The sequence below is a fragment of the Zingiber officinale genome, chromosome 4B (genome assembly GCF_018446385.1).
Source record: "Zingiber officinale cultivar Zhangliang chromosome 4B, Zo_v1.1, whole genome shotgun sequence".
NCBI classification, from domain to species: Eukaryota; Viridiplantae; Streptophyta; class Magnoliopsida; order Zingiberales; family Zingiberaceae; genus Zingiber; species Zingiber officinale.
The window spans coordinates 116,629,352-116,701,440 of NC_055993.1; the positions used below are offsets into that span (position 1 = coordinate 116,629,352).

At 37.0% G+C, this 72,089-nt stretch overlaps 2 protein-coding genes across 8 annotated transcripts; both read right to left on the reverse strand.

The window, feature by feature from the left end:
• Nucleotides 1-4,878: 4,878 nt before the first annotated feature.
• Nucleotides 4,879-16,918, reverse strand: LOC121976149 (COP1-interacting protein 7-like). Of its 3 annotated transcripts, none has more exons than XM_042528168.1 (11): nucleotides 16,697-16,918; nucleotides 15,792-15,906; nucleotides 15,254-15,439; nucleotides 15,055-15,166; nucleotides 14,934-14,967; nucleotides 12,853-12,884; nucleotides 12,700-12,734; nucleotides 12,468-12,620; nucleotides 9,249-11,764; nucleotides 5,335-5,361; nucleotides 4,879-5,253 (listed from the first exon to the last, which is right to left on the reverse strand). In XM_042528168.1, the coding sequence occupies exons 2-11, from the start codon at nucleotides 15,860-15,862 to the stop codon at nucleotides 5,186-5,188; spliced, it is 3,234 nt and encodes a 1,077-aa protein (XP_042384102.1). In that variant the 5' UTR covers nucleotides 15,863-15,906; nucleotides 16,697-16,918; the 3' UTR covers nucleotides 4,879-5,185. The 3 variants fall into 3 exon arrangements, with proteins under 3 accessions (XP_042384102.1, XP_042384105.1, XP_042384103.1); XM_042528171.1 differs by having other exon boundaries at nucleotides 4,879-5,250; nucleotides 16,697-16,917; XM_042528169.1 differs by lacking the exon at nucleotides 16,697-16,918 and adding an exon at nucleotides 16,591-16,609.
• Nucleotides 16,919-21,823: 4,905 nt separating this feature from the next.
• On the reverse strand, nucleotides 21,824-57,692 carry LOC121976150 (ATP-dependent DNA helicase Q-like 3). Of its 5 annotated transcripts, none has more exons than XM_042528174.1 (21): nucleotides 57,487-57,692; nucleotides 57,228-57,353; nucleotides 56,920-57,076; nucleotides 53,138-53,245; nucleotides 52,764-52,771; nucleotides 52,596-52,670; nucleotides 40,707-40,847; nucleotides 40,056-40,090; nucleotides 39,816-39,899; nucleotides 39,093-39,181; nucleotides 38,626-38,778; nucleotides 36,603-36,699; nucleotides 28,689-28,692; nucleotides 28,423-28,572; nucleotides 28,251-28,343; nucleotides 28,119-28,184; nucleotides 27,864-27,994; nucleotides 24,683-24,777; nucleotides 24,150-24,277; nucleotides 22,935-23,038; nucleotides 21,824-22,488 (listed from the first exon to the last, which is right to left on the reverse strand). In XM_042528174.1, the coding sequence occupies exons 2-21, from the start codon at nucleotides 57,237-57,239 to the stop codon at nucleotides 21,978-21,980; spliced, it is 2,241 nt and encodes a 746-aa protein (XP_042384108.1). In that variant the 5' UTR covers nucleotides 57,240-57,353; nucleotides 57,487-57,692; the 3' UTR covers nucleotides 21,824-21,977. The 5 variants fall into 5 exon arrangements, with proteins under 5 accessions (XP_042384108.1, XP_042384106.1, XP_042384110.1 ...); XM_042528172.1 differs by having other exon boundaries at nucleotides 52,596-52,679; nucleotides 57,487-57,691; XM_042528176.1 differs by lacking the exon at nucleotides 40,707-40,847.
• Between the last annotated feature and the right edge of the window lie 14,397 nt (nucleotides 57,693-72,089).

The following is a 72,089-nucleotide window of genomic DNA, read 5'->3' on the forward strand; positions in this document are numbered from 1 at the left end:
CCACTACCATTGGGAGAGAGGTAAAGAGGAGAAGCCCATGTGGCAAGCGCTTGGGCGGGGAGGTTTACATAGGCAGTGAAACTCTCTGTTGAGTTTTGACCCCGACCATTACAGCTCTATCGAAAGTACTTAATTACCACTAAACCATACCCCGGGCATAATAAAAGATAGAAATAACTAGATCCCTATGCTTTTATATTCTAACCGAAGAAATATAGGAAGCTCATACTGGTTGTGATATGTTGCCACGTGTGCTCATCGGGTGATCAAAGGCAAGACTGCGTGCCCAACATGTCCTTTCCTTTGCTAAAGGAATGATCACCAACCACCTTGTTAGATAGGGGATCTGCACAAGAGATTAGTATTGCCCCGTGAAACAACTTGACTTCTCATCATCATGAGCTACTACCTGTCCAATCACCTGACATCAATCGTCTCCTTTCTACACTCATGCTTCTAATGCTGCTCTATATAATGCCCATGGTTAGAAAATTATCAGTAAATGTGATTAAGTAAAGTAGGAGTAGTAATCCATGGGGATATCCCCGAACGGGGTGTTCTCACAACCTTAAAGTGGAGGGTAGGATATCCAAGGATGGGAATATTCTCGCTGACTAGATGACTACACCACATGTTAGGCTACTAATTGGAGAAGTGTTAGCAAGAATGATAAGGTAAAATCACTGGAATCGGAGTCCACAGGAGATATCTGAGGGTGGGAATATTCTTGCGGCTTAGATGATGGGCTGAGAACATTTTCAAGCGGGGATACTCCTGCAATGTCAATCAAATGTGAAAAAAAAGGAGCTTGAAGGTTTACCCGAGACCCATGCAGATTTTTACCCTTGCTGACTACCAAGACAGGTGGATTGTCACTTCTTCACTCGAGCAATATAACTACTAGGCCTCTCTAGGAATATTCCCGATAGGGATGTTCCTAGGCCATGCACTTTCCAAGTCGTGAATTTCCCAGTCCATGAACTCACCTGTCCACGAACTTCTTCCCAAACCACGACCTTTCCAGTCAATGAACTTACTAATCCACGAACTTCTTCCCAAGCCACGAACTTCCTAGTCCATGAACTTCCCAATCCTCGGACTTTTCCCAAACTGCAATAATTCCCAAGCTGTCATACTTTTCAAGCCATTAAATTTCTTGTCTAGTCACATCTCTGAGACATACATAGACCAGTCTAGGTATATATGTCTGGACTCTGGACAAGGATTGTGAGGCACATCAATTGGTATTTTTGGAAGATAGGATTTGTGGAGATGATAGTTTCTCTGACGAATAAGCGACTTTGAGGCTCAATAAATACTATTCTTACCAAGGCATTGGGATCATTTAAGGTTTAGAGAAAAAATATGGTTTAGAGTTTTGATGTGAGGTACGATGCTCAAAGCGGAGGCTATGGCAGTCGAGATATTGGATTTAATAAAAGGAATCATTTACAATTTAGGAAGAATCGATTATGATATTATGTTTAAAATTAGAATAATTAAATATTTGGTAGAAGATATCAGATATAATCTTAATTATACAATTATCAGGTAATTATATAATCAGGATATCATAATCAAACATAACATATTATTATTTAATTCAACCTTTGGAATACTCATTTTGAAAACTCTGAAATCACATTCCAAATTATATCCCTCATTTGTGCTAATGTGATAGACATATTTTATTATCTGGAATCACTCATAAATCAAATAAAATTAAATAACATAATATTAGATAAATAACCAAGATTACCACTAATAATCTTCAACAAAATATATCCTTTTATTATTTAGACAACTAATTTACCCGCTTTTCTTTCTAATAATTTTTTAAAACTAAATTGACTCTTTTTAAAATAATAAAGAATTATATTTTATCATATTTTTGTATATTTTTTAAAAATATAATAAAAATTATGACATATTTTAATATTTTTCAATGGTAATAATTTTAAATTTTATTTTATTTGATAATGATCGACAAGGTGCTTGGTACTCTTCACCACAAAAATAAACAGGATTACCGATGGAAAATTCTATTGTAATTCCGTTGATATAGGCGTTTAGTGATGGAATTACGATAAAAATGATTTTTGTCAGGAGATAATTCGTAAAAAAGAGTTTACCGATAGAATTATAATTTTCGTCGGTGATTTCCGACAGAAAACGAATTTTCGTAGCAAATAACACTGACGAAAGTACCAATTTTGTCGATAATCCTATTATGGATTACCGACATAATTGATTATTCCGTTGGTTATTTCATAATAGAATTACCGATGGAATTGGTACTTCCATAGGTAATCTGTTTCGATATTTACCTACGGAATAGTCGATTCTGTCGGTACTTAAAAAAATAGTTTATATTTAGGTTATTTAGGTCAACCTATTTATAATTTTCATATATAAAAGAAACTATCACAAATGATACTTCATACATACAGATAATTTAAAGCGTTTCACAATCCAAACAATCACATTTTATATTCATTCATACATCCATACGATCATATTTCACAATCCACGCATACAAACACATTTTCGTACAGCTTGACATTTACATTTTATACATTTCATACAATTCATAATATCACTAACACAAATAAACTAACATCCATACAACCACACCTTCATACAACTATACATCCATACGAACAAACTAATAGAAAGTACCTAAATATCCATAATTTAAACATCTAAATAGTACATCCATAATCACAATCATCTAAAACAAATAAAATATAAACATTCATACAAACAAACAGCCATACAAATAAATTAATAGGTGGCTCCCTCGTAGGATCAAAAAGTCAATCTTCCGGTTAACGTGGCAGTTAATGTCTAAGGTAGGTCAACCAGAGTGAATGACTAATCGGGACATCACAGACCACCATCCGATTGAACAATCTTAATCCCATGGGACTCTGCTCCCTACATCATCTCAATCAGATCTCCGACACACAAGGCTTTATTCCCCTACTAGAGCCAGCCCTAGGATGGTCAAGGTAGGGTTGGTACATAGGGCCCCACCTCCGGTGGGGCCTTTTTTTTTGTAATTTTTAAATATTATTTAAAGTAAATGCTAATCCATTGAAAATAATAAATTAAACAAGTGGGTCATATATATATATATATATATATATATATATATATACTCTGCTCCTCCTACATCATCCTGGTTGAATCATCCTGGTTGAATCTATGACTCTCATGGCTCAGTATCCTCTAACTCCCTATAAGATGGACAGGCGTGTAAGTAGGCTCATCGACTCATGATAAGAGATTGAGCCCTCTTTTTACTAACCTATTATCCTATTATTTAGATCAAGCCTAGAAAGCCCAATGGGCCTTTCGACTCAAGAGCTTATTCCATAATTAATATTGTACGTAAATTATCAGAGGCATGTGGAATTATATCTTTACATAGAATATAAGATACAATTAACATATGGATGTTGGACTGTACAATGTAGCAAAGTACATGGATTTGATTTATCTTTTATTCTGATGTAACATTTAATTAATACGGGGATTACAAAGATTTTATAAAAGGATCTCACTCCACAAACGTATGTACGTCTTTTATTTTGCACGCATCTCGTATTCTTCTGCTGCCCATCTTTCATATTTTTCTCTACCTCACTATCTTAAATATCAAAATGGCTGGCTTGCTTACTATCTTTCTTCCTCCTCCACCTTATGATCTTCCAGGTGAACCCTTTGAGATCTTTTTCCTTCAAGGTCTTTTATGGTCAACTTTAAAATTAACTCCCGATGGTTGAACTTTCACCGATTTCAAATCAGATGGCATCAGAAGTGAAACTGAAAAACATTTATCGAAGCAAACAGTATCCAAGGGAGCTGACATTTTTTCTTCCAACACCTTTGATTAAAAACTAGGATCGCCGCACAACTAGGGCAGTGAGGCTAGGCCTCGTGGTCGCTTGACCAGGCGGCCAGGCCCAGCGGCCACTCGACCAGGTGGTCAGGCCCCGTGGTTGCTCAGCTAGACGGCCAAGCCTTGCGGCCATGCCACTAGGCCAAACGACTGTACAGCTGAGCCACGCGACTAGACGGAGTGGCCAGGGAGGTCGTGCAACCAAGCCCCACAATCCAAGTCCAGGCGGCCCTGGCTAAGCGACCACACCCCGCGGTCGCACAACTAGGCAACCCTAGTCGAGCGACAAAGTCCTGCTGCCACACGTCCAAGTGGTCGTAGCTGAGCAACCAATCCTAGCGACCGCCCCGGGCCTCAGGACCATAGGGCTTGTCTGCCTAGCCAAGCGACCTAGTCTCACGTCCAAAGCGACCAAGCAACCAAGCCGAGTGACCAGGTGACCCAATTTCGTCGCTGTCGAATCACGCTTGAACTTTTTTATTATATATTGTTATATTTTTTTAATAAAAAAGATATTTTGAGAAGGAAATGCCTCCTTTAATAAAATATGAAATGAAAATATGATGCATCCTTCAAAACTTTTAAAACCCAAATGCACCCTTCAGAAAATGCTTCCGATGGCCCCTACGCACTTTCAAAACCCCTTTTTATCATGCTTTACCCAAGGGTCTGATTCCATAAACCGAAATTACAAACACAACAAAAAAAAAAAAAAGGACTCAAAATTGCCTAGTTACTTTGAACATTTTCTCTTATCTTCTTTCCCTCATAACTTGAATCTAAGTAATTAAACCACAATTGTATACGATTCTTTTAACTGTGTTGCAACTCAGACCACAAGAACAGATATACTGATTTGATTGTACGCTAGTGAAATGAACCATTCTAGCTTCTTTCCGGCATCAAGTTATCCTGATGAGATTTACTCCACACGATCTACGCCTGTTCTTTGCAATGAAATTTCAAGCACACAATAAAAGAACTCTATTCTGGTGTGTCCTCTCATCATAAACTTATAGCAAAAGGGCACATAGCCGCAACAAACCATATACAGACTACATCAATTTCAACAACATTGATCAAGCTATTATTCTCATGAAAATCTGCACCGAAAAAGAAAAAGAAAGAAAAACCACACAGGTAGTAGAACAATTCTCCAAACTATCGAACACCGTGGATGGGCCTGCATTTTGTCAAACTCATAATGGTCATTCTACAACTAGCAGCAATTTGGAAGAAACTTACTGCTCAGCGAGCGGAGCTTGTATATATTGTCGGAGACTATCGGGGCTTCGTCTCATTTGATTTGCTGCTCCTAAATGTTGAGAGAGAGAAGAATGACCTAGCTGCTAAAAGTAACAAATAGAAGGAAGTATTGGGATGAGCACGAGTAAAATTGTCGGAATTATTGATCTTGCGTTAAATCTTACCTTTAGTTGATGTTGCTGCTGATGAACCTGAAGACAGACGAGCGTTTTTAGTGTTGGTTTGAGCAGCAGAAGAATTCGAAAAGAAATTTGTTAAAGTTATATGAAGAGATTATGTAGGTTTTAACAGGACTAATTAAGGCATTACCATCTACTATCCAGATAAATCAAATATAAGCAACTAGGCTAACTCCAAAATGCATATAAAACTAGGTTCTCTACGTTTTCACACTCGAAGGTCTCTCCATAGGAAAATGCCATGGATTAGTACTTCTTGAATACAATGTAGGGTTTCTTCTGTTGACAATGCTTCCATTCCCTGATTGAGTTAAATATACAATGAATAAAGTTAACTGATGTCAATCTCAATTTAATTTTGATTTGTGGCGATTGTGGGTAAAGGGGCCCCCGTGTGTAATGTGTAAGGGGATTAAGGATCCATTTGCAATTTTCCATACTCGTCCTATAGGTAAAAGGGGATTACCAATTCATTGTATCAATGTTATGATAGCCAATGGATCTTACTCATCAGTTAATTGCATACCGATGTTATGATAGCTGATAAATCTCACTCATCAAGGCATCCGAGATGTTTCCTTGTCACTCATTATATTTGCCTTCCATATTCTATATCCCTGAGTTTCTATTGAATTCATTGCTTAATTATTAACCTTAGTAGATCAATAATCTGTCACATTGGTGATCTTCCAAAGGAGGCCTATATGGAGTAAACTTCAAGGATTGTTACTTGGGGAAAGACTAGTGTAATATGTAACCTAACGAATGTTTATTGCTCATGGGAAGACAAGTCAATGTGTAAGCTAAAGAACTCTTTGTACACAATAAAATAATTTCCGAGAGCTTGGTTTTGAAAATTGAACTTAGCTCTTCTACCGTATGGCATGACTATAAATCACAGTGTTCTACCTCATCTCATAGTCTTGAAGGCGTATTCTTCTTATTGCAAATGTAATTGATATCATCATCATAAATAATGAATCCATCAAGATTGTAAGATTGAAAGATTATCTGACATGGGTAACCTCAAGTACTTCCTTAGTAATAAAGATTCCTCATTCAGAAGAAGGCATCTATATCTCAAAGAGCAAGTCGTATTAACCATGCTTGATGAAGTAGGCATACAAGGGATTAGTACATTAACCTCAAGAACTTCCTTGGTATATAAATTGCTCATTCAGAAGAAGGTATTTATATCTCAAAGTGCGAGTATCTATTAATCATCCTCGATGAGGTAGACTTATGAGGGATTAGTACCATGATAGGGGGACATAAGGTTGACAGGAAAATTAAACTCGCACACAACATTTCGTTTGTGGCTAATGTGATTAGTCAAATTCTATACAACCCATGTCATGCCTATTAGGTAGTTAAAACATTACCTGAAAGTGCTTCAGGAAAAAATGTGTTAATTTGTGACTGAGGTCTTGAAAGTGCTTCAGGAAAAAGTGTCTTAATTTGTGACTGAGGTCATCTTTTGGTTGTGGGATACTCTAATTAAAATTAGGCAAGTAATCCTATACATGGGCGATCTGTATTTGACTATTGTGTTCTCTTAGAGGTAATCTTATTTCTTGATAAAGGAGTAGGCAGTGGTGGTAAGATCGAGTGCAGATGCAAATACAAAGTGATGGGCTTAGCAACATAATAGTTCATTTGGGTTAAGCATCACATAATAGAAAACATATTGTAGAGCTGAAGAAGCTTTATTATGATAATCAAGATACAATATATAACCTAGAGTCTCATGTTTCACAAAAGGATAAACCATATAGAAATTATTTTATTATGTAGCAAGTTCAATCTAATTATCACCACACTTCTTTATTGTTCTAATGATCTGTTAGCAGCAGATTTGCTACTTAAATCATTAAAAGGGGCCATGTTGAAATATTCAAATAAGCTTAAGGGTGACTGCTATGAGTAAAAGTGGCTCATGTAAAATATTCAAAGAGGTTAAAGGCCCACTTTTTTTTTCATATTCATCTGGATAGAGGGGTCTATCGAGATCAAATCTAGCATCATAAAAGATCAATATTTTAAAAATACATGTACTCAAAACATCACAATGAAAATGCAAAGTATATAGAGAGATGTACAATAATATTGAAATTAGAGAAACCAAAATATATCTGTATCTTGTACCTATGTCTATTCTAAGTTTAACTGTGCTAATCCATATTCAACTAGTTGTATGTAAATGCCGCATTTATGAGCATGTGAAAAAAACAATCCCAAAGTGGATGCCTTAGGACAATTAAATAATTTTGGTCTTGAAATATTATGAGATTAATGAAACTCAAATGCTACAAGAACCTATGCCTCCATCAAATACCCAATACCTATTTTGGTAATAACAACAATAACAACCAAGCCTTATCCCACTAAGTGGGATCGGTTATATGAATTCTTCTACACTATTTGGCTCTATCTCTTACCGTATCATCATCTATATTTAAATAAATTTTATCTTGTTTTATTGTTGTTAACCAATTTTTTTTTTTGATTAACCTCTTCCTCATTTGATGCGCATATTTATCATAGTTTCACATCGCTTAACTGAAACATTTATTGATTGTCTAAGTACATGTCCATATCATCTTAAACATGTCTCTCGGAGTTTTTACTCGATAGATGCAGCTCCGACTTTCTCTCTAATGTTTTCATTTCTTATCCTATCCATCCTTATATGTCCACACATCCACCTTATCTCCGCAACTCTCATCTTCTGCTCATGTGCTTTAGTCATAACCCAACCTTCAACTCCATATAACATAGCAGGTCTAACCGTCATTTTGTAAAACTTATCTTTTAAGTTTTAGAGGTACTTTATGATCACATAAAACACCTGACGCTTTTTCTATTTCAATCATCTTACTTGTATTATATGTAAAACATCTCTCTCAATTCCTGCATTTTGCAAAAAAGATCCTAAATACTTAAAGGTCTCATCTCCTATATTAACAATTGTCTCATTATGTCTAATATTGTTAAACTTAAATTCCATATATTCTGTCTTTACATTGTAAATAATAATTATTACTAGAGCCATTCATTATATTGTAATAATTTGTACTACAATTTTAATTAAATTAACTTTCTAGTTATAGTTTTATATTTAAAGGTAAACAAGCTAAGTAGAAGGAACTATATGATTTAAAAAGTTTTTAGTAAATATCAGCACATTTGAATGTGCAGGGTACCATTTCGGCATGAGACTAAGACTCTACTCTTTATATATATTTATTTGGAGAGAGTAATTATAAAAAGTACTTATAAAAAATTAGTTTACGCGTACAATATAGTAAACAATAAAATGCGAAGGAGCTACACTATAGGAGATCTAAAGTTTCTAATAGTAAGCAATTGCTAAAGTTTCCAATATTACACTTCTATCTCTCTCTTCATTTGAAGTGTAATATTTGTCATTTTTTATTACGGATCTGAGTATCTCCTTGGTCGAAATAACTGAATAGCAGCCTACTTTTCAACTAAATACCACACATCTTCTTTTGAAGGATAAAGCTGCCTTCATTCTAAAACATCAAATGAACATTTATTAAACCTCAAGACTCCTCACTTCTGATTTTTATAAATTTATTATACTTGGGCAGTTGGGTTACAATAAAGAGAACTAACAGATAATCTTCTTTCTTTCAGCTTAGCATAATTTTAAATGCATTATGATGGTTTGAACTGGTAGTTTAATTGAATATTTAAGCAATTTTCAAAATCATGTGTATGAGGAATATGCATGGTGGTGATATACTGATATGTCCAAGAATGCATATGCTCAGCATAACCCAATTTTTAATATAAATGTAAGGAACAGACTAGAATTAGCAAAGTAAAAGTACAAGAGTACAGCATGAACAAAAACAATGATATTCTTTATATACCTGACAATACATCATGAACTCCTAGATAATCGCCTGTCCCTGCCCTCTTGTTTGAGTTGTGATCATGCAAACTTTCGTTCACCATAGTTTTTAGCTGACTGTAGCTCTTCTCGTGAAGGGAAGTTCTTCTGGACATATCAAAGTTATTTTTGTAAGCAGATTTTGGATCTTCTACATCATCCTCTCCTTCTGAATTGATTGATGGGCTAGCCCAACCAGTCACATTTGCCTCTCCCTTGCTTTTACGAGCAAACTTCAAGAGCCTCTTCAATCCCTTGGGAGCATCCCTGTGGTAGATCAATGCAGGAGGGTTTTCAGCATTTCCCCACTCAATGGCATCTGGTTCATTACTATCAGCCTGAAGCATTTGAGATAATGAATGTCGAACACGAGGACTTGATATGAGTGGTGGTTCAAGAACATTGGAGATTGAGGCATTGGACAATCCAGTGTCACATGCAGTGGGAACATCACGTTCTAGTTCCACCCATGCAACTGATGAAATGCTTATATCCTCATCAGGTTGAATCTCAGCAACAAGAGGTTCTATAGAGTTATGGTTGGCATTATCGACGTCAGCTAAATTTTGATCCACAGTTTCTGTTTTTTCAAGATTTAAACAATTATCTAGTGAAGTTACTAAATTTGCATGAACATCATTTGCTTGTTCAGCAAGATCAGCCTCCAGTACCTTATTCATTGTCTCAGGTGTCTGCTCCTCTTCAACTTGAATGGAATTGTCACTTCTCTTTGATGAAGCATCAGACTGGATAATTCTAGACTTGGTTAAACCACGATCAGCCACATGTCCAGTCCGAGAAAATTTTCTGGCAGGTTTGACTTCTAAAGGAACAACACTGCCTTTCTTCGTCACCTTGTCATAGAAGCTTGGTTTTGCCACTGATGAAGCAGATTCATCTGGAGAAGCAGTTGGATTTTTGTTTTTCACAGTAATATTGGTATTTGCTGGTGTTTTCTGTTTCTTTTCCCCTTGACCTCTGGCAATTCGTTTAACTTCAGCCTTGGCTTCTGGCTTATCTCTTGGCTGATGCAATGGTTTTTCAATTTTGGGGCTAGGTGGAGTTGGACAAACAGGCTGGGATCTCCGACGGCTAGGAGTAGTATCACAGGACACTTTAGAAGAACTTTTAACAGGCTGTGCTCCACTTCTCTTTGGCAATGAGCCAGATGACCATGAAGCACGTGTAGTTGGCAAAGATGATGGTTTTACTGAAGCTTTTTTGGATACTACTGACTTTGAAACTTCTGTTTTTTGTAACACTGGTGGAGGAGAATTTCTCTGAGGTCTTTGAGACCTAACCAAATTATCCAACCTTTTAGCAGTGACCCCAGATTTAAAGGCCGGCTCTGCTTTGCTCGGTTTCAAGGTTTCCTGTAAGACCCTAAGTTTTTTTTCCATCACAGGCTGTTTGTTGCCATTTTCTGCTCGAAGTTTCTCATCCCGTTTTGCCTTATACTGACTATAAAATCGTCCTCTCTGTTTGTTGGAGATAGACAGGGACCCACCAGAACCAGTATTGGGATTACTGTAATTCCCCAGTTTCCTCTCCATCTTAGTTAGCATTTGGTTGAGCTCTGCTTCCTTCTGCTTACTCCACTCAGCTGAGGCAGTATCCCCATCATCAATTTTGCCAATCTCGGATGATAATGAATCCACAGGACCATCCTTTGAAATTGCCACTATCTCTACCTCAGGTGATGCAGCAATCTGAGCAGTTTCAGAAGCAGTATTCAAATTGCCTGGAGATATACAAGACTCAGTCTTCACAGGAGTCATCTTATTGTCTTCTTCCACATGTAAAGAACAACTTCTTTGAGATAAAGGGTCAGAAGCATTTTCTTGGTAATGATTCAGAGAATCGGTCAAACCAGAACTCCATTTTCTCAATACAGTTTTGTTGTTGATCAGAGAGTTGTCTCCTGAAGCTCTCCTTTTCTGACCATCCAAATTGTTATCTTTTTGTTTGTTTTCAAAGAGGCTAATTGCCTCTTGGACACTCATCCTTCTTACTGTCTTATCAGATTTCTTCACAGGCTGATCAGTTTGTTCATCTCCACTGTTGTTTTCATCAGTATCCTTGCTGGTTGGAATTTTCTCCCTGGTGGAAAAGTAACTGAGGCTCTTGATAGTCAGGGCTGTAGATCTGTGAGATCCAGACCTTCCGATTTGTACTCGTCTCATAGGAGAGGCAGCTCTTCTAGGGGTTGCAGACCTAACAACAGGTCGGCTTCTTTCATTGAATGTCTGATCTTCATCAGTAGACTCGGAGGAATTATCACTTTCTGTCGAACTCTTCCGCTCAGCTTGTGCAATTTTTGCAGGAGAGATACCCTCAGTAGAAGATTTTGGTTTACCAATCGCTGCACTCAAGGTATATATTCCTTCAATAATATCCTCGGGATTATTCTTTGAACCATCAGAGCATTCTTCTTTAACTGAGGATTCAGCCAATTGGTCTTCTGAAATCAATGATAAGTACTTTGATAAAGGATCCCTAACATGAAAAAGAAACAAACTCATCTATAAACCCACAGAGTAATAATGGTACATTATTTGGTTGCATGAAAACTGAAATAAAAATTAAAGACATTGACAATGAAAGAGAAAATCAGGTGGAATGCATTGACCTAACAGAACTGCTGCTTGAATCAACTAGAAGACAAAAATGAAATATCATCCATGAATTCCTGACATGTATAGAAATTTTGAGCCACTGAAGTTTTTTTTATTTTTAAACTAAGGTTCCTAGAAAAGACTAGCATGAAACTGAGTGACGGAACGAGCTTAGACATTTCATGGATGAAAATTGGCCATGATTTGTTTTACTGTTAAGGTTATATTTCCTTAGTGATGATCGTCATTTATTGTAGTAAACCATAAGCGTCAGTTGCAACTCATGCCTAAGAACAGAACTTTCACCTCAGTGCACCTCTGAGAAGTATAAACAGAAAACTTATGCATATGAATGAAGAATTAAGAAGACCTTTAAGCTTATAGATTTCTGCAGAGTTCTGCAGCATTTAAATAGCAATATAAAAGAGACATTTATCACCAGACAGAATATAAGCTTATAATAAAATCCTCCATAATTAATAGGTATTAAAATGATAATAATAATGATCTCAAAAGCCAAGATACACAAGTTTTTTTCCTAGTGAATATCGTTAAATTTATGTAATCCATCTTTGAGAAGCTACCTCAAATCTCTCACTTGAAAGTGCTGTGAAAATTTTGCTAGATCAGATAACTGTTTCACTGACAAAGTGGCACCAGCAGCTTGGCTAAAAGATGCCACTAACTCTTCTTTGAGTACAACAATCCTCAACTCTATTGCACGCAGCAATTCATTCCTGTGATGTCATCTTATTCAGTGAGTGAAGCTTGTTTTGAAATATATGGTGATGAAGATGGAAAAAAAAAAAAACTAACTTTGTAGCATCAGATGCCCCAGCCTCAACTTTTGTCTGCAGAAAGTTAAAGAATGACAAACACCAATTTAATTACATCTAAAACTAGAAACTTAAGAGAATAAAATCAGAAATGACTCTGCAGAAAACAGAGAAGAGTAAAGCAATAATTTACATTTGTTAGGCCAACACCTTCAAAGTGGCTGCCTGTCAATGGAGGGAACCAGAATTTTAGGTGACATAAAGGTAATGCTAGACTGCAGGAAAATAAAGCAAAGCAGCACTTACAACATAGTTGACCTTTCTAATTTATCTTTGTAAAAACATAATGATGAGCATGCAAAATGGATAAAAAAAAAAAAAAGTACGGTGCACAAAGCTCCAATCGAAGAGTCGGACCACATTGAGTCACGTAGTCTTATCCCACATTGCAAGAGAATGTTCCCACAACTCATACTCGTGACCACAAAGTCACACAGCAAAACTTTACCATAATGCCAAGGCCCCCTTAAAAAAGGGTAGTCCGGTGCACGAAGCTCCCGCGGATGCAGATCCCGAGAAAATGTCTCACAACATTGGGTTTATTGCACAACCTTACCCTGCATTATAGGAGGCTATTTCTGCAACTCAAACATGTGGTCACACGGCATTAACTTTATCGTTGCGACAAGGCTCCCCTTTATGTAAAATGGCACCGCAAAAATAAGAACACTCGCCTAAGAGAATTCAAAATATTATAATACTACAAAAAATGAATCATTACATGAGATCCTATCCCCTTTATAAATTCATAATCTGAGAGCCTAACTTATCTCCAAAATATAACAAATATTTTATAAATTTAAAATGACTCCTAAAAATATAGTAGAATTATAGAAACTTAAAACTTTAAGATTTCAAAATAAGCCATAAATTTTTCCCAAATTTTGAACTGTGTTGCACAATCTTGTGTTGGCCTTAAATCTCGATGTACACCCTAAAATGGTTAAGCTCACAAACAAACTATTTGCATAAACAAGAACAGTAATTGTCATTTGGAAGATAGTTGCCTCACTAACAAATAAAGTGTAAAATAGAACAATTGAAACCGGTCATAGTATTGGCATTGTTCAACTTTGAACAAGAAAATTAATAAACTGAATGTCATGATCATCCAGGCCCAAGGAAACCTTATCAGTTTACAGGCTCAGTTACCTTTCGGGAGGCCTACACCTATAGAAATTGTCTACCAACAACACAGTCACATGGAATGCTTAAAAAATGTTTTAAAAAATGCTTAACCAATCTTCTAGAGTGTTCTAAAGACAAGATTAATGGAATGTAGTACGGAAAGTGTTGCAACCACAGAAATTCTAAAGCTTCATCCATAAAACTATTGTGCTCTCTGGTATACCATCCTAAAAGGATGAATTTTATTTAGCAGAAATATGGAGGCTGTCTACTCAAACAAACTGCTATTGCATGCAACAAATTCAGAGCAACAACAAACTAAATGGCTGTTATACATTTACATTTCCTATAAAGACAAAAAAAATATAATATAGAGTAAGAAATGCAGATTAGAGTTGCCTCCAACAAACAGCATTTCAGCACCGAATGTATGTAATTTTCTTTCCTAGAGGTTTTTGAAAGTTAAATTTAGCTTCAAAAAAGGCCATAAGCGGTTTCATCCATACATAACACAGTAAGTTTTCATCATATTTTGTATAGTTCCCCAACAGATATGAAAATATCGATTAATATTTTGCCTATAAGTTCTCCATATGGGTCGAATCAATTGATATGACATAATTATTTGTGCATATCTTCCAAGGATGCTATTGTATGAATAGTATGGATAAGTTCATGGATATTAATTAGGCATCAACAAAATGATTCAGAAATAGAAAAGGAAAGGCAATTTTATCATTCCACAATCCCTCAAATCTAATTATGGTGGCAAAAGGTCATACGCGGACCCCAGGCGCCCCCACACGACCCCCTCAAATCTAATTTTGATCAAAGTATAATTTAACTAAAAAAGTCTGTAAACCAGGAAAATATTTTTTTTATCAAATTTACTGAGATTGTGTATAATAAATTCACATAAACAAAGTAGTAATACAGAAAACTGTAAAACACATTGAGGTATGGACACAAACAGATTCAAGTTTGAAACAATTAAAATAAGTGGCATGATTACCTGAATCCATTTAACATCCCACAATCTTAGTTTAAGTTTAATAGGCATGATAACTACTAAGTAAGTGTACATACCTGCTGTAGCGTCTCCAGCGTGATCTGGATTTTTCTGAATAAATAGGAATATGCCTCAATGCATTAGCCAAAAGAATAATGGAATAAGATTTTTCCTCATTTGCAAGCAAGCAGTTCATACCTTATCATAAATAGAGAGATGAAACCTTCTGGTATCTTCCAACTGGGACATCTCATTTGCAACTGCAGTGGTGGTTCTTACCACGTCGGGGGAGCTAACAATACCTAAAAAACTAAATAAAAATTTGATGATCAGTGTAATCGTAATCACTTGCATGATAATAATGCTCATCAATAGAACCTTCTATCACTAAAAGTACCTTGCCAAAGTTGATTTGGTAAACCAAGATGAGATTTCGAAGGTATTAGCCAATTCCAACTTAAAGTTATTGCGAGATGGGTTTGATTGACATTGCTTCACTTGTGCTAAATGTACAGCTAACTGGTCCAGAGGACCACATGCTAAGTTTTCAAATTTACCCTCTTTGCAAATGAGAACCTCATACCTGCCATAAATGAAGAAAAAACACAGAAAAACATGTTGAAATATGAAGTCATAGTCAAAAAAGAAAACTTCAAATGCATAGGTCAGTGCTTAGTCTAGCTTTAAAACCATATTTTCAAATACTTCAGACAGTTGAAACTATCTCACTTCTTTTATTCAGTTTGCTTAGTGTTTCTCCCTTAAATCTAAGTTGATTGATGATTTTGGTATTAAAAAATGCCAAATTACATTGGCTATAAGCAATTTTATTAATGAGAAATGCCAAATTACAACCTCAAGAAAAGTGATGAAGATGAAAAAGTAGAAGATGCTGAAGATAAATGCAGTAGATACTTCGTATGATCAATATATACCTGTTCTCTTTTGATGATATGTTAAAAAGTGCATAATCTAGAATTGAATCTGCGCCTATCTCCCCTTCCATTCTTTTGTTACTGAAAGAACAATCGTTCCTGGTACTTTAAAGTTCTGAAGGAAACAACATCTCAGTTCATAAGACTTCCAAGGAATCAGTTGAAGTTCACAACAGAAAGACTTATATAGTGCTGTAGTTCATTCCTTTTATTCAACTTGATATAACAAAAACTAATTCCGAGAAACAATAAACTTGTTAAGATTTCTATAATGTATAAGAAACTAAGGCTAAACACTATCAGTGCAATAAATCTGCAAATGAAGAATTTTCACAGTAGTTCCGCATCTTCATTCTTAACAAACTACAAAAGAAGTTGAAAAATGACAGCCAAAACATTTGAAAATTAATTCACTTCTTACATGCAAATCTTGCAGGAAAATACATAGCAGCAACTGCAGGATTATAAATACAAAAGAAGGAAACACAAAATCGAAATTGTACCCAAATTGATTAAGCCGTCGTCCTAGAGTTGCAAAAACAATATAGTTCATGAAACAAATAACAAATGTCAATCTTCCAACCAGATCCACTAAACTTCCCAGATCAAAATCAACGATCTAAAGCACAAAAAATTCAAGGCCGAGCACGGAAGATGCACACCGAGAAACGAGATTCACTGGCAGGAATTCTCAAATCCAGTGATAACACAGTCCAATATTTCTCTCACGGCAAAACAAATCAAACTCAAAACGCTTAAACAGACAGCTCAAGCTATAGCATCCAGAGCGAAAATGCACCATGCATCTAACTCAGGCCAAATCCTTCTTGTTCCACGCCCCAAATAAAAAAAAAAAACACAAAACCCGAGATCTGCAACACATTGCCCAAAGACGGAAGCTTCACCTAATAATGGGCGAAGCACAGCGCTATCGGGAGTACGAGAGGAGCGTGGGCACCAGATCCAGAAGCAGAAAACCCTAACAAGACGACCGCGCACTGCTGTGAATCGTGAGAGAGTGGAGCGTTGAGCGGAACCAACCAACAAAAAGTACGATCGCCAAATTTCTCCCAGAGATGTGTCTTTATAAGCCACCGCCTTGGTAATTTTTACGATAATGCCACTGACATCAAGTCGCTCTCCTCTGCTCTTCTCTGGCCCAAGGTAACGGGCATCCTCGCCATCGCCGACACGTCGGCGTCACGCGAAAGCAACCGTATCGTGACGGACACATTAGTCGGTTGATTTGAGCTTTTTAGAATAATATGTGCCGCATAATTATGCTATGGGTGGCCTCCATACGCAAACGCGTGGGGACCACCGTATGAACAAAAAGCAAACGTGAAACAAAGAAAAAAAATGAACCATAATTAAATGATAATAAATTGGGCAAAAATTTTAAAACGATTTTTATAAAATATATATATACATATAATAAGACTTTTAAAAAAAATAAAATAACACTCAATCTATTTTTTTTAAAAAAAACTCTTATTTTAACATTATTACAGTAAAATTATTTTCGCTTAATCAAAATTTTACATATGAATTTGGTCAAAATTATTTCAACTTAATTTAAAATCATTATTATAGCAACTATGGCATAGTGGCTATAAGATTGTAATAGATACATTATAATTGTTACAATAATTTTTAAATAATTTTGATATAAGTTGAGAAGTTTTTGATAGTTTAAATAATTTTAATTAAATTAAATTATAAAGACTATTTTTGATATAATAGTACTGTATTTATAATAATTTTAATTAAGTTGAACTAATTTATTTTAATATATTGTAGTAATTATAGTTGTAACTAGTGCATGACATTGTAACTACTATAATAATGCTAGAATAAGAATATTTTTTAAAATGAAAAATACAGCATTATTTTGATGTTATATATATATATATATATATATATATATATATATAATAGCCTTTTCTCTTTTTTTTTTTTTTTTGCTTAATTAAATTTAACCTAATCTCATGAGAAGGATATCATCGTAACCTTGTCATATTTTGATGGCATTAACACCTTGTTTTAAGTTCAATTAATTAAAGCAAGTTAGGTATTGAATAAAGTTGAGCTTTAGAAGCCCTAGAGCTATGGTACAATGATTAGGTTGTTTGAATTTCGGCTGTAGTGAATTCTAGAGATTTTTTTCCAGTGGGACGATAAATTTAAAACTTTGGCTGTTTAGATGGATCTCCATAAGCAATACATAATTTATCCTGACGACTTTTAAGAAATTTTTGTATGACTGAACCGATCACATTCATCACATAAATTAATTAGTGAGCGGTAATATGACACCTCTCTTGCTTGCTTCAATGTAATTATGAGCCACTACGTTCTAACTACACTGTTATAATATTGTGAAATTATAAAGGGATTCAATGAGAATGCAATTTCATATTTAATTAATAAAAATGTATCTTGTTTTAATTATGATCTCATTATAAATTGTAAGATAAAATGTTCTAGGAATGTTGTTGCTTTACTGATACTTTGAGTAAAATGTGAGATGATCTCATGGCGTGAGGTAGTACTATTAAATGTATCTAGTCATAATGATTTTGAGATAGAATATTGACTTTGTAATATGGTTAATATAATATATGTCATGTGTTAGTGCAATAATGTTGAAAGTGATTAGATTCAACTTTGGATTTTGATATTGTATAAAAAGTTTAAATTAGACCTCCCATTTATATTTGATATATGTGTTAAGTTGTACAACGAACTTGGCAGGATACATAAGGTCAAGTGTTGATGATGACCACAAGGTAACATATCAATTACTTGGAGGTCTAATGAAATTGGAAGAAAATTGCATGATGCAATCGAGAGATTAGGACGAGAAGCATTGAGGTGGAGTTGATTGACCTATATTCATGTAGTTCGGATCCTCTGTCCTCAAATTTTTCTGTCTCCGTGTCTCCTTATCGATCGGACGGACCAGATTACATCTCAAGGATGTCTTGCACATCATGAGGATACTGCACACATCTTAAGGATGCCATGATGCCTTGAGATGTAATCTGGTCCGTCCGATCGGCAGGGGATATGAGGACAGAGAAATTTAGGGATAGAGAATCCAAACTAATATTCATGGGCACAAAGGTAGAACTCAATATAGATGGACTAAATCATATTTAGAGTTATCGGTTAACTGGTATTGAAAACTAGCCAAATGAAGATGAGAAACTCAATACCCTAAATAGATTCAGAGTTAAGGGTTTAATAGTATACTGAAGATGGATTTCAATAGATTAGAAGATCAATCAACTATGACAGTTGACTAGATTCGAGAGACTAATGAATCAAAAGGTAATGTTCATGGCTAAGTTGATTAGATAGTCGACTGATTGATGACATCAATTAATTGATAATAAATTTTTAATCATCTGATTTTCCATATGAAAAGTAGAAAAGAGTTATTATTATATAATAATTTAGGTAGTCGACTAATGACATCAATTAATTGATAATAAATTTTCAATCATCTGATTTTCCATATGAAAAGTAGAAAAGAGTTATTATTATATAATAATGATCAGATGCGAGGACCAATCATCTAGTGAAAATGGAGTAGTCAACTACTAAGTGATAGAAATCTCATAGCATGAATTGGAAGGCTATAAAAGGACTTTGGGGTAGCTACAAGATTTGGAATTAGAGCCAATCAAACTCTAATAGAAGTTTGTAGTTCCTATACCTTTCCTCTTTGAATTCCTTGTGTGAATCTTGTGCGTAATATAGATTTCTCCACTTCTGATAACTATTTGAGAAGGAGAATGTATAATGTGACTTTTTGAGAATGATCCATTGACAAATCATAAATCATGATAATATTAGAGTAGGAGCTCTTCGTGGGACTAACCGTCAAAAAAAAAATAACACAAAGATAGTCAATATCTTACTCCAACATTGGGAAAAGACGGATGAAAATGTGGTTTCAAATCAATTTCAATGACGCATGTTATAAAGTGACGGTTCGAGCTCTTGGTAGGCAAGAAGGGAAGGAACCATTAAAAAAACAAAGTGATAGAGAATCAAATTAAAATCGGTGAAAGTAAACTTAAAGCTATTGTATCTTTTTTATGCGTTTTACCTAACCACATATTTAGCAAAGTATTGAATTAGAAGAGCCCCAAAGATCTTTGGAAGAAGATCATCAAATTCCATGACAACTCCACTCAAGAAGAGAAAAGTGATGAAAAATCTGAAGCTCCGTATTTTTGCAGAAGAGGAAGTGCAAGTACCAACCATTGAAGAAGTTTTGACGGACGCAAGACTTTCTACATCAGATGAGTCAGTGGAAAGTCATCCACCTCTTCAAGGAGTAAAGAAAAGCAAAAAATTTTCTCTTCGGGACGGTCTAATGATTAACACATGAGGTGTTGTCATCATAAGATCTAAGGTTCAAGTCTCGATAAAGTCAAGATAAGTACCCCCCTTATGTGCTAGGCATTATTCCAAAAGCTAGTAGCCGCTCGTGATTTACCTCCTCCTTGTTGACACTGCGGCGGGTTGACGGAGGTGCTGGAGGCGAACGTATTCACCTTTTACCACCAAAGAAAAACAAAATTTACCCCTCGAGGCATGGTGTGATGATAAAAAGTAGAACGAGATCTCATGCAACAAGAGTTCAAAACTCACATAGGGCACCTCACACATCTGCGGTGTTCTAATCACTCGTGATGTTGGGTTATCTGAAGAAACCAGTGCACTTCCTGAATTTATTTTGCCATGGTGTGATGGTAAAAAGTAGGACGGGATCTCATGAACAAGAATTCAAAACTCACATAGGGCACCTTATACATCCGCAGTGTTCTAACCGCTCGTGATGTTGGGTTATCTAAAGAAATCACTGTGCTTCCTAAATTTATTTTCACAATTGAAGGGAAATTTTTGTGAGGATCAATCACCTCTAGGATTAGTCTATTTAAAAAACTGAATACCTAAATTAACAAAAAACAAAAATAAATTTGATTGAGAAGATATTGGAAGCTCAAGCCTGAAGTACCTCCACATTAAACAAAAAAACAAAACAAAAAGAACAAAAAGAGTATATCAAGTTTTAGGAATAAGGAGGAAAAGAAGGGAAAAAACATAATTTGGCTCACATGTGGAAAGAGGGGTCATAAACACACGAAGTGCCCAGAGGAGGAATTGAAGGAATGAAAGACAGAAATTTAGAAACTCATGTGAGAGCTCCAAAGTAAAGCGGAAGATATACTCTCCTTGCTTAAATTTAAATTTTTTTCATACATGATAGGAATAATTTTATTTATTTACCTATATATAAATATGGCTTCAAGTGTAGTGATGTCTAAGGCTGTATCTCACGAAAACTTGAGGTCTAGAAGTCATGATAGGACTATTGTGTCTGAAGTTAAGAGGGTAGAGAAGCACCTAAGTAAGCAATCCAAAAAAGATGGGCATGTCTAGGTCTAGTAAAAAGTCCAAAGGGACTAAACCAAAATCAAACTTTGAGGTCAAAACTTGTAGATTTAGAAAGACCCTAGAGAAATTCATAAATTGTCTAAGAATTTAAACATGAGTTTACGAAGGCGGCAAAGGGCTAAGCACGAACGATCAACTTTTAAATATTGATAATCACATCATGCTAAGAAGGCAAGGGCTGAAAAGTCATCCTACTAGAGTTTCATTTGGCTCAAGGAAGGTAGCTAAGGGTTTCATGCGCTAAGTTTAAACAAATAATCTTTGGATTAAAAAAAAAAAGCTTGAGATACTAAAAGGATTTAAGGATGTGCCAATAGTTTGAATAAAATAATTCTTGACCCGTTTTTAATCATACAAGTAAATTTTGTTAGCACCTACAAACTCTAGAGTTTTTTCCCCCACACTTGCAAATCGAAATTCCTAGCCTAGTCCTATAACTTCTGGTTATAAACTATGGCAACTTTATGATGTGGCAGAGAAAACTATGATTCATCCATGCATTCAAAGCTTAGATCAAGTGAAATGGATACAAACTCATTCTACCATATTGGAGGTGCTTCTAAATCCCAGAAAACATTAAATAGTAGATTTGTTAGAAACTCATTCTTGAAAGCATGCCTAATTCTAGCATATCGACATCTACAAAATCTCTCAAGAATGAGAACCAGTTGGATGGAAGTACCCATTTTAAACAAATTCAGGTGAACAAAATGTTTACTGCAATCTTATTCTCTTCTCTTTGTTCTTACTTGCATGTTTCCCAGCATCTGAAGTTCTTACGATTGCTGAGCCTGAAGAATGCTCCTTCCCCTTTTTTCTGACAAATTCCGAGAAGGATGGGATCGGAGGAAGATCTATCCTTTCTCCAGGACCCTTCATCTCCGGAATCGGAGGAAGATCTATCCTTTCTCCAGGACCCTCCATCTCTACCAGTTCAGGGAAATCTACAAATGCATTATCCTGAACCTGATCATCTGTAGCTTTCCCCGTAGTTGCTTCTTGAATTAAATGTGAGTCCCCATCAAGTGAGAATTTGTCTCGTCCACTGCTGGAACAAGTCTGAGCAGATATGTCTCTAAATTTGTCTTGTATCTGCTCCATGCTCGAATGTGATAGCCACCTGATTGTGGCAGCAACTTGCGAATTGTAGAATGTTTTCCCAACCTTTCCATACTTCTTAAAGCATTCCATTTCAAGAAAGTCAGCACATGCCTCAAAGTCTAACCTGAGAAAGAGACTTCAAGGATTAGTTTCATTTTTATCAGTTTTCCATTTTGACCTCCAATTTTTCATTTTTCTCATTTTGGTTTTCAACTTTTCATATATTTTCTCTCTCATTTTGCTCTCTGCAATCCAATTAAGTGCTTCAATTTGGCCAACTGGTCTCAAATTGATTTTGTAGTTCATTAAAGTGTATAAATTAACCCGCATTAATGCCAGGGATTACAAGGACATAAAAAGCAATACTAATGAAATATAGGGGAAGAGGGTCAAATGAGACTAATGAAAAAGTCGAATGCCAAAAACACAAAAAGATGAAAAGCCAAATGAAATCAAATCCACAACATATGTTAGAGAAACCTTAAAAAATGTACGACGACAAAGTAATTACTAAAAACTTTAACATATGAAAGAAGAATATAATTGGTAAAGATTAGAAGAAATTCTTACAACAATCTCCTAAGCCGTTCCTTAGCCTGATTCAGAGCATTCAAAAATCTCATTTTGACCTGATTTCTCAATGTGTCAGAAATGGTCTTCTTGTCAGAATTATCCTGATTCACCCAGTATATTTGAACCATCAAACAAAAGGTATTTGAACCTGGATAGCAATAAATTGCACTACTAGAAGGGAAAAACAGGAAATTTTGAATGGATTTACATGGTAATCAAACAACATATTGCCCATGAAAGACTTATTTTTTCCACATTGTTACTTAAATTCTTGTTATGGTGGCAAAAGGCGAATACGGTCACCCCCAGCGCCCCCGCCAACCCGTCCAAGACCAACACGGAGGAGGTAAATCACAGGCGGTTGCTAGCCTTTGGAATAATGACTAGCACATAAGGGAGGCATTTACCTCGACTTTGCCGAGATTCGAACCCCAGACTTCATGGCAACACCTCATGCGCTAGCCACTAGACCGTCCGAGGGGACACTTAAATTCCTGTCATGGATTGTAGAGAATGATGTTTCAGAAGCATGCAGTCCTGGATAAGTGTGCTTGCCACTTTACACCAAAGAGAACCTACCTCAAAAGTATTATATAACAAGCTGCTTGCATTTGTGGTAGATCCCTAAAATCATTGGCTTATTTCATATGGTACTTTTCAGCTTTTATTCGTTGTTAATGACTCGTCGGATTCTGAATTTCCATCAAACATGGTGATATTGCTATATGCTTTAGAGTCTTCTTGAGATTTTAGAAGATTTGACTGACCTTGTTAAGCTACTGTCACATATTTTGTTTGGAAAAATCCCAATTAACCGTTATTTTTCTTCTCATTTTGGATTTTCACCTGTTGGTGCCTGCTAAGTTCCCTTACCTCTCCAAATTTCCACTCCACTGCCAAAATAAGTATACCCATTCAACCTTCTGGTTACATAGAAGGGAGGATTATGCCTTGTTCAGACTTGACTAGAAGCATATGCTACCCACCTTGCCTTGTCACAAGGTTCAACCTTATCACCTTCACTTGGGTGTCAAATTCCTAATAACTGTATGACTTGTTGAGCAGGTAGGAAAATTATATAGAGCACAATAAAATTGTATGCAGGTCAAAGAAACTCTGTAAATTATGTGGAACAGTATGTGTCCTAGCATGACAGTTATGAAAAGCTGATGTTCCTATTAGTCATCAGTTAATAAAAAAATACTAAAATACCTGCTTTCTTTGGCCTATATTCTGAAAATAAGCCTCTTCTGCATGCTGTAAAATCTCAAACTTTTTGTCTAGCGTTGCATCAGTTGACATCCTAGACATAACTATATTGGTTGAAATATCTGCCTCATCTGTCAGGTTAGGAGCAATGGTTAAAAGGTTCATAAGTATTCAGAGATATAACTAGTGTTTCATCTAGTAGTAAGAATCATTTTATCATCTCATGTATGCAATAGTGTAGCTTTTATACCCCAAAAAAAATCTGGTGTCTCGCACCAATTTTATACTACAGCAAGCATCAAATTTTAAATTTTACTAGTGAAACAACATCACAAAGAGCGGAATACAAGGATAAGATCTGTATATCCGACCATATCTTGATGAGCATAACACAGCTTGGATTTATGGATATTCATCATAATCACCTTATTACATTATCAATTACTGATCAACTAGACATAATAAAAAGACTCTTGATGACTGAAATTCGAACACACTACAAGAAAAGATTGGCTCAAACCAGGGCAATATATTACCTCCAGAATCTGATATTTCTTCCTCAAAGAAACTGTCGTCATCTTCCCGATTCCAAAATTCGGTATGTTGACCTTCTAAAGAAATGTAGGTTGAGCTAGAGAGAAGCAAACATAAAAAAAGGTTCAGCAAATCAATCAAGGGATTTATTAAACTAAAATTAGCATATTGAGGCTAAATCCATGAAATAAGATTAGTAGCTATATGAAGCTCATTCAGATGTGAACATCATCCAGTCTCTTAATTCTGATGCAGAGACAAAGCTGTGGCCAAAATATGATGATTCTAGGTTCTAGGACAGCTCGTTTAGTTAATAAACTTTGTGATTACTATTTTTATCTTCTTCACCATCTTGCAATTTCCTTCATCCTCAAATCAATGCAAGGTGCCAGTTAAGGCATCCAGAATGAATTGGGATGATTTATTTATATCAAGTCAACAAAACTCTTCAGATTGGCATCATTGATGATAACATGGGTTCAGAAGTATGACCTATGGCCCAATCTTCCTTCATGCTTCAATTTCTATATACAAACATAATAGCCAGATTGAGTTGATGAACTAATGAAGTTGTAGAACACTAAATCTATACTGCTAGCAATATGAAAGTTTGATAATGATTGTCCTCAGATGATGTCTTGCTGTGAGTAGCTCCTTCCTTATTGAATAATAGGAGTATAGATCAAATTTAGTTTTTCGTCTATATAATTGGCATTGGTCTTGTGGGTATGGGAGTTGTGATACCATGTCTATAATCTCATAGTACAAGTTTGTGCTAAACTGAAATAAATTTGGCTTCAAAGGAACTACTTGAAGAGTATAAAATTATCTTGTAGAGTTATCTTCTCCTTGTGTATGCATCATCACCACTCCTTGTTTTCCTTTTTGCATGCTTGAGATAGAATTGAAAATAAAAAGTTGCAGCATTATGAGGCCTATGTGTAGTGGTCCAGCTAAGGCTAGGAAATAGCACTATATGCAACCTTGAGTTAAGGATATGGCAGAAGCTGGTGTTCAAATTCAAGTATTCCAAATACTGACACTTTTGCCAAGTATCATTGTGGCGAAGCTCAACACTGTAGGCGCTCATAGCTATGAAGCCAACATGTTGAAATGAGTTCATAGCTATATTCAATTGTGCCAAGTGCAGAGATGCCTTGCAATCTTGGGTCATGGCCAACCATGTCTAAATGTTTTAATAAAATACTATAGTAAATTATACCCATACAATTCCAATTACTGGTGTCAGAACTATAACCAAACAGCATGAGACAAGTAATAGTTGCATCTTCCAAAGAACAAGAAAGTTACCAAATCATATATTGGTCTTTTTTTGAATTGGCATTTGAATTGGTATCCTCGATAGAGAGTGGTAGGATGGTGTGAACTAAGTAAGATTTAAGGCCATGGTTTCCATCACCTTTATATCCTAACATATAAATTTAATCTATATTTCTCAGTACATCTTCTCAACATGGTTATGTTATATCAAGCAGTCCAATTCCTCATGAAAAATTTTGTTAAATTTTGAAATCAAGAAAGCAACCGACTAAAAATTAGTAGTGTGATTCATCTAGTTCCAATGGTATATTGCAATGAAGGATGGATACATTGCATTCAGGCTACTTGGCTATAAACATGTATTATTAGACACATGATTAACCTAAACCTAATGATATCTAACTTCAGACTTACAGATTAAAATTTTATAGGACTAGCTTTTGTAACAAATTATAAATGGGGTTTTCTGTTAAGACCTCTCTGAAAAACAAAGCAAAAATAGTGATTCTGAAATTTTATTAGGATTTCAGAGATTTGAGAGAGTTCAGACAATATACAAGTTTAACCCATTGAACTTAGTTTCAACAAGCAGTAGGAAAGAGTGAGAACACAACTCAAGCAACACCATTTACATGTCTCATATAAAATCCACATAACTAGCAATTTCAGCTATACAGTATCTGTAAACATGCTTTGATCAGACCGGTAGGCAGCCAGATTAGGAGGAATGGATCAAACCCTAATCCCTGAAGATACGACGGCATTCTTGCATCAAGCAGAATATGCATATTAAAAAAATGGAGTTGGGAGAGAGGGGGAATCCATGCATGGTTTAAAATTTCGAGTTGTATCGGAGTTTCGGCCTATGACCGGAACGATATGATTTCGGTACCATATCGTGGCGTGCTGATATGATTTCGGTATTTTTTTAATACAAAATATATTAATAAAAAATATATGAACTTTTTATAGAAAAATTATGTATATAATGTGATAATTCTATTAGGGTTTAATAAAGTCTATTTAGATTATCCTTACTATAGCTGAGAGTTAATTAAAATTATTAAACTAAGTTTTAATTAAAAATTAACCATGATGACATCAGCACGGCCGAGGGGGATATGCGACCCCTCCGAGCAGCCGCAAAGGTCACACAACGCCTCTACGGGGCATGTTGGTCTCTTCGTCGTACCGATTGGTGGGTAGAACAAAATATTTTGTCAAAGCCGCCTGATATAGGACGAGATTTTAAACCACGTAAACATTTAAAAATATAAAAAAATAAAATTTTAAAAAATGGAATCATAAGGCTCTCATATGATAAATAAATAAATAAAATATTGCATATTTTAAATTAAAATAATTAAAATATATAGTTAATGAGATAATTTTATTAGATTTTAATTAAGCTTATTTAGATTATCCCTATTAGAGTTGATTAAGTGTATTAGCATAAGTTTTAATTAAAAAAATCCATCCCACATCTGTGTCTTGCGATGCCTTGCGTTGTGGGGTAGCGGGACCCCTCCATCGCGGTAGGTGGGGTTGCAGGACCCCTCCGCTGCAACCGGCAAGGTCACGACTCTGCTGCAGCCGACGGGGTCTCGTGACCCCTCCGCCGTGGCCATAGCCGTGGGCCTCGTAACAGGCGTGCCGGTGCAGATTTGTGGGCAAAATAAAATGTTTCGCCCATTTCGTCAGGCACAACTTGAGATTTCAACCATGGATCCATGTACAATCTTAACCCCCCTAGGACCGTCGACATTTGGTTCCAGAATCTATTTAATTATTGGAAGAAACAAACTATTGCTAGTTTAACCGTGTAAAAATCTATATCCTCCCATTGGAAAACAAAGAGATTAAAAGAATGTACTTTATGTTGTCTAATCATTGGAAAAATACCTTTTGGTCAAGATGGGAAAGATCTTGGCCTTCTGTGAATAAGTTTTTCCCTCAAGATCCTTTAGGTGTTGTGCAACTATGCTTGGTTGTTTGCAAGAATCACATGATTTCTGACATAAAGATGTTGACACCTATTCATGGAAAATGTTGATTAATAATAACAAACCAAACAGTCAAAAAAAACAAAGTTCATTTTTGAGGAGAACAAAGAAATATCATTGAATGCATGATGTGGAGAAATAAAGTTGTAGGCACCTGTTCGCCAAAACTTTGAAGAATCTTTCCCCTACGGCAACCAGAACCTTCACAGTATTCCACCATCTGTTTTTGTAACATCTGTAAGTTAATCCAAGAAATTTTTATAATTGACCAATACAACTAACGCACCTGAGTAAATGCAGCTAAAGACTTCTCTGGCAAGCCACTTGAAGGAGATGAAGATTCTCTCTTTTTCATAGTGGCAGTTCGTAGAATGAATTCCTATAACATGTACCAAAGTGTTAAGTGGAGGTGATGTTTGGTAGATCTTTGTTAACTATAGTATGTATAACATAATCACCATTTTTTTGCGATCATCCAGTCCATAGTACAATATACTCCTGGAAGACAACCGATCACGGCCAGCTCTTCCAGACTCCTGGTAAAACGATTCCATTGATTTTGGAATATTGAAGTGACAAACAATGCGGACATCCTTTCTATCAATACCCTAAAAATGAAATCATTAATAACTCAGCACCAAGCACCTTAATAAGTATTAATATGTTCTTAACTATAAAAAATAAGCTTCAAGACTTCCAAAATAATTTTAAAAAATGATCATACCATCCTGTACCAGCATAATTGAAGCGGTTAAACCAAAAATTTTAGTCATGAGCACACCACAGCAGCAGCAACCAGAGAAGATTTCATTAGTAAATAGAATAATAAAAAGAGTAGAAACTAAATGGCTAAAAGGGCTCTAAAGCTAGAATATAAGAGATATCTAACAAGATTGTCTTATCTTTAACCCATAGGAATAGAATTACAAAATTCAAACCAAATACACCAAATTAATTAATAAATGGTAGCCACTTTGAAAACCCATCAGAAAACATTTTTTACTTACACGGACCAATAGGATGACCAGCATCCACGATTAACAATGTGGAGTATACTGACTAATCAGCAGTGTTGCAGATTTCGCTAAGCGCCAGTCGGGCGCTCGACTGGCGCCTAGCGCCTAGGCGGCGCTTAGGCGCTCTAGATACAATATCATCTTTTAGTGAAAATGTGAAGTGCACATTGATCTCAATAAAATACCAAAATTCAAAACAAGTAACAACTAGCAAAGAAGGCAGAAGAACTCAGCAAAGAAGAACCAAGAACAAGAAGCAGCAAAGAAGAAGTGAAGAACTCAGAAGCAAGAAGGCAGCAGCAAGATGAAGCATTGAAGAACCAAGAAGGATCAAAGAGGAAGCAAGAAGGCAAGCAAAAAGCATGGAAGAATGAAGAATAAGAACTCACCAGTGGTGCAGATTCTTGCTTCTTTGACTTTGATGCAGAGAGATTAGGGCGCCGGAGAGATTCCAGTGAGGCGTGGCAGAGAATGGTGGAAGGGACGCCGGCGGCAGAGAGATGTGCAGCGATATGCAGGTGGGCGGCAGAGAGATGGGTGGGCGGCAGAGAGATGTGCAGCGAGATTAGGGTTGGAGTTGTGGAAAACTGGAAAGAAACATAGTAGTTTTGGGCTTTTGGGCCATAAATAATTATAAAAAAAAGGGTTTGGTCCAAAACAAAAAAGAAATCAGTTTGGTCTAGGCGGCGCCTAGGCCGAACAGACCGCCTATTCGGCGCCTAGGACCGCACATAAATAGTACCGCCTAGTTTGGCCGAATAGGAGGTTTTCGGTTCGGCTAGGGGCCGCCTAGCGCCTAGGCGGCGCCTAGGCCGAAATCTGCAACACTGCTAATCAGAAACATCTAACGTATAACATCCTAACATGTTGGAGACCTACTTATAAATCACAATGGAGACAATGAGTTGAAATCTCAAGCCATGTCGGATGAAACATTTCATTCGGCCCGCAAACCGGCACCGGCACGCACGGTACAAAGTCCACGACCGCGGGCAATTGGATCACGCGACAGTCACGGCCGCGCGACCCCATCTGCCACGACTGCATGACCCCTTCGGCTGCAAGGCGAGGTCGCACAACCCCACCAACCGCGCCTGAGGGTCGCGCAACCCCACCGACCGTACCGGAGGGTCGCGCGACCCCACCAATCGCAACGGAGGGTCATGCGAACCCACCAGCCACGATGGAGGGTCACGCGACTAAGAGGCACAGGCTGTCACGAGACACGGGCTGGATTTTTTAAATTAAAACTTGCGTTTATAAACTTAATCAGCTATAATCAAATAGGCTTAATTAAACTCTAAAAAAATTATCTCATTAACTATATATTTTGTTTATTTTAATTTAAAAATATATATAATAAAAAAATCTTTTTTTATTTAAAATATGAGAGTATTACGATTCCATTTTTTCTTTTAAAAATTTATTTTAGATATTTTTTAAATGTTTACATGGTTTAAAATCTCATGCCATACCGAGCGGCAATGGCAAAACATTTCGTTTCGCCCGTCGACCGGTACGACGCAGAGACAGACACCCCCCAAAGAAGCATCGTGCGACCTCCGCGGCTGCCCCGAAGGGGTCGCGCAACCCCTCGACCGCGCCTACGTCATCGCAGTTAATTTTTAATTAAAATTTAGTTTAATAAGTTTAAATTTTTTAATTCTCCAAAATGTTCGGGTCGTGTTTATAGGCACGGCCGTGTCAAAATCTGGCACAATCCAATGTTTTCAATGGTTTGGCCATGCCTTTTAGGCACAACTGTATCTTTTTGGCACGACCGTGTCTTTTTTAGACATGGCCGTGTCGTATCCCGAATTTTTCTACACTGCAGATCAAAAGTAAAACGGTCATAACTTTTGGCTCAATTAGACCCACGGGTCTTGCGACCTATCAAATGTTAGATAATTTCAAGATCTACAACTTTACTTTAGGGTCCAACTAGAGAAAACCGAGTCTAAATGATGAAAAACCAATTTTGGCAACGCCTAACAAATGGGACAAGTCTAGAAAGTTTAGGTGAGGTATAAAAGGGTCAAGCAAACCCTTGTCTGACTCATCTTGGACCGGGGGCTCCTCCCCCTTCCTTGGGAGAGGATTAGGGGAAATCCTAGAGCAACCATCTTCATCTATCTCGATGATCCGTCCACCTTCGAAGCAAGGATTTCATCCAAGAAGATCGGCAATGCATTAATAAACATTCTCTTCTCTCTATCTTGTGTATTGAGCTGTAGATTGTTATTTTCTGTCTGTTGGTTGTATTTCCTTTGCTATAGTGTAGTTCTCCGGATTCTAGGAGTAGGGAGTACTTACAATGTGATTGTTGATGCATGAACTATGTATTTGTTCCTTTGCATGTTCTATGATATGTTTATATTTTGTTCTTATTTGATTAAATGTGTCTGGTGAATAATTACATGTATGTGATGTTTGATTGAATGGATATGAATGATTGAAATCACCATGTAGGGGAGATGCATCAAATTATATGGTCGAGGGCCCTCAGTGACAGAGGACATCTCTTTAACCAAAACTTTCCAAAGTATCATCATAAATTTGGGATCATTAATGGGTTTTTCCCAATCTAATTATAGAAGTGACTTATGTAATCTAGACTGTATGACCAGGGGCTCTCATATGACAAGAGGTATTCATTTAATCGAACTTTCTATGTTACCTCTTTACATAATAGTATTGAAATTCAATAGAGTAAACACTCCAATGTAAACAGGTCCGTACCGATAATTTGGTTAAAATCCCTACAAGAGTGTAAACATGGAGGGAGGAAAGTGGACAATACTTGAGGATGTCAACTAGCATTGTAGCGAAACCCCTAGAATAGTTCCTTCTAATTCCAACTTCTCCCTTCAACCACTTACTTTCTCTTGACCCCCTCAACTCTAGGCCCTCTCTCAAACATTCTCCTCTTGCTCTCTCAACTCTCTCTATCTCTTAATCTTTTGCTCTCAAGCTTTCACTCAATCTTCAATTGTCTACAAAATCAACTAATGCTTAATAAACAATCCTTGTGCATCGATATTTTTATTGCTTGACGATTTAACCGTGTACTTGCAGTTTTGACAACAAGAAACTTTGTGCATCGGGCTGCCCCTATGTGTTAGTCATTACTGTCAATTTAGAGATTTCTTTAATATATTTAAATACCGTTGGCATTTTCCCACATGTCCCATACACTATGCGATGGTTTAATTTAATACACAAGTATATATAAATTAATACTTTTGTGTAATATTGTAATATAGGGAAAGAAAAGGGAATAGAAACATAGTCAAAGAAATCTAGTAAATAAAACTTCTGAAACTATTTAAAAATAGCTAATGAGATATCTTTAATAATAATCAACATTGTACATATTCAATTTAGTAATTATTATTAAGAAGAAAAAAGAAATTATAAATACTCTAGAATCACAAGTTTTAAGATGATGAAAGGTTCAAAATATTGAGTCATGTCCGAATTTTAGAGTTTAATTAGAACAATATTATTGTGGTTCTACGATGGAGAATTGAAAAGGAGATAAAAAGGAAGAAGAAAACTATATACCATTTTATATGCCATTACAAACATTATTTCAATTTATCTCATCTTGACACATTTGTAGCTCGTTAAGGGGTGTGAACATTAATATAACATGATACTCATCAATATGATTGACACAATATAAGTATCATCTAGTTTTGACAATTTATCAAAATGATATCTTTCAACTATGCAGTCAAGCACGGAACAAAATATTAAACCATGAGATGATGTATGTGAGTATTATAGAACCCTAAACATAGTTTTTGGGAAGACTTAGATAAGATAATACAAAAAAAATTCCGACAAATAAGACTTTAATAGATCCAAATGGGTACATAAGACTAAGAAATGTGGAATATAATAGGGTGGATGGGGTTCATGGTTTTATAATAGGGTGGATGGGGTTCATGGTTTTGGACCAATAAATGAAGAAAAAAACACTATATTAGATTTTACAATTGTATATGAACTTATAATAGTTAATACGGTCTTCAAGAAAAAAGAAGAATACCTAGTTTCATTCAAATATTCAGAACAATAAGTCGCAAATTGAAATAGAGATATTTAAACATTTGTAAAATTACAATGTCATCTCTGGAAAAAAACTTAACCACCCAACATATGTTAATGGTGTTAGATGCGAACCTCAAGCATAATATCAATAGAAAGAAAACATGCCTGGATCCAAGGATCAAATGGTGAAAATATGAAGCAAAGTATCTTTACAGAGAGAATAGGACCACAAGTATTAGAAGAAGAATAAGATGACATCAAATTTGAAAAGAGTAATCAAGAACAAACTTATGTGTCAAAAGGAGAATCTTAGTGATAGAATAAGAAAATATATGAGAAAGTGGCGAAAAAATGAAGAGCCTATAAGTTATTATACACTTGTAAGAACAAAGAATTTTTTTTTAAAAAAATTACAGTAGGCAAGAAAGAGACCAAGAAATTAATAAGTGAAGCCAAGAAAGAAGCTTTTAAATGCTTGCATCAACAACAGCTTGATCATAAAATATAGCTAAAGCAAGAGAGAAAAATAATGGATTTTACTTAAATATGATGCATTGAAGATGAATCCAATAAGCTACTAATGAAGGATGAGAAATAAATGAGCAATAAAAGATATATTTTCATTAACTTTTTAATAAAGATTTAAATAACCAACTTAGCTTAAAAACTTAAATTAACAATAAAGAAGCATAGAAATTTAAATATCGGAGAATTCAAACTTCAAAAGTAAACATGCGTTAACCAGAATGCAAAATAGGAAAGCAATTGGATCAAATAATATACAAATAGAGGTATAAAAATGCTTAAAGAAGCAGGGCATTTATTAGAGAAATTATTCAACCTCATATTGAAAACGAAAAAAGTTTAATCAATGGAGGGTAAATACTCTAATCTCCTATATAAAAAAACGTACAAAATTATACAAAATATAAGGGATAGGTTATACCATGAAACTTGAGAAAGTGACCTAAAATCAATTTTTATTAGTGTCTAAAAGATCAACAATAAAAGTTATACATCTTAGATAATTGATTGACAAGCATCGAAAAAAAAGAGAAAGAATTACAACACATTATACTCATTAACCTCGAAAAACTTATAATAGAGTTAAGAAAATTATATGGAGAATTCTAAAAAAGAAAGGTGTTAGCATAGCGTAAAAAAAAGATAGCCCGATGCACGAAGCTCCCGCTATGCGGGGTCCCGGAGAAGGATCCATTGTATGCAATCTTACCCTGCTTTTTTACAAAAGGTTGTTTCCAGGATTCGAACCCGTGACCTCCTTTTGGTCACAAAGCAACAACTTTACCGTTGGTCACAAAGCATAACGTAATTGAAATAATTAAAAATATGTATAAGGATGTAAGCATATTAACTAATGGTTTTCATGATAGGGTTACATCAAAAATAAGTTCTAAATACATACCTTTTTCCACCAATTATGGATGAACTTACGGGACACATATAAGACACTTTACTATGGTGCATATTATGTGCAGATTACATTGTTTTGGTCAATGAGACAAGTGGAGAAGTGAATGCTAAATTCGAATCTCAACGAGAAATGTTAGAAATAAACAAGTTTTAGGCTTAGTAGAGTAAATGCAAAATATATAAAATCTAAATTTAGTAATATCAAAAGTAGCACAAAATTGTTAAGTTAACAGATGACGAGTTATCTGTAAATGAAAACTATAAGTATCTAAAATAGATTTTGTAAAAGGATGAAGGGATTGATAGAGATATTTTACATAGAATACAAGCAAAATAGTTAAAATGAAAGAGGGCACCTCTAAAGCTTAAAGGAATATTTTACAAAATGATGATTAGACATGCTATGTATATAGAGTTGAATGTTAATATAAAGAGAGCACACGAGCAAAAGATGAAATTTATCGAGATAAGGATATTAAGGTGGAGTTGTAAAACAAGAATATTAAAGAGAATCAGAGTTGCCCCTATTGAAGGAGAACTCTTAAGGACTTGTTTAAGGTGGTATGAGCACGTACTTAAACGTTCAATAAATATCTCAATTAAACGATGTGGAAATATAATAAATATACACATTAATAGAAGAAGAGAAAGACCAAAGAAACTTTGGTTAGCAATGATAAAACAAGATAAAATTCATTTAAATATAAATAAGGATATAGTAAGATCAAACCAAATGGTGTTGGAGAATCCATACAGTTGACCATACTCAGTGGAATAAAGATTTAGTGGTGGTGATGGTTGTTGTACGGTGTATATAAGTAAATAATGAATCTAAACTAACCTCATGTTTCTTAACGCACATATGCCCACTAATTTAGAGTGGGAATTTCAAATGGCTTTTAAATCAAACTAAAAAAACAAGATTGTGTCACATGTTACCACTACGGCCAACCACCAAGGATAAAAACCATGGAGATAGCTAGCTCTAGATTTGAGATATGTCGGGTTGTGTAAAGATGTTCTTCTCGATGAATATTAATTATCACCAAACTGTTGGCATTAATTTAAATAGTGGTGTCTCTAACGAAATCAGTATAGTTACAACCAACTGCATGTGCCTTGTAACTAGATGGGCCCAATAAGAGTATGTTAAATCACAAAGAAAGCTTAGTTATTCAATGACAATAGGAGCTTCACTGAATTTCATTAGAAGGGAATGACGGGGGGCTGAAAGGTGTAAAGGAGGGTTAAAATATTTTGAAATTTGAAGATTTAAAGCATACCAGCAATTAATTAATTAGGCTAGGTAATATCGAGCCTGAGGTGACCGGCTCAACCCCACAAAAGTTTTCCATCGGCCACCTGGGTAAATCGGGAAGTACTTGTGGCGGGCAGCCCAAAAGTCCAACATTCCTTAGTTACATGTCTCATTTGGAGAAAAAATCTCTATAAATACGCCATAGCTAGGAATCGAACCGTGAGTGCTTAGGAGACAAATGAGCGCCCTTACCGCTGCACCATAGCCCAAGGGCATTAAAGCATACCAGCAATGTTATTAGGGTAAATGGGTAGATTCAATTAATTGAACTAGAAAGTACTCTTCTATAGTTCCACCTTTATATTTTTTAGCATCATACATATTTACATATTAGTCTGCACCAGAGATATTTACAAAGAGATTCTCAACATTTACTAACTAAATAATTGGTGTGAAAGTCAATGTAGAATCAGGCTGACTTAGAAAATAAAGTGTGCATGCTGACAAGCATACTTATGCACTAATCAGCCATACCCACAGCTGACCATCTCAATTAATATATTAAACACAAAGGTTTAGTGTAAAATAAACACAAGTGAATAACAATAATCTAGCAACTTAGTGCATTGGTTGACACTGCTAATATGAATAACATACTTTATTGAAGATACATCAAATTTGACAAATTCCTTGTGCGCAGATATGAGACATGCTTCAAGACCATTAATCAAATGTTAACTAAGACAAGTGATACATAAATAACTGAAATCTACAAGTAGAATAATTAGTAAATTACAAATGGATTCACATAAAGGAATGAGTGAAGCAAGAAGAAATCATACAGATTCATGATATTGATTATGAAAAGACATACCCAAAAGCAACTGTTGCAACAACGACCTGAACTTTGGAAGATAACCAGTCACCCAATACACTAGTACGCAATTTGCTACTCAAGCCAGCATGGTAAACTATACAAACAAAAAGTGAAATAAGCAAACTGTTATGACAGTCATAGTTTTCGATACTTCCATCTTAGCTATTTTATTTCCTTTCAAGTATCGCTAGGGATCTAGATACAAAAGACTAACAGCACCTCTGCTTAGGTTACTGGTCACCTGAACATGTGAATTTCTTATCTTTGAAATGTATTACCTATTTTGCATTATGAAGCTGTAGGTTAGATAAATAGAGCGCTTTTGCTTTTTATTCACTTTGATAGGGGGGCCTGACTAATATTTTCTACTACATTTGTAGTTATCGGTGATTTAGAAGGTTGAACGTACACAAATTAAATTGGTGAAAACAAACATGCATCAATGTACTCAGGATTTGTTGTTATTAATCATGATGTACTAACAATTCTCATGTGCACAGTAGCATTCAAGTCTTATTTAAGTGGTGATAACTAATCTTGGACAAGAAGAGGAGTCGCTTGAAGAAGATGCATTAAAGATGTGTGTATGTTTGAAGGATTGCCTAGATGCAAAAGAGCATCTACAAGATCAAGGTGGGATGTCAACATCAGACTTGGCCACCTCGCCACTGTATGGTAAGTATAAGATCGAACTACATTGATACGGTTATATTGACATGCATGTGAGTGCTTCAGATAATAGCATTATTGTACTTATATTGGTGGGACCAATCACATTGAGAAATGAGACAAAGTTATTGCTCATTACAATGTTAAGAATGTTAAGGCTCTTCCAATTTGTTAAGCAGAGTATACACCAATTTGTTAAGTCATGAACATCCAACTTGTGAGACATGGATGCATACACCATGGTTTAAAATATTGACTGTATCAAAATTTTAGTTTATGACCAGAACAATATGGTTTCAATCCCGTATCATGCCGTGTCAATATGATTTCGATATTTTTTAAATATAACATATATTAATTAAAAATAAAAAATTTAATCTAAATATTAAATAACATACAAAATAAATAATAATAATATATGATCGCGGGCGCCTCCGTATGATAAATAAATATATAATTTATTATATATTTTTGAAAATAAAATAAATAATATATATATATATTAAATTAATAGGATAGTTTTATTAAGGTTTGATTAAGCATATTTAGATTACTCAATTTATAGCTAGGAGTTGATTAAAATTATTAATCTAGTTCTGCATCACACCCACGCGCCCACAAGTATCCTACCATGACCTGCCGCGCCCCGCCACGACCCGCGGAGGTCGCGACGGCCTCAATGTTGGGCGACGAACGGAATCCATTTCGCCAGGCACATAACGAAATTTTAAACCATGGCATGCACTGATATATTAAGGATCAATCATAAAATATTTATAACCATGCACTAAGATAACAAAGTCATTTATGTTTTCAACAATTCAATATTTTTAGGATAAAAAAAGCATATTTGAGTTTATTATAATTTAGTAGAGTTGTGGTAACTAATAAATCTCCAACCTTAGGATACATAATAAATTTCCTACTTTGAGTTTCAATTAAGCATAATTGTATTTATGTCCAGTTTGCGGAAGAGGTGTTTTGATATTTATATAATCCTACCTGAATTATTAGATTTGTCATATATGTTGTGATTAATATACTAGATTATTAAATTTGTCATGAATGGGAGCCTTGGCGCAACGGTAAAGTTGTTACTTTGTGACCAAAAGGTCAAGGGTTCAAATCCTGGAAACAGCCTCTTGCAAAAAGCAGGATAATACTGCGTACAATGTTCCTTCCCTGAGACCCCGCATGGCGGGAGCTTTGTGCACCGGGCTGTCCTATTTTATTATTAAATTTGTCATGTATATTGCAATTGTTAATTGTTATACTAGATTAGGTACCTTCTAGTGCTTACAATTATGGTAATGAAATTGAATGCTTAGCATTTTAAACCCAAGAGACATACCTGCTGACGAAATGCCATTCTTTGACAGGTAACTTGATAAGTCATCGCAGGAGGCACGCTCAAGACAATAAATAATTGAGCAAGCATTTCGATTAGACTTCAATAAATTAGAGAGATCAGCATAGGAATCATCCAGGAGGTCTTTATATCGAACTGCAATGATAAAACATGAATGGTATAAACCTCCACAAAAGAAAATGAATGCATTTCACTCTTTATTTTTGCTCAGAAGAAAATAACAGAAAAGGAATTAAAAAATTTTAAGATACAGTGTCTAACAAGATTTGTAACTGTAAAATAATTTCACATTGAGAAGGCTGCCTTTGACAAGTATCATTTAAGCACGGAGTATCATAAGCTAGTATAAAATGTTTGAATAACTAATAAAGAAAACAAAATCAATTTAAAAACAAAAAATAAGGTAAATTTAGCATGCTTCTCAGTTTGTTCTCACCATATGATATTACCTTCATAGAAAATATTAGGTCGATTAAATGAAGCCCTTAGAACTAATGGTTGTCGAAGGCATAATGATTCTATCACATCCTTCTCAACTCTGCATCACAGAAAAAACTTGAAGTTAATACTACCAAAATATTTCAATTATGCATAATCAATAAATTTCAACACAAATATTCACCAAAATTAAAAATCAAGTACGAACTAAGACTATTTACTCTCTTGAAAAATCTCGAGTCCCTATTTTCAATAATATTTATAACAATACTTGTTCCATATATGCATCTTAAAGTAAGAGTTTAAGTAAAATAGAGAAGTTACATATCTATAAAATTTAAGATATCATATAGTTTATAGTAATAGGAAGTAAAAATCTCTTATCATGTCAGAGTTTCAATTTTAACTAGAATCATATTATTTCTAGCATGCCAGCATTTCAATGTATAGTGTCAGTGGTGAACTGATAAACTTTATCTCATCTAGAATAGTACAATTTTATTATTATTATTCAAAAATAAGTTACAAAAAGAATAATAAAGCATAATCCTAATTTTTCATGAACCAAACAAAGCATGATCTTAATTTTCAACATACACAGATAAGGTATTCTTTGTCTTGGAGATAAAAGAGAATCATTGAAAAATAATAAAACAAAACAAAAGACATTGATATATGTAGAAATTAAATGCTACTGGCAGAAATTTCTCCTTAGAAATTAGAATTTAACTCACTGTGAAGCAGCTGTGGCAGTTAAAGCCAGAATTGGGACTTCTGGAAGGTGTATCCTTAGTGAAGATAGCTTGCGATAGCTAGGCCTGCATGCAAGAACATATATTGAATGTGTTGATAGGCTAACAATAGGTCTCAAACATAAAATACTATTCCTCTATTCACAACCTGATTCTTATTTTATAAAATACTGAGGCCATTGACTATATACAACAACCATATTGAAAAGCTTTGTTGCTAACCTGAAATCATGGCCCCATGATGAAATGCAATGAGCCTGTAAACATGGAGTGGACTATTAGAATCACAAACAACAAATAGAAGCAGGTAAAATATTCCTGCTTGAACCAAATCTATTGTGCCTAAGGCTGTAAATGAACCGAACGTAACAAGTTTGGTGTCAGTATGGTAAGAGCTTGTTTATGTTTGTTCAATATACACTAGATCAATTAAATGCATAAACTTAAATAACTCATTTAACTAAATAAGCAAGCTTAAATACATATGTGTTCAGCTCGTTAACATTCGTGAACATGTTTGTGAACCAAGTTCATCAATAAAACTCCTATCAACTTGCTAAATAAATAAAGAAACTTTCAAAATGAACAAATAAATTTATATTATCAAGCTCAATAATTAATCAAATCATCCTAAAATGGAAAAGTTTCAATCAATCAAATAAACTTAAATTGAGAGCTCGATAACATCTAAACGAGTCAAGCTCAAACTCAAAAAAAAAAAAAATCAAACCAAGCCAAGCTTGAACAATCATTTTAACGGCTTAGTTCATTTCAGGCTTGGCTTGGCTCGGCTCGGTTATCTTATCAAACAAGATTGAACAACACAGAGTTTGGCTCAGCTCGGCTTATTTACAGTCCTAATTGTGCCTATACCTCATCAACTGCTACAAGACTCAATAGGCCTCTTTCATAAAGCTTTTTAAGCTTGGTCATGAATCCAACTGTTGCAACCAACTCTGGAGTCACATACAACAATCTGACAGATGGCTTTCCAGAATTCAGGTCCTCATGAATCTGAGAAAACAAATTACAAAGATAAAACAAATTATCAACAATGACTGGTTTTCTCATATTATTTTCTGTTAGCATATAAGTTCTTCCCTCACAACTCAAATATATGAGCCAGATAATTCACTTTTATTTCGAATGGTAATTAGAAGAAACATGACTTTTAAATTACTAATTACCACAATGACTTACCCAATTGCCATATCAATAGAAGACAACAAACATGTAATTGTCCTAGGATACGAACACAATAAATTGATACAGAAGTAAATCTAACTCCTATGACTAATATGAAAGTATAGTGTCATGCAATATGATCATTCACGCTCACCAATTTATATTTGCTCAACAAACCAAGTTGTTAAACTTATTCATATGACAAAGATGTAAATGGAGAGAAGTATTAAGAGATGAGGAAAATGGAAGCTGGTTAACAGGGAACCCTGCCAATAAGTTGATCTCTCCATTCCCAAGAAGTGGTTGTTGGAGCACCCAACAAGTACCAATTCTCTGCAAATTGAGAAACTCACCTCAAATTAGCCTATTGTGTATAAGTTTCCTCACAATGACATATGTCAAAAATGTTAAAATTTGAAGTTACGTTGATGTTCATTGATCATGTCTTTGGAAAGATAAATTGGTAAGCATTGGAACAAAATTTCTTGATATGATACAGTCCAATTTTTCATGCTGTGGTCTAGTATTACATGAATTCAGCTTTAGTCTTAAAATTTTTAGTTACGACTTCAAAAGAACTTAAACTGTATTGCTTACGCTAAGTCTTAGAAACCAGGATACTGTTAGGTTTGTAAAAAGAGATCCCAACCCTCTTGTTTAATCAGCTCCAATTCTTTACATTCTAATAAAGTTTGATGCCTCTACGAGTGTTTCCTCTCTTGCAAAATCACCAATTGCAGTATGCAATCCTGTTAGATTTGTAATTGAGACAAGGATTTATCTTCATCATAGTGGTGTTGCATCAAGTGGTATCAAAACCCAATGACATTAGAATCCTTTCTTTGGACCTCATCATCCTCCATCATTACACACAGGAGCTCAACAATCTCCTTTCCAAGCGCCATCTTATTTTGATAGACAATTAGATCTAAATATATCCGTTGATCGGTTAGCTGGCGTGAAGATTAATTTAACATGCATGATCTGATCACCACCGCCAAGTAGTGATCCACTAAGAAATTTAGTGATGAGATTAAATAGAATAAGAACAACAACAACAACCAAGTGTTTATCCCAGTAAGGTCATCTATCTTGATCCCCTACAATGTTTTTATTTATATTTAAATTTTATCTTATTTTATTGTTGCTAATTAAGTCTACTTTGGTCTGCTTCTTCCCCTATTAATAGGTGTATTTGTCATGCTCTCACCTAAACTAACTAAAGCATTTATTAGATGTTTAAGTATGTATTCATACAATCATAAATGCATTTCTCGGAGTTTTACTTTAATAAGCGCAACCCCAACTTTCTAATATTCTCGTTTCTTATCCTGTCCGGCCATGTATATCCGCACATCTACCTTAACATATTTTCTTTGCAATTCTAACCTTTTGCTCATGTGCTCACTTCATAATCCAACATTCATCTCCATATAACATAGCATATCTAACCATCATTTTATAAAATTCCCTTTGAATTTTAGAGGTACCTTACGATTATAATAAACACATTTTATAAAATTTTCCTTTGAATTTTAGAGGTGCCTTACGATTATAATAAACACATGATGTTCTCGTCTATTTCAATCATCCTGTTTGTATCTTATATAAAATATGTTATCAACCATTCAATCCTCTAACAAAAATGATCTTAAATACAAGTAATTTATCATTCTCTATTTAACAATTATATTACTACGTGTAAAGGGCAGCCCGGTGCACAAAGCTCTAGTTCCGGGAAGGATCAGACCACATTGAGCGTATTGTACGCGCCTTACCCTACAAGACTATTTCCGCGACTTAAACCCATGACCACAAGATCACACGACAACAACTTTATCACAAGGCTCCCCTTCAATTGTCTTGCTACATATACTACCAGTAAATTTAATTTTATATATTCTGTCTTTACTCTACTAAGTTAAAAATCTTTAACTTCCAATGTCTACCAAGATTTGAACTTAGTATTTACTCTTTCACATATCTCATTGACCAAAACAATATTATTGGTAGACTTGACTACGGTTCGGAACCGCCGGTTCGACGGTTCGGAACCGCCGGTTCGACGGTTCGGAACCGCCGGTTCGACGGTTCGGAACCGCCGGTTCGACGGTTCGGAACCGCCGGTTCGACGGTTCGGAACCACCGACCCTTAACCTTAACCACCCAAGACAGTTACGATTCACGGTTCGGAACCGCCGGTTCACGATTCGGTTCACGGTTCGTCACGGTTCAAGATTATTATGTTAAAAAAATTAAAAATTAAACATTAAAAATTACAAATTAAAATTTATTGGAAAAAAGGGTTTGCACTTATTTAAGTTGCTTACGCATCCCCTTAGGGGAATCGAAGTTCACGTAGTTCTTTTATATTTTTATTCTTTTACATTGTCACTCACTTCCATTTCCCGTTCCTATCGTATTTGTTCCTTCAGTATCAAAATCTTCAACTTCGTCATCTGAAAGTTGCATTCTTTGGATTCTTTTCTCCGCTCTGGTCCAATCATCCAATAATACTTGGGCTTCCAATGAGTCGAAAGACAAAGTTTATCGTCGTTCATCTACTATGTTGCCGCCAGCACTGAACGTCTGCTCCACAGCAACAGTTGACACTGGATAAACTAAAATTTCTTTGGCGATCACGGAGAAGACGAGAACGCTTTGAGCCTTCTGTAACCACCACTTTAAGATATCGAAATTTTCGCTATCTGCTTCATTAAAATCAAAAGAAGTCGTAAAATAATTCTCAAGTTCCTGTGTGGAACTTGAGGATCCTCGTGGACGTTTTTCCGTTCTTTTAATAAAAGTTGTGATTTTGTAAGTTTTAAATTACTACTAGTAGTTTGTTGTATTTCAGAAATATTAATTTGTGTTTCATATTTTGCATAATATTGATTATAAATATCATATAAATAAATTCTAACATTATATATGATATTAACTGGATCAGGAGAAGAAGAATCTTTAATTGGAATTAAAGCGTCATAATATAAAGTTAATATTTTTTTGTAAAACTTCTAATTTAAATCTAGGATCTAAAGCAAATGCAATTAAATAAATTTCAAGAATAAAATAAAAATATTTTTCTCATTTAGTTTTCATAGCTAAGATGCAAGGAGATAAAGATTCATTATTAATATATTCATTTAAACTAATACTATATTAGAAAAATTTTCTAAAACTAATTGAACAGTGAATCTTGTAATAATTAGTATGTTAAATTCCAACGTGTTGGTACATCACGTGAAAATTTTTTAGATCTCATTCCAGTAATTTTACAAAACCTACCCCATTGTTTCATTATAGATGGATGAGACCATAAATAAGAAATTGCAATTCTAATTGGTTAATATAACTTTCTAAAATTTCTAATCCATCTTGAACACATAAATTTAAAACATAAGATACACAACAAATATGAAAAAATAAACCGCCAATAATAGGTTGACAAACAAATTTTAAATCATCTATACAAGCGGTATTGGAACTAGCATTATCTAATGATATTGAAAATATTTTATGAGTTAAGCCAAATTCTTCTAAAATTAAACATAATAATTATGCGATGTTATGAGCATTATGTGATTCATCAAAAACTTTATAAGCTAACAATCTTTTTTTAGAGGTTCCAAGAGTTATCGATCTAATGGTAAGTCACACCCATATACGAATGTGTTTGCCAATAATCACTCTAAATATCGGAACATAAAGAAGCTTTATTATCTAATTTACTAAATTCATCAATTAACTTCTTTTTTCCTTGTTTTACTAATTTTTTAATTGTACGAGTAAGTCTAATTCTAGAAACACGTTTAGCACGTGGATTAAGAGATTCATTACAAAAATCTTCAAATGTGCATTTAGATCCAAAACTAAAAGAAAGATGTTCTACGAAAACAAATTTAGCTAATGATTCTCTTAATTTATTATCCGAATATAAAAATAAACCGGAATCGGTACTACCGCTAGTTGAAGAAAATCTTGATAATTGTATTTGAGAACAATCGAGTCCATATTCCGTCAGGTGCTTCGTTTCTACATGTCATTTCAACGACTCATAGCCGTCGCTGGCTTGGAATTTGTAGGAAGCATGCAGTGCTTACATTTTGCACGCATTTCTCCCGACGGAAGAGTGACCTTCTCAAAATGTTTAATGAAAATATAAGACTTTAGAGGAGGAAATTCCCGAACCTTAGAAGTAATTGCATCGGTACTTTCTTGCGTTTCGGATGTCGGATCCGGAAGATGCTCGATCTCATCATCGGCGGATTGAATGTGAGGGTCCTCCTCCCGCGGATTCATTATTTCCTTTCCCTTCAGAACTCAAGATGATGCACCTCCGCGGCCTCTTTCCATTGTAATTAAAAATTGGAAACGAAAGCATCTAGAGAATACGAAATTGAGATTAAGAGTAGAGAAGATGTGTGTAAAAATGATGAAATGAGCTCTCTATTTATAGAGTCCATTGATCAAAAAACGGTCAAATGATTCTAACCGTTGAAAAAAATACTCAATCCCCCACCCTCCCCCAACGGTTAGGAACCGCCAGTTAACTGGCGGTTCAAGCCATTTTAAAAAAAAACAAATTGGTTAAACCGACGAGCCGAACCGGCGGTTAACCGGCAGCCCACCGATTTTGCACCAAAGGAACCGAAACCGGCCCGACAACTTGCCGGGTCGGTTCCGGTTCGACCCAACGAACCGAGTCAACGGGCAACCGGCCCATTGACCCGGTTACGAGCTCGGGTCGGGTCCAGGCCAGACTCGGCCCTGGGTCGGATCTAATTATCGAACACAACATACACCATGGTAACAGGTTTTAGATGTATCTAGTGAGTTCACTCATAACTAATGTAAAAAAGATATGGTCTCAGAGTTGATCCTTGATGTAACCCTATTTTGATAAAAAATGAAAATGTATAGCTTATGTTGTCAACCTTTCAAGCACTAATCCAAATTGATTTTCAATCACCTTTGTATCCTTAATTATTTTTCTATTACTCTTTCCTATAGTTTATAGTATGGTCCATTCGCTTAATGCCTCTATAATTCACACGATTTTATACGTCTCCTTATTTTTATATAGGAGACTAGAGTACCTATCCTCCATTAGTCAAACATTTTCTTCGTTTTCAATATAAGATTTAATAACTTATAAGTCATTTAATACCCTTCAATATCTTGCTTTCTAAGGAACTTCTATACTTGGGAATATTATTCGATTTAATTATTTTCCAATTTTGCATCTCAATTAATGCATGTTCTACTTCTAAAATTTGAATTCTTCGACAAAATTTTAAATTTTTATTTTCCAATAAAAGGTTGATAAAAAAACATCTTCTATCGCTCCTTTATTTCCTCATTCTTTACTAATATATCTTATTTGAGTAACTAGGGGTGTCAAAAATGAACCCAAGTCGACCCGAAAAAAATCAGGTTCGGGTTGGGCATTTTCGGATTCGGGTCGGGTTTGGGTTGGAGAGTAAAAAAGTTTCGGGTTGGGTCGGGTCGGGTTCGGGTTGACCCGAGTTGACTTAAATATAGGGTTTTGTGGGGTTTTTGGGGTTAAATCAAATTTTATTTTAAAAATTTAGATGTTTTTATGTATATTAATATCATGTTTGTATGATAATGATGGAGTATTGAGATAAAAGTGAAAAATTATAGGGAAAATAGCCCAAAAAAGTCGTTTTGAATAGGATTTTCGAATTATATGGGTCGGGTTCGGGTTGATCGGGTTCGGGTTGATCGGGTTGGTCGGGTTCGGGTTCGGGTTCAGGTTGGGTTAAAAAAAAAAAACTCAACCCAACCCAACCCAACCCAACCCGACCCACCCGAATTGACACCCCTATGAGTAACATACATTGTTTTCCTCTCTTTCGTTTAGCTATTTTTGAGATATATTTTTCCCCTTCTTTTATATCGAGTTGTTGATAAAAGCATCCGAAAGTTTCATTTTTGGCTTCACTCATTGCTTTTTTAGCCTTTTTCTTAGCTACTGCATACTTTTTAAAATTTTCTTTGTACTTACAATGTATGGTAACTTATAGATTGTCCATTTTTTTGACACTTTCTCTTATACTTCCTTATTACACCACCAAGATTCTTTATTTGGTGGTTTATCATTTTGACTCACCGAATACACTCTTGGCTCTATTTTTAAATTTGATGTTATCTTATCTCATATCGTAGTTGAGTCACCATATATTTTCTCATAATACTTGTGCTCCTACCCTCTCCGTAAAGATACTTTGTTTTTCATTGTTTAACTTCCACTATTTGGTCCTAGGATCCATGCATTTTTTCCTTCTACTAATACTATCATGGAGGCGCGTATCCAGTAACTTATCTTAAGTGTTTAAGTTTTCTCCTAGGATGACCTTACCATCTTTATAAAATTTTCTATTTTATTCCTAACCATAAGAAAGACAATTTGACTTATTATTTCCACTTGAACGTAAATCGTGTTCTCCCCTCTTGAAAAACATATTATTGTTATAAGTTCATATACTATCGCAATATCTAATATAATTTATCTTTCTTCATTTCTTGGTTAAAACTATGGCCCCTATGTACCCTATGATATTTCTCATTTCTTATTCTACATGTCATTTAAATCTCCTATTAAAATCATCTTATTTGTTAGAATTTTTTATATTACCTCATCTAGATTTTCCCAAAATATTTCGTGTCTTCATCTAATCCTATTTGAAGTGCATATATGTTTATTATATTAATAGTTTCTTTTGTCACCACTATCTTAAAGAGTTATAATTTTACCTCCCTTCCTAACTACTACTATTTGTCCCTTAATAAACTATCTACAAAATTAGCTTCTCCATTTCTCATTTTTTCCAATTAATCAAAACTTAAAATCCAAGTTCTCTGTTATCTTTGCTTATCCTCTACTCATTTTATCTCTTGTAAGCACAAAACAATAAATTCTTCTTCTAATCATCATTATTCATTGCCTCCATTGTTTTGTTAGTGACCATTCCTACATTCCATATTTTAAATCTAATGCAATCGGTATTCCTATTTTGTGTGCTCATATACAACCTAAGATGTGAAAACTTTTGCATATTTAACATTACACTCATGTTCTCGTAGAGATGTAGTGGTCTTTACCAAGATGTTGTAGTCGGACCTGCGACACGTTCCTTCAAGAAAACAATCTAGTATTAATATAATAGTTTAATGGATTCATACATAGCATTAGTTTTCATTTAACATTGATTAGCAACTTCATGCGACCCTCGTCCTTTATCCGGCTTGGACTAGCCATGGCAGAGTTTATTCACTATGGCTAGAGTTGTTCAAATAAAATGAGAACAAGTAAACAAACACCTACCAAATATTCATCTTAAAGAGACATTGCCCTTACGATGGATGTGATCCCATTATTTTAACAATCAACTACATACCTAATTTACAAATATGTGGCGGTCATCCTTGAGTAGCAGAATATTAATCCAATTAAAATTATTTCTCAGGAAATATGAAAATAGGGAAAGACTTATGTCCCCTTGTTCAATTCATTAATAATTAACTTCGGATAGAAATCAAAAAAGATCTATACACTTTTCACATATTTGAAAGAAGCAAACCATAAAGTTGTAGTGGTTCAATACTATTTTGAACTCAAGAAGTATTAGCATAAAGTTGTAGAGATTGAGTACTACCTCAAGCACAAAATTCCATGGACCAAAGTATACAAGCCCAAGTTGAAATGGAAAGGATCTGAAAGTAACCAAATTTTGTACTTCAGAAAATAATACCAAATGTTTCTACTTTGTTCATTGACCCCCCTCCAAAATTAAAGATCTTCTAAATCAGTTGCATAACTTCAAAGGAATCTCATGATAACTTGGTCCCTTTTAAGAAGCACCTTAATAACCATAAGATATCCAACACCACTATTTTCTCCTAAGAACAAGGAAAACTTTTACAGCCTTTACCCCCAAGAGAATCTATAGGGAGGAGAGGCTAGCTCAAATATAGGGTTCTCCCTCATCTACCCCAATGGAAACCCAATGGAGAGGAACCAAAATCCTTCTTCATGGAGACATTTTTTTACCAAAAAGCCATCTAACCAAAGTCAAATGGATAAAGTAATGTAGCACTAGGAGCAAAAAAAAATCCCCATTTACTCGTCTCCTTCGTCTTTGCTGCTCAAGAAGCTTAGGAGCAATTGGCAATTTGTGTGCAAGGTAAGGCAAGCAGGTTGCGAGTGAGGATAATCAGGCCTGTGAAAACCGTCAGTGAGTTGGTACATAGCACTCAGGCAGCAGGCATTTGATTTTTCCTTCAACAAAGGTTGAAGGCTACAATACAACATTGTGAGGACTTGTGTAGAACGCCAAAGGCTACAAAAAAAATTGTAGATAATATAGTGAGGTGAGGTCACACGAGGCAGTAGGACAAGGTTATTATGTTTGTTTCTCATTTCCTCTCCTTCAACAAAGTTAGGATAAATGGCCACAATGTTATGTTTGCCACCCCACCCACCCATCCCTTTCCTCTTTTCTCCCTCTTTTATTCCCACTATGTTGGGTGAACAAAGTATAAGAGAACAACCAAATATCTTTGTTACTTCAAAGAATGGTTAAAATGCTATAAAGTACTTATATATTATAACTCATTTATACTACCCTAAGAGAACTCAAAGAGAAAATTGAGTTTTGTAATATTCTCAGAATAGAAGATATTGATTATTCAGTTGACAAATCCATACCACTTATTAATATGTATCCTATGTTGGTACTTATAAGTTTCATCTTATAAACCTAGAGGGGGAGAGTTATTTCTCATGTTTTTTAGCATAGAGCTTTATTGAGCAGATACGAGATGCACATTTGGATATTAATTATATTGACATAAAGATACTAATTATTCTAAGTAATGATTATTATAATTCCTACTTCTGAGGTTGTAAGCATGAAAGCATCCTATATATACTCCTCTAAGAGTGTTCTTATCCATTTAAGTTACACTGGAAAATATTGATTCTAATGCTCATTTATTTTAACTTGTCAACTTAAATATCGATTCAATTTTAATTATGGAGGATTTGTCAGCTTACTATGCAACATCTGAGCCTTCGCCTTTGCATGTTCATGTTAGGCTACATTCCTTTCATCTTAATATTAGGCTCAATCCTCAGCACTAACATTTTCAAGCATTACGACTACAATAGACTTGTCCAGAATGTTCTCATTTTGTAGTAGGTGGCAGCTTTTCCTTATATTTTTAAAGGGCAAGCAAAAAGGAAGTTGATAAAGTTAATGATCAATTTTCCAAGGATCCAATGAAGATATAACTATTTCTCACATATTGGAAGGGACGCTCAATATAGATAAGTCCAAAGAAAACATAAAGATGCAACAGTTCTTTGCCAACCAAATAAAATGAAGAAATTTCATTCCCTTAAGGTCAAAACTAAGATGCCTATGCAATAACTACTTAATCATTAGAAAGGATACAAAAGGAAAATGTCAATAACACGTCAAGAGTAAAGCTCCCTTTAGTGGAAAAAAAATGATGCAAATATTACTAGATTAATTAACTGAATTGTCCAACAAAACAAACCAGATCATGGACAACTTTTAATTTATTCTAATTACAAATCTTAGTATTTTTAATTTATTGTCCATAGAGAACTTAGTCCATATTGTAGCATATTTTAGAAGATTGGGCTATTGTTAGGTCTACATCAAAGATCCCAACCAAAATCTTGTTTAATTAATTCCACATTATAATAACCTTTGTTCCCTCCACATTATATGGCACGCATTCCCACATAATTCTTGGCCAAGACATAAAAATTTATCTCTATCGTGCTAGTGATGGATCATGGCCCCAATCTTCAATCTCCATGTTTCATTTAGTGGGATTCAGAATAGGCACATAAACTATTATTAGATTAGGTTCATGCCATAAACTAGAGATAAGGGATATTTTCTATCAATAATCGCAGTCAAAGAAGAAGATTGGCAGGGGTTCAATTTATGTGTGTTAATTTTAGGGTGTTCTGCTCTTGAAGATTGAAGAAAATATAATTACAATTAGAGTGGAGGACAAAATTGATATAAAACTTATAGTTTCATATTAGATTAAATAATTTACCATTTGGAAAACAATGATCATTTTAGAAATTAGGATGTTGAAAGATAAAATAAGTAAGATAATAACATAACACTTTGACATTATAAATATTTCTACTAAAACTATTGAGTAGTATGTTTGCGACACTCCATTTGTGATGAACAAAATGTGCACATCATAACCAATGAACCGATTTAGCAGGCCTGAAGATTTTTTTATCAAATAGCTAGCTGTATGATAAATCAAAGAATCTCATGAACAATGTGTCAAAGGAATCCCACAAGATGAAATAATAACTCCAAAATTAAAAGCATGGAAAATGAATAAAACTCCAGATCGTGAATAATATTACTTAGCCTCATTGAGTTTGTGATCTAAGAATGCAATAAGATTAAATGTTTATTTTAGAGCAACCACTTCAATTCATACATGAGCTCATAGTTTCAAGTGTCAATTGATATTAGTCAATATGGTTGAAACATGTCATCCTTGCAATTGCAGTCGATTGATACCAATATTGTGTCAGCATGGGAAAGTGGCAATCGTTATGTGGTTCATACCGACATAGTTTTAGCCCACAACTCACTCAACAATTTCTTCTGTTGTTCACAATGAAAAGATGAGACAATAAAAAAAGAGGGAAAGCATCAAAAATAGCAGTGATAACAATAAATAGGACTGATGCTGAAATCAGAGAAATTGAATGCAACCATATTTTATACCAATGCTTGAATTAACAATTATATTAATTTCTAATGGTTATCAACATATCTCTATAGGAATGTATAGAAATCCATTGCAGTTACAATAGGATACATTATTTAATTTTGATTTAAAATTATAAGGTGATCCCACTAGGATACTACAGAAATCAAAATCTTCATTCAAAATGACATTTTGACATTAGTAAGGTAAATCATTAATTAAATATTTGTTACATGTTTATCTTATTGCTTTAAATTTTAATTTGATTAATTTTTAATTGCTAAAAAAAAAGGACAGCCCGGTGCACGAAGCTCCTGCCATGCGGGGTCCCGAGGAAGGATCCATTGTACGCAGCTTTACCCTGCTTTTTTGCAAGAGGTTGTTTCCAGAATTCGAACTCATGACCTTTTGGTCACATGGCAACAACTTTACCATTGCGCCAAGGCTCCCATTCATTAATTTTTAATTGCTAATGGCTTATATTTGAAATAATCAAGTTAATTGATAGAGGGAATTACTGGATAATAACACATTTTGAAGCATACTGAGTGCCAAATAGCATGGTACCAAAAGCTTAGCATTCGTATTGAAGACTAAATCTCTTGAATGGAATGACACTTCAGACCTTGCATGAGATACATTGATTTCGATGTTGCTATTTCTTCAAACTCATTTGCTCATGTTATAAATTGTGTAAACAAAACAGTATCAAAAACTTTAGCATGGTGAAAACATAACTAAAAAATTATAGGTAATGCAATTTGCTACCTTCTGTTTGGCATCTGCAGCTAGTGTTGAAGAAAGAAATTCAGCAGAAATACCTTTCTTCCTCAAAAATTCAACCTGATTTTCCTAAGCATTAAAGCAAAGATGAATTTGCAACATGCAGAAAATATTTAAAAAGAGAATAAATAAATAGATAGTCAACATGCTTACCATGAGTGCTGCACAAAGGAAATGAGAATGGCTATCAGTCAAAAACTCAAAATAATAAAGTGAAAATACTTTCATATGCATTCCAACTAGATCCCTACTTCTAAAAACTCCAAACTAGAACTCCAATGTTACTCGAAATGGTGTTGAATGGGAAAAAAAATATACATGCAAAAATATTTTTCTTGTTTTGGAATTGATTTAGATATTTTATTTTATGAAGCGTTGATAGGGAGTTTTTTATATAAATGTGAGCCTTATTTGGGTATTCCTAACAAGGAGTGCTTGATTTGGCAATTTGCCCAATAAGAAAGCAACCTCTTTTATAAAATCTGACATCAGGATTTCTAATTATAAAACAGATAGAAAGCATTCACCAATCAGTGGACAGATCACAAGCACAATGCCAGATTTTGCTACAGCTGGAATCTGATAACACAGAGATTTTCCACCTCCAGTTGGCATGAGGCAGAAACAGTCCTTTCCTGTAATATAAATAGCCGCATCATACTGAATTCATAAGGCTCTAATATTTAAAGAGGGAAAAACCAATGCAAAATGTGAATGAGACAAATGACTAATAATAAAAAAGAAAATTTTTGAATTAGAATAAGGGTTTAAAACTGGCATTATAATGATCATGTCATTTATTCAAATATTTTAAATAATTATTTTTTATACGAAATTAATTAGATTTCAGCTTGATTGATTAAACAAAACTCAAGAAAATGAAATTGCCCTTCACATAACCTTAACTAATCTACAGTGGTAAGAATTCGAGCCCTTTTTCCTCCTATCCATAGTATATCTCTCGCCCTCATCCTCCTTGGCTTGACGACAATAGTCATCAGTACAAGAAAATTCTTAGGTTAAGTAGCAACAAAACATCTGAGTCTGTAATGTGTAAATAACAGCAAGATCTCAACCTTTCTCTTAAACCCTTTCTCCTCTCCATGAACAGTTTGCAACCTCATGTTAGGCAATGAAAAATCACCGTTCTTGTGCCATTGAGGCCTTTGTACATGATCAATAGGTGATTGCAGCAGCAGCAATGAGTCATAGTGGCAGTAAGTCTCAAAACACTTCTTCCTTATGTAAGAGTTTTCCGTATGCCACTCACTTGTGGCATTTTTGGCCATGATTATGGTTAAATTTGTGCATGCTAATTTGTTAAAAAGGGACCGTCTAGTGCACGAAGCTCCCGTCAATGCGAAGTCCTAGGGAAGGGTCGGATCACATTGCTTATAAGATGATCAAAGCATTTCTCTATACCCATAACTATGGATTTGCTTCTAAAATTGCTAGGATTCAAACTTATTCCTTTGTGCGTATGCATGTATGCTAGTAAAGGTGTCAACAGGTGATGCTTAGCTTGTGAGGAACATGGTTGGGTGGCCAATTCTAGTAGAGATGTCAATAGGTTGTGTCGGGTCGAGCTTAGGCCAATTCTAGTCATGCCTAGTATGGTAGTATAGTCAGGACCACAAGAGTCAAGTCAAGCACAGCATGAGATGGTCAAAATGGCCTAATTTTTTAATATATAATTTTTAACTATTTTTAAATTACAAAAAATATTTTTAAAGGAATAAATATTAATAAATTAATATTTGTGCTAATATTATTGTAAAAAATCAAATTAACAACTAGTTTACTTAACATAAAAATATAGAGGTTGGACTCACCTACATGTTTCATACTTGTGCCAGCAAGAGTTTGCAAGTCGCGACACTCGCACTTGATACTGACCCGCACCATAGGTCGAGGTACTTGGGTCATGTCATATCCGGTCAAATATCATATCAAGCCGATCAAGTCACGTTTATATGCTAGGGTTACACCACAATGGGATCACATATAGATTTATACATATTTGTATATTTGTTAAGTTATTTAATGCATGTCATAAACTTAGTGGTGTAACTGCTACTAGCTATTAATTATGGTAGTGCATGAATAGTGACAAATTAATGCATGACATTATATATAAGCCATTTAACATGTCATTGTGTGTACTAAGCTTCTTAGTTTTCTTAGAAAATCATCTTAGGAATAGTGTTATTACCAAGTGATAAGCACTTGCATGTTACGATTACCATATGTCTATGTTATTCCAATTAAATGTCAAGGAACTTAAGTAGCTTAATGACATGATGATACTCATTCATTTACTAATGTAACAAATTTGTAAATGGGAGTATGCAAGTTGCGTATAGGTAGGTGTTTTTGTGGTTTAGCAGATGTCGCAAACCTTCCTATACTGGGAGTATAGGGAGAAATCCACGGGTCCATGCACAACCAACACTAATAACAAGGAAAATTAAATTATAACATGGTGGATAGATAGAGATATTATTAAGATACAGTTTTAGCTATATCTTTGGATTGGTGAGATGATTAGCAAATTTCATGTGACAATATTATTGCAATATCATGCTACCTACCCCTTTTGCTTTAGCATTAGTTATTATTTGCACTCCTATCAAATTATCCCTAGGGAACATCACCTTTGCTCTTGCATCAAGATGCTTCTAAAGATAGTGTTCAAGGTGTCAAAAAGGTGTCCAGATGAATTATCAAGTGTTGCGCTAAGATATATTCATCATTAGATTTTTGAAAATTTATTCACATGGGTTGCAAAGATTTTTTAATCATGTGTTACTTTTCATTTTTCTATTGTTTATGCTATGTGGAGATCTTTGATTATTTCGATTACTATGGATTTGAATTTTATACTTATAATGTAACCATATTTATCATTACATTATCATGTGAAATGATCATATTTATTATGCCACCCTTTTACATTATAGTGCTCTATGTTGGCCATTAGAATTCAGCAATGACAAGTGGCATGCCCTATCTAGCACACTTCTTACAAATTCCAATGGTTGGCACTGCATTCCCCAGTAATATTGTCCCGTTGTTAGATTAGGTGGCGTTTGATTCTTTCTTAGAAATCGGAATGGGAATGGGAAGTATAGTATTGTGGAATGGGAATGGGAATGAGTATGAGCATGGGTATCACTCTTAAAAATAATGTTTAGTTACTTGAATATTTTCTAATGGAATGAACTAAAATTTCCTCTTTTACCCTTAGCGGAAAATAATAGAAAAAATTAGATGTGTGAGAAAAATATGATGAGAGAGAATGATGAGAAAAAGTGTGATGAGAGAGAAAATGTTATGGGAACGAATGAAGAGAGGGAAAGTGTGATGAGAAAAAAATAAGGAAAGAGAGAGTGATGGAAGAGAGCATGATGAGAGCGGATGACGTGAGAGAAAGTGTGATGAGAGAAAATGAAGAGAGACATGTGCTGAGAGAAAATGAGGAGAGAGAGTGTGACGGGACAAATTGAAAAGAGAGAGAAAGTATGATGAGAGAGAAAGTATGATAAGAAAAAATTAGGAAAGTGAGTGTGATGGGAGAGAAAGCATGATGAAAGATGATGAGGAGGGAGAAAGTGTGATGAGAGAAAAAGTGTAATGGGAGAAACTGAAGAGAAAGAAAGTGTGATGAGAGAAAATGAGGAAAGAGAATGTATGATGGGAGAAATTGAGGAGAGAGAAAGTGTAATGCTAGAATGAAGAGCGAGAAAGTGTGATGAGAGAGAACAAGGAGAGAGAAAGCAATATGAAAGAAAAATTGAACAAATATATTCAAAGTATTTTTGTCCAAAACTTAATTCTCATTCTCATTCTCATCAAAACCTAAGAAAGGAAGTGGGTTTCATCAATACACAAGTTTTTGAGTTTCATTCCAAAATTTTAATTCTATTCCCATCAAGCAAATTAATTCTATGTATGAATATTAACGAATTGAACACATATGTGTTCAAGCTTTTTCATTTAGTTTATTGAGTTGTTCAAGCTTGTCCATTTCTAATTTTCAAGCTTGAACATGAAATTTCAAGCTCAGTTGAACTCAATGTGCATTTTAAGAAGCTTAAATATGTTCATTTCATTTCCCATTGTTAACCAACTTAAGAATGTGAAGTGTGAAGAAGCCCTGCAAATATTGCAGCAGATTTTCAAATATTGAACTAATTACTACACACATTCAAATTTGTACAGTAGAGCATATCAGTTTAAGAAGAAAAAAAACGCCCATCCATGTTTCACTATAGAGCACAAATGGCAAACTAACTGCAGAACTAGTAACCTGATAATACTGCATCTATGGCCTCCAACTGCTTTCCCCTGAATCCAGAGTAACCAAAATGGTAGCTTAGAAGGTTTTCTAAGTCTTCCTTTCTGAGATTTTGGCTCCCCGAACCCTTTATAGATTTCACAGGAAGGACTGATTTCTTCATTTGTTGCTGCAAAATGAAAAGTAGGTTATGTCAAGATACTAATAAAAATAGTGCTACTTTCTTGAGTTCCTAAAGAAAACCCTTGTTCAACCTTATTTCTAAATTCACATATGGAAGAAATGGAGAAGAAGGGGAAAAATCCTATGCACATTGTTACCTTTTGCAACATATCCAGCGGCCCATCCAAAAGCCCAACACGATAAGTGAAGCTTGGCAGTAGAAATAAGTACGCAAGCCAGGTCTCACATTTATATGATCTCGTTCTTCTAAATATATTCGTATGCTGCAGAAGGCAAAAGAAAATAGAACTTTATGAAGAAAACTCACCGGTGAAGGGCCAAAAATAGGAATGACCAGAGAGAAGAAAACAATCTTCTGAACGAGAAGAACAGAAGAGGGGAAAAGAACGCGAGCACCTAATGGACGCGACCGATAGCGCTGCTTCCGACGAGATTTGGGGCGGCAGTGAACCGCCAGCCCGCCCCGGTGACTGAGGAGGGAAAGTGGTTGTGGGTGAGTTACACGGCTACAGGAGTTTTCGTTCCATTCGATCCCTCGATCTGGGGTAAACCTCCATCCATTGAAAGATGGTGGGGCACGGGCTAAGGAAAGCAGAGAAGGTAGGAGAGAGAGGACGCGCCGATTCATTACTAGGTGGAAAAGAAGGTTATTGGGATTTTGGCCTTATCCACCGTCGGCCCATATCGTTTTTTTCTCTGAACAATTTTTTTCGATTTTTCCATCTTTCTAGAATATATGTATTTATAATAAAATATGTACATGAATGATTTAAAATTGATATTTTATCTTTAATATTTTTATAATTTTTGTAACTGTTTGTAAAATTTAAATTTAATGTAAAAATTGATGAAGCAACAACAGGTGAACAATTATGACACGTCAATTTAGTATCTCACATTATTAGCGGAGTTCACTATTCTTTTTTGTCATCATTTATATTTTACTTTTTAAATTTACTTCCCTCGATTCTTCTATGATATTTCATGTTCACTGATCTCTCATATGTTCCATGTCATACTTTACCAATCTCCACGTCTCTCAGGCCACAAGATATCTAAACAATTTGGTCATGTCAAGTAATCTCCATATATATTACATCAAATTTTTGTAAGACACAAATACACATCAAAAACATAAATAAACTTAGTTTAACTCTTTACTCACATATCAAAATTTATTATCATACTTGAACACTAAGGAGATTAATTTCACTGACAAGGAGGATCAAATGTTTGGTAAGCAATGAAATGTTAGCAAGTCAATGCTGACTAGATGCCAAGCAAGGTTAATTTCCCAAAGAAATGGCCTGCACATGAAAATCCTAATGAGCCAAGGTTGATTTGAGGTTAAGACAATGATGATTTGAATTTCATATCCCTCCTTATGATTGAGCTATAGCATATGAATTAATAATAAATGATTTAAATGATCCAACGCAGGATCTTGTCAGAGATCTACAACAAATATGCAAAAAAAAAAAAAATGAAAAACAGAAGCATAAAGACATAAATTATAAATCTACATCTGAATGCAGAGATATCCTCATCCTTCTTACCGTTAGAAGAATCTAAAGATCAAAACACCAATTAGCTACAGGACATCACCAGAGACGGATCTTCACTAGGGTTGTCTTGGGCTATAGCCCTATTTATCCATCTCTATAATACATTTTCGACGTTGTGCTAGTGGAGATGATGGCGGCCATGAAGATAGTGGGCATTCGTCGAGCGCTTGAGAGGGAGGTGAACCTAGCAATTTGTGGAGCTCTATTCCACTACGCGACATTGTTTGATTGCCTCGACTTGACTGCCCCTCGACCGCCCATGGAGCGACTATGGCTAGAGAAGATTATGTTGGGGGGAGATCAAGAACATCATCGTGTGCAAGGGTGGGAGAGGAAGGAGTGGCACGAGAAGCTGAAGCAGTGGGCATAGTGGCTCAACGTTGCAAGCTTCGTCATGATGTTACTCAAATACTACGCTCTCCTATAGGCCCGCCGCCTACTGTAGGGCTTCTGGTGTAAGGTGTAAGGTGCAAGAGGAGGGTGACGACTGCTCATCATGTGATGGCAAGATCGACCATTCTTCTTAGTATCAGCAGGACAATGCTAGTCGTACAATTAACTTAACTTGTTATCTTTTTTTTTCATTTTCATTTTTTTACATGTAGATAATCTTTTTGGCTTCATGAAATGCACAAATTATTTGAAACAAGAATACTTCTCTATGCTCTCTTTTTTTTCATCCTTGTTTCTTTTCCATTTTAATTGATCCTTCATTCAATTTTTGATAACTTTCGGTGATATAATCAACTATCAAAATAAAACAAGATAGATGATCAGGCCACAAATTATTTTATCTTATGCGATTAGGATGGGTGATGTAGACTTTTTCTTCTACAAGGACTCTAAGGTTTAAGCCTCCTCCAATTATAATTCCTAGATCCGTCCCTGGGCATGATCTTCTATAGGTGCGAGAGCAACAACTCCGTAATCTCGGTCCGATAGGGAAAACAAGAAAATAGTTCACTTTCCTCTCCTTTGGGGATCACACCCTTTATATACATAAGGGGCTCAAACTCGTTAGCTACTCATTCATGCTAACGGTAATAGGCTAATGGGTTCCACATACATGAGTCAACATCTAATGCCAAAAACACATGATTCAACACATAAATTAGATCACTTTAAGGGTGTGTTTGGTTCAAGTCATCATTTATAACCTTGGTTATGTGATTACTAGGTAATCACATAACCAAGGTTATAGGGAATACAACATAACCTAATATTGTTTGGTTCAATCCTAGATAATGTAATAAAAATTTGTTTGGTTGGAGGTTTTAGTGTATCACCTAATTTAACATTTAGGCTACGTTTGGTAGGGTGTAATCTGCCTTGTAATGTAATCAAGATTACATTACAAGATTGATTATTTTGTTTGGTTTAATTTTAAACTTGTAATATAATGTAATATGGATTACAAAAGGTAGTGAAGTTTTGTAATCTGGATTACAAAACAAATACTATGTAATCAGATTACATTACGAGGTCACCGTTTAATCAAAATTTAAATACCGAATATACCCCTAGTCCACCGTGACCGTCATCCACTACCGTCGGCTGCCGCTATCCACCGTCGTCGACCCCGCCTACCGGTCGTCGCCGGCGATCACCGCCGGCCGTCGGCGACCACCGCCAGCCGCCGACGACCACCGCCCACCGTCGCCACTAGCGACCACCGTCGGCCGCCGCTGGCGATCGTTGCCATCGCCGGTTGCCGGTGGCGGCTGCCAGCACAGGAGGCGACGACCGTTGGTTGCCGCAAGCTCCGGCAGAGGTGCGGCGACCATCGGTAGAGGTCGTAGGATATTTTTGTCATTTTATAATAATACGAATTATATTCTTTATAAAAAATAATGGACACCAAACAAAAGAATGTAATCATCCTTGTAATCAAAGATTACATACATTACATTACCAAACGTAGTAATATAATCAAGATTACATTACATTACATTACAAATTTGATTACATTACAAGCAAGATTAATTACACCCAACCAAACGTAGCCTTACTTTAATACCCTGAATAGATATTTTTATAGTTAAATTAATTTAATATTTGATTAATTTTTTAAAAATAAAATAAAATAAATTATTAATATTAATATTTAGTTATCTTCCCCAAACTAAACTAAACGGCCAAGAACAAGGCATCGATGGATCACTTCTAATTCCAAACACAGCTTAGGGAGAGGATTTCAGCAATGGAAACAAGTAGCAAAAATCGTCGATTTCTTTTCACAAGCATTTTTGTTTTTTTGGGTAAGGCATCGATTTCATCTCCTACAATGGAAAGATGAAAAAGGTGAAGAAGGCGGCGGCAGCGAGATCTGCTTCGATGAAGAAGGCGGAAGGACAACTCTGCAGCGGCAGCAAGATCTGCTTCGAGATCTTCTTCTATAATATATATAGATTGCGTCGGCGGCGGCAGCGAGATCTGCTTCGATGAAGAAGGCTGATTGTGTCGGTAGCGAGATCTGCTTCGAGATTTTCTTCTATAATATATATAGATTGTGTCGTTGGCGGCAGCGAGATCTGCTTCGATGAAGAAGGCGGAGAAGTCTGTCGCCGTTGGTTCGAAGAAGACAAAGTGGGAGAAGAAGCCGAAGTCTGTCGCCGTCGGTTTATCGCCGCTGCTCTAGGCTTTACCCCAAAAAGGAAGAAAAGTGTCGAGATAAACAGCGAAGAAGGAAGGTTATATTTGAGAAAATAATTTACTTAACCCCGGAATCGTCCAAAACCTTACGATTTGGAGGTTTTTTGATTCCGGGATATAACCCCATTTTGCTAACGTGGCCGGAATCAAATATAAGTTTAGAATCATTCATCACCTGAACCAAACAAGGTTAAATAATATAACCTTGGTTGGATAACCAAGGTTATGGAGAATAACCCTGAACCAAACATGCCCTAATGGGTTTGTTTACAATGGCAATCTGTGTGCTATTAATTGACATGATAACACACCTTTTGGCGATTAAATCCAATAATCTTTCACTTGTGCTACATATGATACCGTATATAACACAATATTTTAGTTGAGCTCGACGATGCCAAAACTATATAGATTAAATACCCTTTTAGACAATTTAATCCATTAACTTCATTAGCATAAAATTAAAGAAATTATAGTTTCTATAACTATAACAACCCCAATAGTAATTGCAATATCAATGTTGATCCTGTCCGAGTGCTGAGTCGACGGTCGCTGGGGACGTGGTGCTCTCGTTGACTCCGCGCAGCCCTGTGAGTGACGTAGACCTTCGGAGGGAACCTGCAAGCACAAAATCGAGCCGGGAAGGAGTTCTCGGCAACGACCCTCCGACGCTCAAGTCAGCCTCCGGCAGCAAGAAATTGAAGTAGAATGACGAGAACTGTAGCTACAGTGATGAGTCGCGCATACCTCCGTTGAAGTCTGGGGGTCCTTATATAGGGCTCCCTAAAGACGTGTGCACACTTACCGAGATGTGCACGCTTCTCAAAACATACCTATAATGAGTGTGTCAGAAAAGCGTGTCTGACGTCATACCTTAACGGACCCGGCATATCCCTGACGTGACAGTGGAGGATTCCACCGTACGATTCTCTGCCTGACCATGCTGCCAACCATGCCGCTTGTCGGTGACGCCTGCCCCGAGGAAGATATTCCCTCCTGCTCATCTTGTCATCTACAAGACTGAGTGGGGGGTCTGCTCGGCTGCGCCCCCATACTGCTGAGGGAGTGATCGAGCCAAGTGGGAGGCCCGCTCGTCCCCTAGTGCTTCATCCTGCTCTCGCCTCGCCACGCGTAGTCGAGCAGTGTCCACCGTCCAGCAGAGCGGGGACTCCGCTCGGCCCTTGAGCGTCGGAAACTCAGCGTTGAGCTAGGCTGTCGCGCTACCGCCCAGGCAATACGTCGATCGCCCAACCGAGCCCGGGATGTTGACCGTGCTGACTCTGACCCCCACGTGTCATTGGCTACTCTACCATCCGGGTCCCACTTTACCCCTGGATCACATGTCTCCCCTTCAAGTCTAGTCGAAGGAGGTTGTAAGTCCGACTGACTGACAAATTGGTTTAGTGCTTTGCCGGCTGCTCGGAAGTGATGATGAAATGATTCAGGTGGGCTTGGGTGATTCGCTCGGCCGAACCTTCATTGGTCGCTCGGCGAGGAGTGCGTCGGTACTTGTTAATCTTATCACTCCATGTCCGGGTATGCTTGTGGTCAAAGCTATTGTCATCGAAATCTCCTGAAAATTCGTGCAAATCCCCGACATTAAAACCGAACACGCGACCATGCCGAGTAACGGCCTCAATTAAATGTCGCCCTGTAACCTGGCGCCACCGCCGTCATCGTATGACGGGGGCGTCTGCCACGATGGGACATGTGGCGGTTTGAATTCCACGGTCGGATGCAAGCTTTGATCCCCGCGACCTAGATCGGATGGCTACGACTGGTCGAGCTCGATCTTTATAAAACCTCGAGGCCGACTTCTGTTCCATTGTTGTTGCCTTCTGTTGGTTGCTACTCGGAAAACCTAGAGGTTCCACTGTACAAAAATTTTGTACAAAGGTCTGAACCTTTTCTTAGCTACCATGTGTTCTTTTAAATTAAATTTTGGATCGCCTGCGGAACTTAATACGTTTGATCCAAAACTTAATCTATTTGTTCTTTTAGGTTTTGACTTGGATCTCCTGCGGAACTTAACACGTTCGACCCAAGTCACCTTAAGTTATTAATTTCATTAAATATTAATTTCCATAATTGGTTCCCAGTACTGACGTGGCGAGGCACATGACCTTCTTGGATATGGGAGCAACCACCACCGACTAGACAAAACCTTTTATGGAAAGCTAATATTTAATTTCCTAAAATAACTTTAGGTTAACCGAAAAGAACAATCAAATCACAAGGAAAAGAAAAACAAAAGAACACTATATCGAAAATAAATTCGAAACACTAGAATCGTATGCCTCTTGTATTTAGTATTATTTCCAAAAATAACTAGTATGATGCGGAAAGAAAAATGACTATATATACCTTGTAGAAAAACCTCTTGATCTTCTACCGTATTCCTCTTCTAACCTCGGACGTTGTGTGGGCAACGATCTTCCGAGATGAGAACCACCTAGGCACCTTCTTTCTTCTTCTTTCAAGTTTCGGCCAAGCACAAGAACTTCCAAAGGATGAAGAATTTTCCACCAACCAAGCTCCAAGGGATGCATGTTTTCTCTCCTTCTTCTCCTTCCTTGATCCGGCCACATCCTCCAAGCTCCAAGAGATGATAGATTTCGGCCACAACAAGAGGAGAGAAGAGAAAGGGAAGGGTCGGCCACCACACCAAGGAAAAGAGGGAGAAAATAGAATAGATTCATTAGCCTTGAAGCCTCCTCTACCCCCTCTTTTATAATCCTTAATCTTGGCAAATAAGGAAATTTTAATAAAAACTTCCTTAATTCTTTTGCCATTGAAAAGGAAAATTTATTTAATTAAAAATAATTTTCTTTCTCAATTTTATTTGGCCGGCCATATAAAAGCTACAAACAAGGAGAGTTTTAATTAATTAAAACTTCCTAATTTGTCTCCAGAAATTTATAAAAATTTCTCCAATAATTTTAATCTCTTTATGATTGGTTTATAAAAAGGAAATTTAATAAATTAAAATCTTTCTTTTAAACATGTGGATAAAAAGAAAGTTATCTCTAAAAATTAAAATCTCTTTTAATCTACAAATAAGGAAAGATATTAAATCTTTTCTTAATCTTTTGTAGAAACTTATAAAAGAGAATATTTAATTTTAAACTCTCTTTTAAATCATGAACATGGTTAAAAAGGAAAGTTTTCTTAAAATTTAAAATCCCCTTTAATCAACAAATAAGGAAAGATTTCAAATTTTAAACTCTCTTTTAAACATGTTAGATGATTTACAAATAAGGAAAGTTTTTACCAAAAATTAAAACCATCCTTTTAAACTAAAAATAAGGAAAAAAATTAATCTCTTCTCTTAATCTTTTGTAGAAAGCTATAAAAGGAAATTTTTAATTTTTAAACTCTCTTTTAAAATAATGATATCCACATAAGAAATAATTTTAATAAAAATCCTTTTTAATATTCTAGTGGCCGGCCACCTAAGCTTGGGATCCAAGCTTTGGCCGGCCACCTACATGGCTCATCCACTTGGTCTTGGCCGGGCCTAGCTTGGGTTCCAAGCTAGCTTGGCCGGCCCCATTAGATGGGTAAGAAGGTGGATATGCGGTGGGTATAAATCTCTATATACTAGAGGCTACGATAGGGACCGAGAGGAGGAATTGATTTTGGTCTCCCGATAAAATTAAGCATCCCGTGCTCGCCCCGAACACACAACTTAATTTTATCAATAATAATTCATTTCACTAGAGAATTATTATTGAACTACCGCACCAATCCCAAATTATATTTTGGGCTCCTTCTTATCATGAGTGTGTTAGTCTCCCTGTGTTTAAGATAACAAATGTCCACTAATTAAGTAAGTTACTGACAACTCACTTAATTAATATCTAGCTCCAAGAGTAGTACCACTCAACTTCATCATCATGTCGGACTAAGTCCACCTGCAGGGTTTAACATGACAATCCTTATGAGCTCCTCTTGGGGACATTCTCAACCTAGATTACTAGGACACAGTTTCCTTCTATAATCAACAACATACACTATAAGTGATATCATTTCCCAACTTATCGGGCTTATTGATTCATCGAACTAAATCTCACCCATTGATAAATTAAAGAAATAAATATCAAATATATGTGCTTGTTATTATATTAGGATTAAGAGCACACACTTCCATAATAACTGAGGTCTTTGTTCCTTTATAAAGTCAGTGTAAAAGAAACGACCTCTAATGGTCCTACTCAATACACTCTTAGTGTACTAGTGTAATTATATAGTTAAGATAAACTAACACCTAATTACATTACGACCTTCCAATGGTTTGTTCCTTTCCATCATGGTCGTGAGCTGTTGTTTATAATTTATAAGGTACTGATAACATGATCTTCTGTGTGTGACACCACACACCATGTTATCTACAATATCAATTAATTGAACAACTACATTTATCACAAATGTAGACATTTGACCAATGTGATTCTTATTTCTAGATAAATATTTTATACCAAAAGCTAGGCTTTTAGTATACATTCTAACACCTTCATGCTTTGGCGACTTCTTTCATGCCCAGTGCTCCGGCGACCCGTTCCTTTGGCGTTCCGGCGAACTTTTGGCACACTTCTCCTTTACGTTTCGCTTTCTTGTAAGCTTCTTCATTGCTCTACCTTGTCGTAGCATTCCTTCGTGCTTTGGCTCTCCTTCTTGTATGTTCTTTCTGTTCCTGTCGGCCTTTTCCCATTGATCCCACTGGTTAAACCACCGTGCCTTTCGTTTTCCGGCCATGGCCAGTTCCTCTGACCCTTCTCCCGGCCTTTGGTACCACAACATGGAGAGTCGCCAGCCTGATAAGTGCTTTCAATCTTTCCCCTGACCATGAGATAGTTTTAGCCGAGCCGTCCGCCCAACCCCACGACCCGCCGGCTGACACTGTCACCTTTTTCCGAGACCAATTCGTAGCGGGCCTTCGATTTCCCATCCACCTATTCATGATAGAAGTCTGCAACTACTTTCGCATTCCGCTCGCCCAACTTGTCCCTAATTCCTTTCGGCTGCTATGCGGCGTAGTTGCGCTTTTCCGAGTGCACAACATTCCTCTAAAGCCTCAAGTTTTCCATTACTTTTATTATCCGAAGCAATCCGAGATAGGTACCTTTTTGTTTCAGTCTCGGATCTGCCTCGTCTTCTTTGATAACATGTCATCCTCTAATAAGCATTGGAAGGAATACTTCTTCTTCTTGCGATTCCCCGAACCACCTCCCTTCAGGACCCAATGGCAGATCTCTCTGCCTTCCCAGCCCTACCTAAAGCGGTATAGGACCGAGCCCGCCTACCTCCATGCAGCCAACCTGCTGGCCGGGCTAAAGCTGGATATCCATAAGCTGCTCCGCGAAGGAATGATGTATATGTTCGGCTTAAGTCTGACCCGAACGAGGCTTCCGGGCGGCCCTGGTAAGAAATAACTTTCTCCTTTTTTCTTTGGGTCTAACTGATTTCTTCTTTCTTTCTCGCAGCTGCCACTATGATGAAGTCGGTGGTGCTCGGCATGATAAAACACAAGGCTGCCAAGATAAAGGCAGCTGCAGTGAAGGAGGCGGAGAAACTCGGCATCGCTCCGGTCGGCTCTCATGAAGGCGAGAGCGAAGAGGCGCAGACGGCGGGCGATGCGTCTGCCGCTCGGACCGCCACTACCGAGGCGGCGGGAGAGACCTCCCCGTCAGGTACTGAACCGACCATTCAGACCGAGGAGGCAGGGTCTTCTGGTGATGAAATTCCATTGTCTGGACGCAAACGCCGCCGAACGGGCACACCAACCCGCTCGGCCACCTCAGTTATGCGTGTGTCCTAGCAGACGGGAATTCCCCCTCCGTTGGCTCATGCAACGGTGGAAGCAGTATCTTCTGACGGACCCCTCTCAAGGCGATTGACCTTCTGACCCCATCGTTGTCCAGCCCCTTAGCTCACTCCCTCTCGCTCAACGAAAAATTAGACGATCTCTTATCCGTTCCGATCCGATCGGCCAGTCCTCTACCCCTTCAGCGTCTGCTCAGTCTACACCGGGCGGGCGCAGGATTATCAAGGCCATACTCCACCTACCGACGAAGGAATATTTGCAGGCGGTCGAATGGTCGGCGAGCCCCGAACACCAAATAACCATTCGGGGACCCCTGACGAAGGTCTGGGAGGACGCTCGGGCGCGCATTGCTCTGATGCCCCCGGGGCTACTCGGCAACAGCCACATACAACAGGCCACCGGGGTAACACTCATCATACCTCCACTTTTTCATTTTCGTTCGACGCTGACTTTTTCCCCTCTGATCTTGTTGTAGTATTGGGTGGAAAGCATTGCGGTAAGCAACCGCCTGGCATTTTTAGAGAAGGAGCTCAAGAAGCTCAAGGTTTCTGGTAGGGCTCCCCCTCCACACCCTTCTTATGCCGAGTTGAAGGCGAACCTTGACAAGACCAAGAGATTGCTGGAGGTCGAGCAACACAAATCTTCTGGCCTGCAGACTATGGTGGATCGACTCAAGACCGAGGTTAAGACATATAACAAAAAGATCGAGCAGACCAACACTATAAAAAACACGGCTATCTCCGATCTGGAGATAAAAACATTGAGGCCCGAGCCCTTGCGCAGAGGGTCAAGGAGTTGACTGACCTGCTCACTGCCGAGAAGGCTGGCCGCTCGACGGAGGTGATCGCTCTCCAGGGTGACCTGAAGACCTTTCAGAATGCTCTTGAAGCCTCCCGAGCAGCCCTTAAAGAATATCAGGAGGTCGAGCCTAGCCGGTTCGCTGTCATGCAGCAGAACTATATCCGTTCGGAGAAATTCATAGAGAAAGCTTGCGCTCAGCTCATCCGTGCGTTTGAGTTGGTCGTCCCTGCCACGGTTAATTATCTGAAGACAGAGGGTCGTCTCCCTGAAGACTTCATCATTCCTGTCCGTGACCACGTCGGGCTTCTTACCACGATCCCTGATAATGTCTTTGATTATCTAGAGTGAAGTCATTGCTATGTACTTGTCGTTTGGCCTATTTTAATATATGTACTCGTCGTTCGGCCTATTTTGATTAATGAACTCTTTCTTGGCCTTCCATTGCTTGTTCTCTCGCTGTGTATATCCGAGTGGGTTATCTGTTCCCTCGATCGCTATTAAATTCGTAAGAGCCTCATCTTTTGATCTTTGAGCTACTGCTCGGCAATTGAGTTTAGGATCGCCTCCTTTCCAGAGGACCCATGTTAAATTGAAACGATGCGAAGGAAGAGCTTTATAGTAGCCGCTCGACTCTGGGGTTTAACATCGCTGCTCGACGGTCTTCAGGCCGGGTATTTATAGTCGCCGGTTTGGCTCTGACATTTAACGTCGCCGCTCGACGATCTTCAGGCCGGGTATTTATAGTCGTCGGTTCGCCTCTGGCGTTTAACGTCGTCGCTCGACGGTCTTCAAGCCGGGTATTTATAGCTGCCGGTTCGGCTCTGGCGTTTAACGTCGCCGCTCGACGGCCTTCAGGCCGGGTATTTATAGCCGCCGGTTAGGCTCTAGCGTTTAACGTCGTCGCTCGACGGTATTCAGGCTGGGCATTTATAGCCGCCGGTTCGGCTCTGGCGTTTAACGTCACCACTCGACGATCTTCAAGCTGGGTATTTATAGTCGCCGGTTCGGATCTAGTGTTTAACGTCGTCGCTCGATAGTCTTCAGGCCGGGTATTTATGGCCGCCAGTTCGGCTCTGGTGTTTAACGTCACCGCTCGACGGTCTTCAGAGTTGACTAGCTGTTCAGCGATGATCTTGCAACCCTTTGCTTTTCGATTTTAACCTTGCAGTCAAAAGGCGTAGGGCAAAGAAGAGATACACTACACTAAATACATCGGCGCACCTTTCACCCAGCTCGGTACGGCTGGAGATGGTTCGCACTCCATGGACGTTCCAATCGCCGTTCGTCTTCATCTTCTAAATAGTAAGCTCCCGAGCGGAGCTTCTCCACGATCTTGAACGGTTCAGCCCACAGAGCCTCCAACTTGCCGACGTCGCCGACCGGTTTCACCTTTCTCCATAATAGGTTGCCGACTTGAAAGGATCGGGGGATCACCCGCCGGTTGTAACTTTGCCTCATTCTTTGCCGATAGGCCGTCAGCTGAGCGGCCGCCTTGGCGCGTATCTCATCCACCAAATCAAGCTCCAGTTGTCTTCTCTCGGTGTTGCCCGAGTCGTACTGCTGCACCCGGTCAGATTCTATTCCGACTTCGACGGGAACGACTGTCTCGCCTCCATATACCAAGTGGAAGGGCGTGACACCTGTCCCCTCCTTTGGCGTCGTTCGGATTGCCCACAATACGCCTGGAAGCGCGCCCACCCAACTGCCCCCCGACGTGGTCGAGTCGAACTCGGAGAATCTGCAGGATCTCCCGATTAGCTACTTCAGCTTGCTCATTGCTCTGGGGGTAAGCTACTGAGGTGAAGGCCTGCAGGATGCCATATCCTTTGCACCACTCTCTGAGTTGCTGACCGACAAACTGCCTTCCTTTGTCTGAGATGAGCCGGAGCGGGATGCTGAACCGACAAATAAGGTGCTGCCAGATGAACTTCTTGACCATATGTTCGGTGATCCTGGCCAGCGGCTCGACCTCTACCCACTTGGACAAGTAATCAACGACAACGAGTAAAAACTTTCGTTGACCAGTTGCCATGGGGAAGGGCCCCACTATGTCCAGGCCCCACTGGTCGAACGGGCAGGATACTGTGGACGTCTTCATTTCTTCCGTCGAGTGGTGTGAGAGATTGTGGTACTTTTGGCAGGACATGCAAGTGGATACGGTCCAGGCGGCGTCCTCCTGAAGGGTCGACCAAAAGTAGTCAGCCAGCAAAATCTTTATTGCTAGCGAACGACCGCCCGTATGTCCACCACAGGGGCCTTGGTGTACCTCCTGCAGTATGTAGTCGATATCTTCTGGCCCAACACATTTGAGAAGCGACCGGGAGAAAGCTTTCTTGTACAGCTGGTCTCCGATTAATATAAACTTGCCCGCTCGCCTTCTCAGCAGGTGAGCCTTTTCTCGATCAAAAGGCGTAGCTCCTACTCATAGAAACTCTATCAGCGTCATTCTCCAGTTGCTGGGAAAGGTGAGTCCCTCCATCCGGTCGATATGGGCCACGAGGGACATTTGCTTGATTGGTTGTTGCATGACGATTGACGATATGGAGCTGGCCAGTTTTGCCAGTTCGTCCGCCGCTTGATTCTCCGCTCGGGGTACCTTCCTTATAACCACCTTCTGGAAATTGGATTTCAACTTTTCGAAGGCCTCGACGTAGAGCCTGAGCCGAGCGTTGTTGATCTCGAACGTTCCGGAGAGCTGCTGGGTGACTAAGTACAAGTCTGAATGAATCCGAACTCTGATGGCGCCCACGTGCCAAGCGACTTGCAGCCCGACTATGAGAGCCTCGTACTCGGCCTCATTGTTGGTTGCTCAGTAGTCCAGCCAAACAGATAGCTGCATCCGCTCTTCTTTGGAGGAGATCAGTAGTATTCTCAACCCACTCCCTTGCCGGGTGGAAGACCCATCCACGTACACCTTCCAGGTGACTTCGGGCTCAGGGTCTTGCACCTCGGTGACGAAGTCGTCCAGAGATTGTGCCTTTATGGCTGTCCGGGGATGATACTGAATATCAAACTCACTGAGCTCCGTGGTCCACTTGATCAGCCGCCCTGATGCTTCTGGATTGAGGAGGACCCTGCTCAACGGGTTGTTGGTCATTACTGTGATCGTATGTGCGAGAAAGTATGGACGGAGCCTCCGAGCGGCGAGGACCAGTACAAAGGCGAGTTTCTCGAGACCGGTGTAGTGGGATTTAGTGTCTTTTAATATATGGCTCAAGAAGTATATAGGCTGTTCCTCACCGTCCGGCCTTACAAGGGCTGAGCCGACCGCGTGATTGGTCGAGGATAGGTAAATCTTGAGGGGTTCATCAGCTATCAGCTTGGCTAGCACTGGTAGGGAGTTGAGATAGGCTTTGAGCTCCTCGAACGCCCGATCGCACTCCTCGTCCCATTGGAACTTCATGGCTCGACGTAGGATCTTGAAAAATGGTAGGCTCTAGTCAGCAGACTTTGAAATGAACCTTGATAAGTTGTTATCCGACCGGTAAGACGCTGCGCTTCCCTTAGGTTTCTTGGTGGTAGCATATCTTGTAGCGCTTTAACCTTTCTGGGATTAGCCTCAATGCCTCACTCGGTCACAATGTATCCCAGGAAACATCCGCTCTTGGCGCCGAACAGACATTTCTGGTGGTTGAGCTTGATTTCGTACGTCCGTAGCGTATGGTAGGTGTCCTTTATATCTGCACAGTAATCGGCAGCTTGGAGCGATTAATCAATATATCGTCTACATATACCTCCATATTGCACTCGATCTACCGCCTGAATACTTTGTTCATAAGACGCTGGCAAGTGGCCCCAGCGTTCTTTAAGTCGAACGGCATCACGTTGTAGCAGTAGGTGTCGTCCGTCGTGATAAAGCTAACCTTCTCCTGGTCCTCGCGGGCGAGCGGCACCTGGTGGTATCCTTGGTATGCATCCAACATACATATTAACTCGCACCCGGCGGTTGAATCTACCATCTGATCGATTATGGGCAGAGGATAAAAGTCCTTCGGGCATGCTTTGTTCAGGTCCCGAAAGTCGATGCAGACTCTCCATTTGTTGTTTGGCTTGGAGACAAGCACTATGTTCGCGAGCCAGCTCGGGAATTGCACCTCGCGTATGTGGCCGGCCTCCAGGAGCTTCTCAACCTCCGCTTAGATTATTTGATTCTGTTC

Excerpts from the sequence above, each read along its gene's own strand:
- LOC121976150 (XM_042528172.1), bottom strand. Across the intron at positions 40,091-40,706 it reads GTCTTGTAGCAGTTGATGAG|GCTCATTGCATTTCATCATG; the intron begins GTATAGGCACAA and ends CCATGTTTACAG. Across the intron at positions 24,278-24,682 it reads AGAAATATCAGATTCTGGAG|ATGAGGCAGATATTTCAACC; the intron begins GTAATATATTGC and ends CTAACCTGACAG.
- LOC121976149 (XM_042528168.1), bottom strand. The coding sequence starts at position 15,862 with ATGGAAGGGGAGATAGGCGCAGATTCAATTCTAGATTATGCACTTTTT. Across the intron at positions 12,885-14,933 it reads CGCTGGAGACGCTACAGCAG|GCAGCCACTTTGAAGGTGTT; the intron begins GTATGTACACTT and ends CTCCATTGACAG. Across the intron at positions 12,621-12,699 it reads GGGGCATCTGATGCTACAAA|GAATGAATTGCTGCGTGCAA; the intron begins GTTAGTTTTTTT and ends ATGACATCACAG.